The sequence below is a fragment of the Cyprinus carpio genome, chromosome A19, assembly GCF_018340385.1.
Source record: "Cyprinus carpio isolate SPL01 chromosome A19, ASM1834038v1, whole genome shotgun sequence".
Classification (NCBI taxonomy): Eukaryota; Metazoa; Chordata; class Actinopteri; order Cypriniformes; family Cyprinidae; genus Cyprinus; species Cyprinus carpio.
This window is the reverse complement of record NC_056590.1, coordinates 6,266,222-6,338,310: the sequence shown is the minus strand read 5'-3', so window position 1 is coordinate 6,338,310 and position 72,089 is coordinate 6,266,222. Positions and strand designations below refer to the sequence as shown.

The following is a 72,089-nucleotide window of genomic DNA, read 5'->3' as shown; positions in this document are numbered from 1 at the left end:
AAGAGTGAGTAAATCTTCAGCTAATGTTCATTTTTAGGTGAACTCTTGCTTTAAGTGAAGAATGCTGCATCACGTCTGGGAGCGTGTTGGAACAAACCCCAGCGCAGCTGCATGATTCATGTTCACGAGGGCATCATACCAGACGGCGGCGCAGACGTCATCTGGACTCGGGCAGACTTTTGACACGCTGCAGTTCGTGATGCACTGATACGACTTGCAGTTCGCTGGCTGTGGGTCACATGACTTACACACACTGTGTGGATTGGCTGATGCACCTGAAAGACACAAACAGAGGCAAGATCAGAACAGTATTTAGATACTATTATAAGCTTTTAATCAATATTTTGAATGTTTTTATTTTTATATGTTCTTTTGTAGTTAAAGTTCTAGTGATTGTATACATTTTTGTAATTTTGATCTTTTATTAAATGTCTATATAATTTTTGTAATAATTTCAAGAAATAGAAGAGCTGAAATAATTTTTTAAAATATTTTATTTAATTCAATGTTTTTATTTTAAGTTACTTTTTTTGTGGCTTTATATTTAATGAACTATTATAACCCTGTTGTTTGGATCAGGCAAAAGTATTGTGTTTCATCTGGTTAGTTAATGGATGGTTGATATTTAATGTGATTTGTCAAAAGCTGACTTCATAAATCAACTGAAAATCACATAAAACACCAGCTGATTTATAGACATTGTGCTAACTGCACAAACTTTTCTACAGCAACAAGTATCTGATGACGTAACCGTCTCAACATTCGGCTGGACGTTGCTTCAGTATCTGTGTCTGCCAGGAAAATAAACACAAACACATGCTGCATCACTGTTAGCCGCTGCGGTAAATGGACACAGAGCTTTGGGAAACGAGATATTTGGATCTTCAGGACCTCTTAAAGGCAACCGCAGGTTTATGTTGTTACACGCTAAACCTGAGAAACATCTGTGTGGACGTACACTATGTTACACTTTAGTGATGGACAGTGATGAAGATACAGGACGAAACACCTGCAACCTCATTTAAGATGAAGTGATTTTTATTTAAAGTTGCATTAAATTAATAAATGCCTCTGAATTTTCTTCTAAATAGGCCCCTCTCTCTCTCTCTCTCTCTCTCTCTATATATATATATATATATATATATATATATACAGTGTATATATAAGTACTATTATTAGCATTATATTTTAATACAATTCATTATATTATTATTTTATTATAATTGTAAAATATCAGCAGGGAAATAGTCATGGTAGTCATCATGCAGATACTATTACAGTTTATATTAATATTTTGAATGTTTATTTTTATACTTTCAGATTTTTATTTTTTTTTTGGTATTTTTCTCAATTCTATTAGTTTTTATTTATTTTATTTCATTTTCAGTTTTAGTTATTTTAGTAAATCCAGCTAAACTAATTGAAAATTATTTGTTTCATTTATTTATTATACAATTTATACAATAAATATAATTTATTTATTTTTTATTTCAGTCAATGTTTATTTCAAATAATGCTTTTGGTAACACTTTATTTTAAGGTGTCCTTGTTACAGTATAATTATTCATATAAGTTTTGAGTAATATTACTCACATGTACTTACTATATGGTTAGGTTTTGGAAAAGTATAACAGCTCACAATCAGTCTCGGCATGGTTTGGAATAGGGAGACTGAGGAAAGGTGCACGGTCCCACACCTGTCAGACTATACCACATCGTATGAGATTATCTCCGGTCTAAGCACTGGGCCTTAAAAATGAAAGTTAGGTTTCTAATCGCTGGGTCTGTGATGGTTAAGTTTAGGGTTTGGTTTAGTTCAGCTTTAGATTTAGCAGTTCTCGAGTTGAACCGGCTAGGTTTCTAATCGCTGAGGTTATGGCGATTAGGTTTAGAGCGTGGTTGGGTCCAGCACTCAGTTTAGATCTAAGCAGATGTGAGAACACGGAACTTGTTCCAGATCGGCGAACCGGACCGCAGCTCGAAAGTCGCAGTCCGATAATCCCGACCCAGCATCGTGCTCCGCCAATAAGTTCTGTTTCAGCCAGACTGCCATGCTTCAAAGACGATAAATGCCATAGTTAGATTGTTACTTGCATGTAATTATGCATAATTAATTATTATAATAGTAAGTACATGTATAAATAAAGTGTCACCGATTTTTCTGTGGCTTTAGTTTTAGTTAACTATAATAGGGGAGACTGGTGATGTTTGTAACACTTCCACTCTCTCCAATCAGGGACGAGTTACAAATCACCTGACTGACTTCACTCATGCTTCTCTAGTCCTTATTCCACACGTGATGAAGAAGATCCTGGGGCAGACAGCAGATTTTAGAGGGGAAAACTAATTGTGATGTAAGACAGTAACCTTTTTTTACTTATTTATTTTTGTGATGGCAGTCCTTGCTTTGTAGTTAAACTCATCAAAGTTAAATAATGTTTTTTGTGTATCTCCGTGTAGATATTTCTTAATGCAAATTCTTAAAGCAAATCTTGTAGTAACAAACATTAACAAACACAAACACACACAAACTAAAAATGTTCAAAAGACAGAAAGTGTTATAACTGGCAGTAACAAACATGCTGACACACAAACACAAACAATGTTCAAGTGCTCAACTGACAGAAAAATGCTTGCACACACACACTAATTATGTTGAGAAGGCAGTGATGAAAAAAAAAAAAAAACTTTCAAACCCCCCTTTTTTTATGTCACAATGTTGCATCTCAACCCGGGTATGTTACAACTAACCCGAACTATGAGGTGAATTGTAACATTTAACTCCCAATATTCGAATCTAAACCATGCATATTCTGTTTGTGCTGCAAATATAACAGCTGCGTCATATAATAGCAAACACTTGTTACTCGTTTGTATCATATTTTGAACGCACTGGCTTAAAAGAACTCCAAGATACAGAAAGAAATGTCAAAAATGTTAAAACCATCCCCGGTCTCCAGCTATTTACTGTCAGATACCCTTACTCTATCATGACAACAGCACAGAGTTAGTTAACCTGTGGGAAATATTAGACCGAGATCCCATGTAGTAATGTAATATAGTTTTACTGTAGTAGCAAAACATTGCCACGATTTTAAAGCATGCGTAAATGAAACAATGACAAAATTGGGTTCGTTTCAAACACACACACATGCAGATCCACACGCGCGCGCATACGCACACACACACGAGGAAACGTGTGTTAGGCTCGTTCTGTCCGAAAGTTTTAGACACTGAAAGAGGAACTAATAATTAATCTATTTACACCCATTAAACACTGAGTTTGACGCGACGCGCTCACTGATCTTAACTGCGTCAGCGTCAGAGCGTCGCAGTAACGAGACAGAAACGGAAACTCACCAGACACCAGACACACGAGAAGAACCGATCCAAAAGCGACACGCTCCATTACCCGCTCCGTCGCGTCTGACCCCCGGATCAATGCTCTTATATCGGCTCGAGTCTCATTCTCCTCCCTCATCTGAGAGGAAGCGCGCGGTGATGGACGTGAGTCACGGATGAGACAGGAAATGTGCGTGAAGAGCGAGCTCTGCCTCTGAGGGAGGAGGAAGCGCCTCTTTTCCTGCTTTACTTCTCTCAAAACCACTACTGCTGCCTCTGTGTCAGTGCATACTGCGCTCACTCACTAGACAACACCTTAGGGCAGCTCTGAAGCTGCTGAGCACCACATAGACGGCTTTATGGGCATCATATACTAAGTTGCCTTCATAGACAACATTTTAAGGCATCTCATTTGCCTCATATTCTCAAAACCTAGATAAAGAACATTTCTTGGTGTCATTAGTCTCAAAACCTACAGAGTTTCCCATGCATGCACATACGCAGCATTTTAGGCATCATAATCTCAAAACCTATGAGTTTACAACTTAACATGTCTGGGCATCACAGTCTCAAAACCTTGAGAGTTTCCTACATAGATGGCATTTTTAGGCATTATAGTCTCAAAACATAGAGCTGCTTACATAGACAGCACTTCTGAGCATTCTCAAAACCTGGTGAGGTGCCTACATAGACTGCATTTTTGGGCGGCATAGTCTCAAAACCTAGAGTATACTACATATATAATATTTTAGGCATCATTGTCTCAAAACCTATTGAGTTTCCCCACACAGACGTCAATTTAGGCATTATAAGCCTAAATGCCTAAGCCTTCTGAGCATTCTCAAAACCTAGTGAGGTTTTTTAGGCACCAGTCTCAAAAACTAGTGAGTTTCCTACATAGACTGCATTTTTGGACATCATAATCTCAAAACAGAGAGCTGCCTACATAGACAGCTCTTCTGAACATTCTCAAAACCTACTGAGGTGCCTACATATAATTTTTTTTAGGCTTTATAGTCTCAAAAACTAATGAGTTTCCTACATAGACTGCATTTTAGGCATCAGTCTCAAAACCTATTGAGTTTCCTACATATATAGTATTTTGGGTGTCATAGTCTTTATTGAGTTTACTACATAGACAACTTTTTTAGGCATAACAGTCTCAAAACAGAGAGCTGCCTACATAGACAGCACTTTTGAAAAACATTTTTAGGCTTTAAAGTCCCAAAAAAGAAAAAATTTCATACATAAAATTCACAAAAAACAACAAAATCCCAAAACAGACAGCATCTTAGGCATCAGTCTCAAAACCTATAGAGTTCCCTACATAGACTGCATTTGTGGACATCATAGTCTCAAAACAGAGAGCTGCCTACATAGACAGTATTTCTGAGTATTCTCAAAACCTAGTGAGGTTTTTTAGGCATCAATCTCAAAACTTATTGAGTTTCCTACATAGACTGCATTTCTGGGTGTCATAGTCTTAAAATTTATTGAGTTTACTACATAGACAACTTTTTTAGGCATAACAGTCTCAAAGCAGAGAGCTACCTACATAGACAGCACTTCTGAGCATTCTCAAAACCTACTGAGGTGCCTACATAGAAAACATTTTTAGGCTTCAGTCTCAAAACCTGTTGAGTTTCCTACTGCTTTTCTGGGCACCATAGTCTCAGAGTTGTGAAACATTTTAGGCAAAATAGTCTCACAACCTATTGATTTATCTACATAGACAGCATTTCTTTGCTTCATATTCTCAAAACCTAGTGAGTTGCCTACGTTTTTTTTATACATCATAATAGTCTCAAAGCGTTAGTTGCAGTCTGATTAGTTTCCTAATCAGACTGCATTTTTGGCACCATAGTCTCAAAGCGTTAGGGAGTTTCCTACATAGACAGCATTACTGGGAATCAGTTTCTAAACTGAGAGTTGTCGACATATATAACATTTTAGGCACCATAATCTTAAACTGCCTACACAGACTGCATTTTTAGGCATCATAGTAAAAAAATAAAATAAAAAATAAAAATCTATATAGACAGGCTTTGGCACATGTCCTTTAACCTGAAGAGCTCTTTACCTAGGCATCATTTTTTTGGCATCTCTAAAACTTATAAGAACCCTACATAGATAGCATTTCTGGGCAGTGTCTCAAAACCTAGTGAGTTGCCTACACAGACAATATTTTTAGGCACATGTCATAACCGAATGAGCAGTCATAGGGACAAGTTTCAGGCATTTTAAAACTTAGCAAGCTGCCTACATAGACAGCATTTTGTAGATATTTGCTCTCGAAAGTTACCAATATGCCTGTTTAGGCTGCAATTCTGAGCATGTGCCTGACTTGGTGAGCTTCACGCCTACACTGCATTTTTGGACATCTCAAACCTTGCAAACCGCCTACCTACAGTAGTAAGACATCAAACGCATTCTGTGAGCTGCCTAACTAGACAGCATTTCTGAGCATCATAGGCACGTGAAAATGTTTTTGAAGTGCAGTCAAAGTTTATAATCTCATTGTTTAGGCCAAAATATGCTGTCTGTCTAGGTAGCACAATAGGTTTGAGACACAAGCGTTACCTAAACAAGTCATGAGTGAGAAAAACAAAACAAGAATTGACATCAGTAGCAACAAATCTAGACCAAAGAAAGAAAACTGTGCAAAACAACTGATGCACATGAAGGAAAATTAAGATAAGTTTTTTTTTTTTTTTTTTTTTAGAAAACTGATCAGTATTAAGACTTAAAATTACTTTAGTTAAAATTAGAAAGATCTGCTAATGGGGTCAGACAAATAAGAGGAAATAAGAGGAAACAAGTTTATTAGCATGCATCACACATTTTATCTCATGCAGTTCAGATTTTCAAGTGAATGCATTCAGGTTTAATTACCTAAAGACCATTAATTAAGACAAAAACCGATTAAGAAGGATTGATGCAGTGTCAGAAATCACAAGCCAAAAATGCAGTTTTTGTGGTTGTCATGACAACATGATCAAACTCCATTCCTGGAAGTCAGTGCAATGCTTGCGAAACATGTTTTATTCCATGGAAAGGGTCAATTAGGAGCCGGAGACGGGCTGATCAGTTGGTCTAGACGACTGTCTGTCGCTTTACTACCTTTAACTGGAAGTGAAGCAGATGGCAAAAAAATAAAAAAAATAAAAATAATTCTGCATGTTTCACATAGCTTGTGTTGGAGAAACAAATTCATGTCTTCATAATAAATAACAGCGTCTAGAACATGATTAAACACAGATGCTTTGGTTTATGTACTCGCACTGCGCTTTGAGTGTTTTTGGTGAAGCTGCAGGTCTCATAAATATATCAAACCTGCAGTTTCCTGCATAGAGAGCTTTTTAGGCATCATGGTGTCATGGTTTGCTACTGTGCGGGAACACGGAGCGAGGAACGAGGAGACCAGGAGTACTAAACCAAGGAATTTATTCATATCGCGGGAATCACACGTAGCACAAGGAGTTGACAAACAATACCAGACAAACACTAACTGAAAGGACTGGGGTTTATAAGCACAGGATAACGAGGGACTAATGATTAGACACACCAAGATTCAATGAAAACAAACAGGGAACATCTGGAAAGAAATCAAAATAAGGACGAAAACTGGGTCAGAGGGAGCAAAACATACACAAAACACGAAGCAAAGTCTGACACATTGTCTAAAAACCTAGTGAATTTCCTACATACTGTAGGCAGAATTTTTAGGCATCATAGTCTTAAAAACTATCGAGGTACCTACATATATAACATTTTTAGGCATCACATTATCAAAACTTAGTGAATATCCTACATAGACAGCATTTCTGAACATATCAAAAACAAAAGTAAAACTCTAAATAAATCAAAAAATATAATTTTAATGCAACGAGTTTAACTGTATTGCATGGCTATATACTACCGATTGGAAATGTGATTTGGCATATATTTTATAACTGAATCATTATTTTAAACCTCCCATATGTTTTTAAGCTGCAGGTCTCTAAAAACATAAATATATCAAAACTGCAGTTTCCTACATAGACTGCATTTCTGGTTGTCATATAGTCTTAAACCCTATTGAGGTGCCTACATAGACAGCATTTTATACATCATAGTCTAAAAACCTAGAGAATTTCCTACATAGACAGCATTTTTAGGCATTATAGTCTCAATACCTATTGAGTTGCATTCATATATAATGTTTTTAGGCATTACATTCTCAAAACCTAGTGAATATCCTTCATAGACAGCATTTCTGGGCATCATATTCTCAAAAGTAAATCTCAAAATATATCAAAACAGCAGTTTTATGTAATGTTTATGCAATGATTATGAACTTGAGTTGAACTGCATTGCACGGAAATATTTTTCCAAAACAAAGCTGCAGAAAGCCACTGACTCATTAAATTAATGCGATATGTGATTTTGCATATATTTTGTAACTGAATCATTATTTTTATGTTTATAGGCACATCTTGTAATCATCATCACTTGCACTAAGTTTTGAAGTTCAGTCTTTGTCATTCTGTTTCCTCAAATCTTGTGTCTTGAGGGGTTATTGAACTGATGCTTGTGTTGAATTGCAGTAAATCTGTGACCGTTTTTTTTTTTTTTTTTTTTACTGTAAGAGGCTTCATTAGCTGTTATAAACGCAGCGTCTGTCGTCTCCAGACATCTATAAATCACACAGACTGTCTGCAGACTGACCAAAGTTGCTATACTGACGTGACACGAGATGTGTGGTAAGACAGAGAGACAGTGCATGTCTGAGAGCTTTAGCACATCAGATCATTGAAAGACATTCACAGACTGACGTGACAATACTCAAAAACTTGTTTTGCACACTGGTCTATTATTGTAGTATGTACTGTACTATGAATGATTTCACATTATTAAAAAATGCTTTAGTAAATCACAATTAACACAAAAAGTAAAAACTGTGAGATTAAAAAGTTGAAAATGACATACTATGTCATATTTATAGATTAAAAAAGTTGATATTATGACTTAAAAAATCAATGACGACAAAAAAAGTAAAAAATTATGACTTTTTAATCATAATTAAGACAATGTCATAATGACTTAGTATGTCAGTTTCAACATTTTATGTCATAATTATATTACAAAAATTGTAAATTTTCATCTCATAAATTATGACTCGTCAATTTCAACGTTTTGTCATGATTTCGACTTAATCTTACAAATAATATGTAGTATGCCATAATTTGGACTTTTTGTCATTTTCGACTTTTAATTTCATAAATACGACTTAATATGATTTTTTTTTCTTACGTGGCAGAAATAGGCGACAGTGAAACAGTGAACTTTGAATAATATATTTTCTTAATTCTTCTGATTTTGGGGTGAAATACATAATACCTTCATGATACTTATCCAATTACTAATGAAGGACATCAAAGAAACTGAAAAATAAAGCAGAAAAAACAAAAACAAAGCAGAAATATAGCTATTAATGAGATAGCTGACGAAAACAGAGATCCTGAAAACATGTTTCATGGCACATAAACCTGCTAAAATAATAAAATTTGAGTAAATAAAAACTATGATAGCATATAAATAAAACTAACATAACAATGGTTGCTATCGACGATCAGTTCCCAGGGAATGCATGAACTGGTCACAATGCAATGTAAGTGGTTTTGGATAAAAGCATCTGCCGGATACATTAATGTAAACAGACCTCCTTTGCATTGTTCATGTATTTATGTAATAACCACAAAGAAATCTGAATCCTGACGATGGGGCGATTAGTAATAACCCAACCTGCCGTTAACATCCGTCAGATCAGCACAATCCTCCTGCCGTGGTTTTACTTCCTAAATAAAGCGGCGCTGTGTGTTAATTGTGGTTGATGTTCAGACTGTCTGCCGTCCACATCATGTGTGTTAATTGTGGTTGATGTTCAGACTGTCTGCCGTCCACATCAATCATGAATCACTGGACACTCAAAATAGTGTTAGAAATGACTGCAGACTATTTGTCACACATTAGTCCTGTATACGGCTGCCATTCACACCTCTGAGCAAGACCACATGCATTTCAATGTGTTTTTCTACAACATCATCGTATAACGCACAACTTATAGATCACGTCTTAAAAATTAGTACACTGGCTGTTTTCTGTCTAGTATCAGTTCATCATCACAATGAACAATGCAAATGTTCATAGCAATCATTTTAACTCATTTAAGTTGTACTAACAACCAATCTGATGGTGTTTTATATATATGCAAAGCAGAGGATTTAATGAGTAATGATGCAGAAATGAAGAGAAAACATTCCCTCTTACTCTCGTTTCTAGAATTGAATCACAACGAGATTCTCAATGACTGTAGATTAAATCTGTTTTTGAATCAGGAGATCATTTCACATCACATAATTTGTTTAAAACTCACTTCTTTCTTAATATTTGAGTATGTGAGTGCTTCCCCTCACAGACACTATCACATTTGATCAAATGTTCATGTGAATGTGTGCTGTGATAAACGTGCCTGTAATGACACACAAATCTTCATGCTCATGTACCATGTGACTGTAGTCTCTCTCTCTCCATCCTAAATTTCCTGTATTTTGAAGTCTGCTGCCATGGAAACCAGAGCATGTAGTTATGGAATGTCTAGAAACAGTGAGAGAGAGAGAGAGAGAGAGAGAGAGAGAGAGAGTTAGACATGTTAAAACAAGTACCATGTTCAGATCTAAAGCAATACATAACTCGGTTATGATAATCTGTAAACCGGTAAACCTACATTTCTAAGCTAATATATATATATATATATATATAATATATATATATATAATAAAAAAAAACTTTTACTGAAATAAAACTTAAAAATCCTTACATTTATTTTGTTAGTTGCTATTTTTATTTATTTTATTATTTGCTAGTTGCCCAGGCAACATTTCTCATTTTTATTTAGTTTAACTGGATGTACTAAAATAACTAAAATGGAAATAAAAATTAATAAAAACTATGTAGACATATTTTTACTAACTAAAACTAATAAAATAACAAACACACCAAAAAAATAAAAAAAAAAAAAAAATTAAATGAAAACAGAAAATAAAAAAATAAAATCGAATTTAAAATACAAACCTGCTTGTATCAGGTGATTTAAAGCTGATTTTGCTCATTCAAGTCGTTCACACGAGCAGCTCTTAAAGGGATACTCCACCCCAAAATGAAAATGTTTTTATTAATCACTTACCCCCGTGTCGTTCCAAACCCGTAAAAGCTCAGTTTGTCTTCGGAACACAATTTAAGATATTTTGGATGAAAACCTGGAGGCTTGAGACTTTCCCATAAATAAATAACAGCGTCAAGGTCCAGAAAAGGTATGAAAGTTGTCGTCAGAAAACTCCATCTGCCATCAGACGTGCAATCTGGGTTATATGAAGCGACTGGAACACTTTTTGTAAACGAAGAAAACAAAAATGATGACTTTATTCAATAATTACTTCGTCAACCGTCTCCTCTGTGTCTCTTCATATCACCGTATGCTGCATATGCTCTTCTGTGTCCTCCGCCACAAGGATGCACTGTTTCTACTTGTATTTAGCTTTTATTTTTAAATAAAACAGTGCATCCTTGTGGTGCGGATGATACAGAAGAGCATACAGGGATATGGAGAGACTTTCTTTGCACATTTGTGAACACTGGGTTGGTGCTTCCACCTACGTCACGCATGACCTTTCCAAAGTGACCACTTAATGCGTCGAGATGAGCTAGTGCAGGAGTTTTGCAACCTTAAGAAGCGTGATGGATTGTGGCATGATAGAAGTAGTTAGGTACGCAGGAGCTATACCATTTAGGGCCTTATAAGTAAGTAAAGGTAGCAACATTTTGTAAGTGATACGGAACTTAATAGGCAGCCAGTGTAGAGGATGTAAAACTGGAATAATATGATCATATTTTCTTGACCTGGTAAGGACTATAGCCGCTACATTTTGGACTACCTGTAGCTTGTTTATTGAAGATGCAGGACAACCACCTAGCAGTGCATTACAATAGTCCAGTCTAGAGGTCATGAATGTGTGAAATAGCTTTTCTGCATCAGAAACAGGTAACATGTTTCGTAGCCTGGCAATGTTTCTAAGATAGAAGAATGCTGTTTTGTAACATGGGAAATATGATTTTCAAAAGACAAGTTACTGTCTAATATAACACCCAGAGTTTTGACTGTAGAGGAAGTAACAGTACATCCATCTTAGTTGCAAATTCAAATTTAATAGGAGAAAATGATTGGTCATCCAGTCTTTTACATTTTTAACACACTCTGTTAGCTTAGATAATTTAGAAGTTTCATCTGGTCTCGTTGAGATATATAGTTGAGTATCATCAGCATAACAGTGGAAACTAATATTGTATTTTCTAATAATAGAACCAAGGGGGAGCATGTATATTGAAAACAGCAGAGGACCTAGGACAGATCCTTGTTGCACTCCATACTTGACTGGTGTTAATAAAGTGATAATGGATGGACAGGTAGGATTTAAACCATCTTAAAGCATGCCCTTGAATACCTGTATAGTTTTGTAATCGATCTAGGAGTAGTCATGATCTATGGTGTCGAATGCAACACTAAGATCAAGTAAAATTAGCAATGAGATGCAGCCTTGGTCTGACGCAAGAAGCAAGTCATTTGTAATTTGCATGTAATTGCATTTTAACAAGTGCAGTTTCAGTGCTATGATGGGGCCTGAAACCTGACAAAAAATTCTTCAAACATATCATTTGTTTCCCGGAAGGAGTACAATTGAGTGGACACAACTTTTTCTAGAATTTTAGACATGAACGGAAGATTTGAAATGGGTCTGTAATTTGCCAGTTCACTAGGATCTAGTTGTGGTTCAATAAGAGGCTTAATAACTGCCAGCTTTAATGGTTTTGGGACGTGACCTAAAGATAACGACGAGTTAATAATATTGAGAAGCGGTTCTTCTGCTACAGGTAGCAACTCTTTCAGTAATTTAGTGGGTACAGGATCTAATACACATGTTGTTGGTTTAGATGCAGTGATAAGTTTATTTAGCGCTTTTCTCTGTCCTATAGCTGTAAAGCACTGCAATTGTTTTTTTTGTTTTTTTTGGGGGGGTGCGATGTATGAAGCTGAAGTACTAGACTCTATAAAATACACATTTTATATTATTTCTGATGTTATTTATTTTATCAGTGAACATAAACACAAAATCAATATTATTTAACTACAGTATGAGGGGATATTTAGATCGGGTGGCATCTGGTTATTTGTTAATCTAGCCACTGTGCTAAATGTAAAAAACCTTGGATTGTTTTTGGTTTATTTTTCTATGAGTTGTGGATATGCTCGGCCCTGGCAGTTTTTTTAGAGCCTGTCTATAGCTGGACATACTGTTTTTCCACGCGATTCTAAAAACTTCCAAGTTCGTTTTTCTCCATTTGCGCTAAGGACTATGAGTTTCTTTCTTGAGAGAGTGGGTATTACTGTTGTACCATGGCACAGTACAGTTTTCTCTAACCTTTTTCAGTTTGATTTTAACAGCTTCTAATGTATAAGAGAAGATAGTGCCCATGTTGCCAGTCATTTCATCTAGATCATATGTGTTTATGGGAACACAGAGCAGTTGAGATAAACAATACATCTTACCTGACAACAAATATTAGCCAGCAACAATAGTTCTGCCTGGACGATAACGAGGAGCCATATAGTTAATATCAGTTATACGCAGCAAGCACGATACAAGGAAATGGTCAGTAACATCATCACTTTGATGCACGATATCTATATCAGTAAGATCAATTTCATGTGATATACAGTAATTAAATCTAGTGTATGATTAAAATGATGAGTGGGGTCCCGATGACATTTTGCTTGACCCTAAAAGAGTCTGTAAATGCAAGTCCTAACACAATTTATATTATCAACGTGAATGTTAAAGTCTCCGATCATTAGTGCTTTATCAACATTAACCAATAGTTCTGAGAGGAAATCTGCAAATTCATTTAGGAAATCTGCACACGGCCCTGGAGGTCTATACACGGTAAACAGAGCAAGAGATAGGAGGGATTTTTTTCTGCATAAGTGACTGTAAAATTTAGCAGAAGTACTTAAACCTGTATCCTGTTTTCTGAGTAATATTAAGAATATCTCTGGATATTGTTGCAACACCGCCGCCATGACCAGTCTGATGGGGCTCATGCTTATAGCTTGGTGGAGTAGACTCATTTAGACCAATATACTCATTTGCTTTGAGCATTTTTCTGGATTAACCACTATCAGATTTTTTCTAGACCATGCATTAAATGTATATTTTTACCTCACTATCCAGGGAACAGACAGACAGAACAGTCTTTATAGATTGGACAACGTAACGTCTTTGTAATTCTTTCAACATGTTGTTCTGACAGCTGAGAGAAACAACATATGATGAGAATAGGAAATGTTGTGCAATACTGAGATATTTGACACACACAAATAATGATCCAGTTTCGATATCAGATAAGCTAAAAACAGATGTTTTACAGAAAAAGGAGCAGGGTTTCATCACTTCCCATAAATAAAAGGCAGAGCTGCTTACATCATTCACACACACACACACACACACACACACACACACACACACACACACACACACACACACACACACACACACACACACACACACATCTGGTTGGTTTAGTTTAAGTACATTAACAGTCAAAAGTCACCAAGGCTGCATTTATTTGATAAAAACAATCATTAAAATTGTAAAATATTATTGCAATTCAAAATAACTGTGTTCTATGTGAATGTATATGTGATTATATGTTAAAATGTTATTTCTGTGATGCGCAGCTGTATTTTCAGCATCATTACTCCAGTCTTCAGTGTCACATGATCTTCAGAAATCATTCTAATATGCTGATTTGCTGCTCAATAAACATTTCTGATTATTATCAATGTTGAAAACAATTGTGCTGCACAATATCTTTGTGTAAATGGTGATATACTTCCATTCAAAAGTTTACATTTATTCATTTTCCACTCATCTGAATGAACAGAGTGTCTCTGTCATACCATAATATCAGCAGATTCATCAGAGAACGATCCGGTTTCTCTCTCTGTTCCTCGTACTGCTGAAACACAGACAACATCAGGATCTGGATGAAGACACATCAATCCTCAGCTAAAAAGGGTCAGTCATTTACCAAGAACACTTCCTCTTATATGACTAATGGAGAACTTTGTCATTTAAATCAGTGGTGAACGGCGATCCTGCTGGATAAACTCAAATCCTGAAAAATAAACAGGAAAAAAATCGGTATTTCAAGAATGCAATAGTTTATTATTTAGGTCACATGTTATTTTAAGGTTCAATATTAGCTATTAACAAACCATTAACTATGACTTTTGCATCAATAAACTCCTAATTTGCTGCTTATTAATAGTTAGTAAGGTTGTTAAGTTTAAGTATTAGGTAGAGGTGTAGACCTAGAATATGGTCTTGTAGAATAAATGTTTTATAAACAGCCAATATGTTAATAATAGGCATGATAATAAGCAACTAGTTAATAGTGAGAATTGGTCCCTATACTAAAGTGTTACCATTATATTTCTGAAAATCATAATTCATTTACACTGCTGAAACAACATCTTAAACCAGCCTAGGATGGTTTGCTGGTTTCAGCTGGTCTCCCAATCTGACCGGCTTAAAATTGTATTCATTTAGCAGATACTTTTATCCAAAAGAAATGAGCAAAGTTTCAAAAGACAAGACAAAATACACAAACCAACAGAAGTGTCTAAAACCCTGCAAAACCAACCAACAGCCCGCAAGACTAAAAGAGTTTAGGCTGCTTTAAGACATTTTTCAAAAGCAGGTTATTTTAGTATCACTGAGATACTATTATAGTTTTTATAAATATTTTTGTAATTTTTCTTAGTTTTTTCCTACATTAAATTTTTTCTACATATAGTTTAGTATATTCAGATTTATACAAGATTTATAACTATTTTTGTAATTTTCTTACAAAATTTGATAGTTTTTATTCCTTGGCGATTTAGCATTATATGATGCAAATATTTCAGTTAACAATTAATTTTATGCAGAGTAACAAAAGTATTTTAAAATGCAAATATTTCAGTTAACAATTAATTTTATGCAGAGTAACAAAAGTATTTTTAAGGTTTTATATTTAATGTTAGATAACTATAATAACCTGGTTTAGATCAGTGAGATCCTATTACAGTTTTTATTTTATTTTTTAAATTAAGTTTTTTAAATGTCTAAATAGTTTTTTTATTATGCATTTTTATTAAATTGTATTGTTTAACTAAATGAAAGTGGTAAATTATTCCTTGGTAACTTCCTCTTTACTAGTTATTACACACAATAAACATGACTGTAAATCAGAAGATATCTTGTTTCAATACACTTTTTCCAAGTTCAAGTCCACCCACATGTCTGGTTTGTTTGTGGGACAAAATGGCAGATTCTGCATTATGATTTGTCAGATCGCCCATCAATAAAACTTAAAACCTAAAGGGTCATAGGACATTATGTGACCCAGGATTGGTTTTTGACCACTGAAAATGTGTACAATTTAGCAATATACTATCTTGCAGTCTTGTTTTTGTGTATATGAAGCTCCAAATGAACCGAGACAGATACTACAATCTGGTTCTGATTTTCTATATTTATGTCTGTTGTTTGAGTTACACAACACAAACCCAGACAAAACATTCACAGCAAACCCACATGTTGAGGATTAGATCTGTCTGTGATCCAGAAAACGAGTCAAACGAGAACATGTCTGACATTCATTAAATCCAGTCAGTTGTATCTCATGTGTAGAGCTCTTTCACAACACATTCTGATCTGAAGATTTACATCAGATCCCCCCAGAGAGCATAACAAGACAAAAGAGATGTTTGTGAGGTTTGAAATAATAAACCATAATAATAACAAATGCAGGGATGGAAGTGAAGTGTATCTGCGGGGTTTGAACACGATTCAGCTTCAGACATCCTCAACAATCTTAAATCATAAATGTAAAATTAAAATTAATTATTTTAAAATTAAAACTATACAAATAAAATACTAAAAACAATTTATAAAAATGTATAGTTACATTTTTTTTAATTAAACAAATAAAAATGTATTTAATCATGAAAATTTAAAATAAAATAAAAAAAAACAACAGTAATTTAAAATCAAACAATGGGAATTTTTTTTTTTTAAATTATATAGGATCATATATATATATATATATATATATATATATTTAGATATAATTATTTTTTTCCCCATTGTTTGATTTTAAATTACTGTTGTTTTTTTTAAAGTTATTTTATTTTAAATTTTCATTTGGCCTTGAATTTTAACCAAACAAATCCAGAAACACAGAGTCGGTGCTGCCCTCTAGTGCTCAAGATCTGAACACAAACTAACATCAGCACCACAAAACAAGACATCTGTAACTGGTCAAGACGAATTAAGACCATAAACAAAAACAACAACAACAACAACAACAACAACAACAACACCACACACACACACACACACACACACACACACACACACGCACACAAAGCAAAAACCATTAGGAGGGACAGTTTGATCAAGCTACTGACCCAAACAGCACATTAAACAATCATTTGGTCTTTATACAGATGGTTTGTTGTAGGTGATCTACATCTTTCAGTTTGATTAACTTGAATAAAGCTTTGCATTTGTAATTTAACAAGGGTGTAGGTTTGATTTTGGCATAGTTGGGGGCATAACAGCAGACAACAGACATTTAATTGTTTGATCAAAATCATTGCTAGAGACAATTTATTAGTGAATCTCTCTTCTCTTTATTCAGAGTTGATAGATGAGTGCATGAATGATTCGCGAACCCGCTCCGAGTCCGAAGTGTAATCTGAAAAATCAAGTGATTCGCGAACACACGCGCTCTCGAAGTGTCCTCTTAAGGTGTAAATGTATTAATAATTTTTTTTTAAGTCCTGATATGAATCAAATGATTCGCGAACCCGCTCCGATCCTCTCCGAATCCGAATCCGGTGATCTGATTCAACATGATTCTGCGCACACCGCGTCCGCGTCCGATTCCCTGTCTGATCAAATGATTTCGCGAACACCGCTCCGAGTCCCGAATTCCGGATATGAATCAAATGATTCGCGAACAGCCACGGCTCCGAGTCCAAAATTCCCTGATATTAATCAAAATGATTCGCAAATGATCCGCTCCGAGTCCGAAGTCCTGATATTAAACAAACTACTAGTCCGAAGTACTGATCTGAATCAAATGATTCGCGAAGCCGCTGCGAGTCCGAGCCCGCTCCAAATTCCTGATCTGAATCAAATGATTCGCGAACCCGCTCCGAGTCCGAAGTCCTGATATGAATCAAATGATTCGCGAATCCGCTCCAAATTCCTGATCTGAATCAAATGATTCGCGAACCCGCGCGATCCGAGTTGCCGAGATCCGAAGTCCTGATGCTGAATCAAATGATTTGCATCACCATGTCGCGAACCCGCTCCGAGTCCGAAGTACTGATCTGAATCAAATGATTCGCGAACCCGCTCCGAGTCCGAAGTACTGATCTGAATCAAATGATTCGCGTTTTTTGCAACCGCATTTGCGATCCAGAAGTCCTGATATGAATCAAATGATTCGCGATCCCGCTCCGAATCCCAATACCTTAATAAAAATAATCGCGAACCCGCTCCGGCTCCTAGTCGCAGTCCTGATCTGAATCAAAAGATTCGCGAACGGGCCGCTCGAGTCCGACGTATGGAATCTGAAATCAAACTGATTCGCGAACCCGCTCCGAGTCCTGTCGAATCATGATGACGAACCTGGCTCGAGTCGAAGTACGATCTGACTCGAAATGATTAGCGAACCGCTTCGAGTACGAAGTCCGTATATGAATCAAACTGATTCGCGAACCCGCTCCGAGTCCGAGTCCTGATCCGAATCAAAAGTTCGCGAACCCACGCGCTCGCGATGTCAGAATTCCTGATATGACCAATCAAATGAGTCTCGAAATCCGCTCCAAATTCCATAGATCTGAATCAATTATTCGCGGACCCGATTCCGAGGTCCGCAGTCTGATTCTGAATCAAATGAGTGCGCGACCCGCTCCCGAGTCCGAAGTCACTGATCTGAATCAAATGATTCGCGAACTGAAACATCCGCTCACCAAATTCCTGATCAGATATCAAATGATTCGCGAACCGCTCCGAGTCCGAAGTCCTGCAGCTGAATCAAATGATTCGCGAACCCGCTCAGAGTCGACCGTCCTGATCTGAATCCAACGCTCCGCGAACCCGCTCGAGTCCCGAAGTCCTGATATGAATCAAATGCTTCGCGAACCCAACTCCGCTATTCAAAATTCCTGCTATGAATCAAATGATTCGCGAACCCGCATCCTTCTGCTTTCCCGATCGCGTCAATGTATTCGCGAACCCGCTCCGAGTCCGAAGTCCTGACTATGATATGAATTCAAATGATTCGCGAACCCGAAGCCAGAGTCCAAATTCCTGAATGCATAAATGATTGGCGCGATCCAGCTCGAGTCCGAAGTTCCTGAGATTGATCAAATGATTTCGGCCGAAACCCGCCGAGTCCGAAGTCCTGCGCTCTGAATCAACTGATTCGCGCTCCCGAGTCGACACGTCATGATAGGAATCAAATGATTCCGACCCGCCGCAGTCGAAAGTCCTGATCAAGCAACTGATTTGCAACATCGCTCGATTCGACGTCTGAGATGCAGGTCAAATGATTCGCGAACCCGCTCCGAGTCCGATAGAATAGAATATGAATCAAATGATTCGCGACACGCTGCCGAGTCCGAAGTACATGATCTGACATTCGCTCGGAGCTCCGAAATCCTGATTTATCTTAGGATTCGCGAACCCGCTCCGAGTCCTAAGAACCAAATAACTCAATAAAACGAATTCGCGAACCCGCTCCGAGTCCGAAGTACTGATCTAAATCAAATGATTCGCGAACCCGCTCCGAGTCCGAAGTCCTGATGAGTCCGAAGTACTGATATGAATCAAATGATTCGCGAATCCGCCTCCAAATTCCTGATCTGAATCAAATGATTCGCGAACCCGCTCCCACTAACAAACCAAAAGACCCAAGAACCCACACCAATCAAGATGATTCGCGAATCCGCTCCAAATTCCTGATTCCGCTCTCCGAAGTCCTGATATGAATCAAATGATTCGCGATCCGCTCTCCGAATTTCTGATCTACTAACGATTGGATTGTATTCACTCGGATCGACGAAACTTATAAGTGTAGTTTTAATTTTGAATGTCAGTTTCCGTCTAGACAAACTTGTGACATGGTAACATCAATCCATTACACTAGAGTGTCTTTCAAATCTTTTTATTACTCAAATCTTATTTAAAGAAAAGCCAAAACATCATAAAATGTTTCCTTTTCACATTTATCCTCTAATACTGAAAATAAAAGAACAGATGAATCACTCTTCAAAAACAAAATCACAGATGTTTGAACTCATAAACCAGGACACACTTTCAGCCGATCTCTGTTGGGTCCTGTGGGTTCTGCTGGAAATGCTGGTCTGAAGTTTCCTCTTAAAACCCTTAAACTTGTGTGGATTTGTGTTTTCACTGTCACTCGCTCTACTGTTTCAGATATGAACTGAACTGTTCTTGAAAAGGTTACACAGTTCACACTTTCAAACTGTGAATTATTAGCTTTAAAAGCTAATAATTAAACAATAAAAATTTAAAATAAATAACATTTTAAAATAAAAAACAATCAAAATAATATACTTACTAAAAATGACATAATAAAATAATAATAATAATAATAATAATAAAAACAAGGACCATTAAAAAAAACTTAAAATAAATGTTAATTAAAATTAAATCATAAAAATATTTATAAAAAATAAATTAAAATAATTTTAAATGACTAAATTAAATATTATACAATTTTATATATTTAAAATAAAAGTTAAAAATCAAAATATATTACTATAAAACAATTTGAATAGCCCCCCGTTCTTTTAAATTACAAAATTAAATTAAAAAGGGGGAAAATAAATGAAAAATGTAATTTTAACATAGTAAAATTAAATTTATTTTAAAATAAAAACTATCAAAACAAAACCATTACTAAAAATTAAACCATAATTGTAACCACCACACATATACACACACTATATATATATATATATATATAGATATATAATATATATATATATATATAAGTTATAATAATACCATAATATAAACTAGATTTATACAACAATACTACTTAACTTAAAAAATACTGCAATTTTAATTTTAAAGAGAAAATTATTTAAAATAATTTTTAGATAAAAACTAATTGAAATAAAACAAAAATATAAATGTAAAATATTTGAAAAGCCTCAAAATAAATAAAAAAATTAAATATAAAAATAATTGTAAATAAAACTAAAAATAAATATATTTTATTTGAAATAATTCATTACAATTCTAAGGTGATATGCGCTAAGATGATGGTGCATGAAAAAACTAAACAGCTAAATCACATTCAACTAACCCGCTTTGACATTTTAACTTGAATGTAATGCAGCAGAAATAACTGTAGATGCGATTGTGAAGAAAATGAGCTCAAGAACGCGCCGTCGAAAGTTCAGACGGGGCTCAAATGATGTCCTGACATTAGTTTAACTTTAAGAGAATAAAAATGCTGTCGCTCTTTCAGCATCTCCATCACCAAAAAGCCTGCAAGGCTCACAGATGGCGAGAGTGTGTCTGCATACGCTAAAGGACACGAGCGCTGAGGCGAGAGGAACGTCTCTGTGAATGACTCCGGAGCGCTCAACACCTGCTCGAGCCTGCGGGAACCCGCCGTGACCACGAGAAGGACATGAGGACAGTCAGCAGTGATTTCAGCGCGACAGGTTCCTCATCAGCATCACTGGAGGTCACCTTAAGGCTCACGATACACGGGGCAACTTACTGAGTAATGTTCAAAAAACGGGCAACCAGGTGAGACACAGGGCCCACGACCGATCTAAAGTATGCAGACAGAAATTTGTTACCCATTCTCAATGGGAACGTGCCCAAGCAACATTGCTCAAAAAAAGTTGCCCGGCAAAACTGCTCAAAAAGTTGCTCTAAGAGAAGATCCTGTAGAACTATAAAATGTTCACACTGCGGGTAAACGCGGCGTCACTCCTCTTCTGAGCGTCTCATCGCGATCAGCTGCATGTTTCAATGTTTTCTTGTAGAACATAGATCTTTACATGCGGCTGCGTCTCAAATCACACTCTAATTCTACTACAACCTACTGACGTTGGGAAAGTACATACTTTTGGGTGTGTAGTAAGACATTAAGACACAATTAATTAAATCATAAAAATGTTAAATCTTTTTAAGATAAAAAAAAATCATAAAGATATCAAATTAAATAACTTTAATAATATTGTTTAACTAAATTAAACAATAATAAAAAACACTGAACGTACATTAAAAACAAAAATAAAATAAATAATTAAAATAACAATATTAAAACACTTACTAAATTCTAAAAAAAAACATTGAACTTTAAATCTTAATGTAAATAAAATACCAAAATGATAAAAAAAATGCACAAAATATAGTTTTAAAGTTAAAATAAAATACTGACAAAATATGAATCATTAAAAATGTAAAATGAAAATAGACAAATGATAAAAAAACACTTACTAAAATTATAGCATAAATTTAAAATTAAAATGATTAAAATAAAAACAAAACAAAACACTTAGGAAAAATTAATTAAATCATTAAAATGCTAAATTAAAATAAATGATTTAAATAAAAACAAAAAAACACTGACTACAAAATTCTGAAATCATAAAAATGCTAAATTAAAATGCATAATAAAAAAAATAAATTAAATAAACCCTTACTAAAAAAGATGATAAATTTTATTTGATTACCTGCATGTCATGTGGCCATTAACCAAGATCATAGAACTGTGTTAATGTGAATGTGTTGTTAAACTATTGAAATGTTATTATATTCTCTGAGCAATTCTGTAAGTAATTAAGGTAATTATTTACTGTTCAAATACGCTTTCTGGACACTGTGGATCTTGCTTATGAGTGTACATAAAGAGATGATCAATAATCAACTGGTTAACACAATAAAAATAATTGAGTTATAATAATAACAACAATAACAACACAATAATAATAAAAAACAACAATAGCAGCAGCTGTAAAAAACAACATCAACATATTAAGAGCAAAACATCTTGAGAAAGTTTCCTCTTTGGTTTAGAAACGACCGTCATTCATTCTCAACTACACAAAACTACAGGAACTACTTCTTCTATTGCTTTAGACTGATTGAGTTCAACATCACACATACTTCATCCATGCTTTTGCTTTCATTTAGCTTTTTAAGTTGTTCTAATTATGTGTGATGTTAAGTTAATTTACATAAATGTTCAGCAGCAAATGTAATTTTTTAATTGATCAAATTAGATCTTAATGTAAAATTTAAACAAGTAAATTTAACATTTAAAAATTTAAAATAAAAACAAGCAGAATAAAACTTAATAAAAATTAAATAAAATAAAAAATGCAAAATTTAAATACACAATTTTAAATTAAAACATTAAAAAAACATAAAAAAACGTATTAAAAATAATTAAATCATAAAAAATGTAAAAACAATCAAAATAAAACATTAAACAAAGTTATAGGTTTAAAAGCAAGTAGGCTTTCAATAAATGAAATTTGATAATTTATTTTAAAACAATGTTGTGAAAAGGCAAGCTAAAAAATAAAGATATATTTAAATTAAGGTTCAAAAAGCAAATCTAATGTGAGGCAAATCAAAGTGTGTGTGGTGTGTGTGTAAAGTGAAAATTTTGTGGTGTTAAGGTGTGTGTGTGTGGTAAGCATATATATATATATGTATAAATAAATCAATAATATATAATTTTTCCCTCTTTGTGAAAATTAATGTTAAAAAGCATGTTTATCAATAACAGCAAACTGCTGTACTGTTTTTCCCTCTTTGTGAAAATTAATGTTCGGTAAAATGCAATCCATTCAGAAAAATTATAATTATTTTTCTTCAAGTGAAGAAGAGGTGATATCAGGATTCAGTCCCGTCATTATTTACACATGATACCAGATATTAAACAAATTTCAGATGTATTCAAAATTAAGGCAACTGAGATTTGTGTAAATTCCTATAAAACCAACATTTGAAAATCAACAGAATATAAAGATGTGTTAGCTTAATATCAGAGGAAGATAATCCGTGTTCTTCTAATCAGAACCAGAGAATAAACCTCATCAGCTCATGAAGCGGCCTGCGGAGTCCTTCAGTCCAGGTGGGAAATAAGTCAAGTCAGTGTTTTTGGTTCTGAGGTCACCTGGAAGTTCATAATGTGTCTGTATTTTCAGTGCAGAGCGTCTGATCTCCATCAGAAGGCAACGCTGACGTACAGTCACCTCCTCAGGATGCTATCTGAGAACAACACACAAAATCATCCATCAGTGCATCTACAGTGCACAAACAAAACTGTAAGTGCAAATGCAAAAAAAAAATAAAAAAAATAATAAGTTAGTTTTGCATAAGGTATTATGAACAGGTATTGTGAACTAACAATGAACAACATGTTTGCAGCATTTATTAATATAACAGGATTGTGAAACAGGTGAACACAATGTTCAGAAGCCTTAATACTATTAATAAAATAATTAACAACATGTATATATATTTATTTATGTTTGCACACACACACACACACACATATATATATATATAAGGCCAGTAAGGTCATCATTAAACTCATTAGTTAATATGTTATATAGCATTTATTAATCTATAATATTAATTTTGATTTCTACATATAGTCACATTTGTCACATTTCAAGTTAGTATCTTTTCATATAGTTAAACAGTATATTTTTATACCTAGATGATTAATGCATTAAATGACTCATTCGCTTTCTAACAATTATTTATTTTTTTGAAAAAACAAAAAATCAAAGGCCTGTCATCAGGTTGTAAAGTGCATTCAGGTTACTACGTTAATATATAATAGGGTGGATATAATACATGAATGAATGAAAAATATACAAAAATAAAATACCCATTTAGCAGTATTTTTAATTTAAGGTAGTAAGGTGAAATGCAATTAACTCGAGCTTTACTGTTTATTTTTTTGAAAAAAAAAAAAAAAAAGGATGTAAGGTGTTCACTGGTGGTTGATAAAATATTTGAGTAGTTAAATGAATATGTACGAAGGTAGTAAGATGAATGGATGGCTAGTGTTGGATTTCACAATGTTTGTGAAGTTGACTGTAGGAAGTTCAGAACAAAGTACGTACAACAGTGCACAGGACGTAGTGCGCACTTGGACTGGTAGGAGCAGGGTTGAATATGGTCGCTGGTTTCCATGGTGATCTGTTGCTGTGTTAAATGGACGTCCTGTGACGAGGGAGTCATCGCCTGGAGAGGAATTTCTGATACTACACCCTGAGAACAGGAAGTGACATCATCATGCAGGAAATCGTCATAAAGGCTGCAATTTAATGAAATGAAATTATACGCCGTGTTTCAGAGTAAAGCGTGGCACTGTGTCCATTTACACGTGAGGAGCGCATGTTTTCAGCATTAAGATAATTTATTAATACAGAAATCTACATATATACTGCTTATAATGAGCATTTAAGAATGCAATATGTGCCAACCATCTTCCCAAACTTGTAATAAGTGTTTATAAACCTTCTGTTGCCAACCAAATAAGGCAGCAAAATAAAAGCTTGATGGTTTGAATGTTTGAAAATGAAGACATTTTCAAACAATAAATCAGCCCAAAATATCAATATTGAAATTTTGCACTGTACAATAACTATTATTATTATTGTTGTTGTTTCTTAAATGTCTGTTTTTTTATTTTACAGTGAAATATTACAATAGTAACTTTGTTATTTTGCTTATTTTTATTTAGTAATAATAAATGTATTACTAAATAATTATTGAATAAAAATAACTATAATAATGCAATTATTATAAAAATGTTATTATTATAGTCAGATTGATATGCATTCATCTTTTTTGTCAAATTGTGCAGAAGTAAAAATAATAATTAAAGTTTATTATTATTTTTTATTTATTATTTGTTTATTATCATCATCATCATATTGACATACAATTATTTTTTGCCTAAATTGTGCATTTATAAAACTTATGAAATATGCATGACTTACCTCTACAGGAAGCGCTGACGGAGGGCCCGGTGTTAACTGATGGATGAATGTTCCTTGCATAGGGGCCACAGGAGCCGGAGCCGTTATATACTGCAACACAAACACACACAGATCAGCACTAGATGACACACACATGCAGATCTCTCGCTACACTGCAGAGGGCGCCGACTGATCGAGTGCAGATCACGCTGTTCTCTGTGTGTGTGTGTGTGTGTGTGTGTGTGTGTGTGTGTGTGTGTGTGTGTGTGTGTGTAATGGATGGTTCAGCTGTCTCATAGGGCAGTACTGAGTGGAGTTAAATGGTGTGGTCACCGGTGAAACTACAGCAGTGTCACAGCACTAAAGACTGACTGCGCGTACGCATGCACGCACACACACACACACACACACACACACACACACACACACACAGAGAGAGAGAGAGAGAGCACCAGTTTTACCTTCTCTCATTTGCATTTCTCAGGTTTAAAGCACATCAGCATCATACTGATTCACACTGATTCATGACACATAAACAGCTTTCAATCAGGTAAGTATTCCGTTATACAGTACGTCTGGTATATAGTCCAGTATATAGAGTATAGTATATAACAAGGCTGTAACCATGTCTTGAACATTTGAGGGGACAAACTTACAGTAAATATACACAGACACACAGATACATAAATATACAGGTGTGCATTAAAACCATTTAAAGTTCCCCGATTATGGGTTTTTTATGGAAAAATTACCTTTCATGCAGTGTGTAATGTAGCTGTATGTGAATGTAAACAGTCTGCAAAGCTGTAAAGCTGAAAGTGCGTCTCTAAAAAAAGGAAGAGTCGACTCTGAATCGCTGAAACGAGTCATTTAAAATTCAAATCTCATTTCTGTGAAGTTCACACGTCACAAATTCTAACATGTGCATAATGCCCGTCTAGGTTCTGTGAGGACATCCCGCGAAAACAAACCTCAAAAGCTGTAGCTGGTTCGTGTGGATAACAGAATGTCGAGAAGACGCTGTGAAAGTGAACTTGGTTTATTATCACTTCCAAAATGAGGCTGTGAAGAATCAGTGGTTAAAATCTTTACTAAGAGACCACAGCAGTATAATCACAACTTTTAGCAGTGTTTTAGCAGTGTTCCCATCATTTCACCGATGACTGCTTCTCCAATCTCCACTAGTTCAGCAAAGTCCAGTATGTAGTCCAGAATACAGTCCGGCATACAGTCATGAACTGCTTTCATTCAGGTCCTGTAGTAAACGTGCTTGAACATTCAAGTGAGCACTTCTGTAGAGTGCTGAGCACATCAGCATTTTACATCTGACTTACTGAAAAGAACGTTAGAACTGAGAGTCTCTGATGCTGATTGTTGTCTGAAAGGAAAGTGTGTGTTGTAGTTTGTTTACACACTTACACAGACGGGGCAGATGGTGTGTGTTTGATGACAGAGAGGGTTCGGCAGGGTGTCTTGAGATGGGATATGTGAGCGAGTTTCTAAATGATCTTGTACACACACACACACACACACACACACACACACACACACACACACACACACACACACACACACACACACACACACACACACACACACACACACACACCTTCCAAGTATTAACCCTAAACACTATGGACTATTTCTAGATGCAGGAATCGCTGTGAAGTATGTTTTCTTTTCTCACAGCTCACAGACATGTGAGCCAATCCGGTAAATTGTCTGGTATATAGTCATACTCGTAGTCTGGTATACAGTATAGTCTGGTATATTGTTGGGTATATACTCTGGTATACAGTCCAGTACATAGTTGTATATAGTTGGTATATATTTGAGTACATAGTCATGAATATAAGGCGGTTTATAGTCTGGTATAGGGTCTTGTATATAGGTTTTAATTTGGTACGTAGTCTGGTACATAGTCAGGTTTAGTCTGGTATAGTTGGATTTGAGTCCAGTTTGGTTTATAGTTCAGTATATAGTCTGTTACATAGTTTGGTATATAGTCTGACGTTTAATCCAGTATATAGTTGAGTATATAGTCTATTATATATATATAATATATATAATAAATATATATATATATTGATATGTAATCTGACTTTTAGTTGGGTATATATTCCAGTATATAGTCAGGTCTAGAATACAGGCAGGTATATAGTTTGATATATAGTTGTGGTTTTAGTCCATTATATAATCAGGTTTTAATCTGGTATATAGTCAGGTTTAGTCTGGTATGCATTCTGGTTTTTAGTCCAAAATAGTTTAGTATATAGTTCAGTAAATAGTCTGTTATATAGTCCAGTACACATTCTTGCATATAGTTCATTATGTCATCTGTTATATAGACTAGTATACAGTCTGATATAAAGTTCAGTATATAGTCTGTTATATATTCTAGAATATAGTTCAGTATATAGTCCGGTATATATTCTGGTATAAAGTCATTTTTTTTTTTCCTCCGGTACATAGTCTGGCAAATAGTGTAGTATTAAAGGTGCACACAGAATGCATTGATACAATATTTTAAATTGTTCTCTGATGTCTCCAGAGTGTGTATGTGAAGTTTTATCTCAAATACCCCACAGATCATTTTTTATAGCTTGCTGAAATTGCCACTTTTAGGGTACGAGCCAAAACGCACTGTTTATGTGTTTGTCCCCTTTAAATGAAAATGAGCTGCTGCTCCCGCATCCCTGTTCAGAAGAGAGCAGAGCCGAAACAGGCAGAGACAATGGTAGCTTTAGCAATATTAGCCTTACAGAGAGCCAAGAAGCTCTTTTGGAAAACAAAATATGATGCGTGAGGCTTACTTTGTCTGGAGTCTGGACGTTTGCGCACGAAGCGTTGATATCGATCGTTGATATGATCCCCAATCTTTGCACAACTCCAGCGCTGACCTGACCCTCATTTGTGAGTCAGTCCAGAGTAAAATGATTAGCACAAAGTATAGGACTTTTCCATTTTTTCCCAGGACATTTCCTTCAAAAATGAAAGTTCACCACCGTGTCCTCAGCGGTCTATGGAGACACCTATGTTCTTTGGTGCATCCCAACACACGACACTTTTAATGGCTCTTTGGCGCTGACATCGTACCTCCAGCAGCTACAGCAAGAAAGCACTAATGATGGACCGCTGTTTCTCACTCAGGGCTGTGTATATGCTAATAGGACAGAAAGTGTAACAAATGGGTGGGATTTTCCCCGAGTATGACGTCATAGTCTGGAACTGCTCGTGTGGAGAGACTGTTTATGATTTATTGGGATTATAAAACAATGAGTAAGTGGATTTTTACCATTATAGGCTGGTTGTTTTCACACAACTGTGTTCAATCATCTTATAAAAGTGATTTTTGCATTCTATGGCACCTTTGAGTCTGATATATATTATTCTGACCAAAAACCACTTAAACCATCTGACCGCACACGACAGTGACTTAACACAGTTGATGTTTCTGTGACATTTCGTGTTCAGTAAATGTGAGATGAGAGCAGACACAACCCACATATAAACTCACATTAGCAGAAGATCCCAGTGTCAGCTGACTCATCTGTTGTGTTAGTGGATTCATCACGGCCGCTGAGCTGGACTGATCTAGAGCTGGACTGATGACCGCTCCCTGCAGACACACACAGGCAGAACACATACACATATTTAGCATCTAATTATATACTCACTGCAAAAAATGTAGTTCTTGATCAGACTTTTTTGTCTTGTTTTCCAGTTAGAACAGATAAAGATTTATTTAAAAATCTTTCACATTGATAACATTGTGCTCTTTTTTCCTGTAGAAATAAAGAAGGACGTCTATGTTCACACGGACCTGGTCTCCAGAAAGTGTTACGGTCAAGTCGATGAGTTTGTGTTGTGTAAAAATAAATGAAACTTCAGCTCAGTGATATTGATTTAGTGAATGTAATACAACCTTGGGTTATGGTTGGCTGATTCCATATTGTGCAGACGATCTGTCTGTCGACTTTCATTTCAATCAATGACTTTAACATGGCAAACACTCGAGAAACAGCATGAGAAACACGCTCTAGGAGTTCATATGAGAATAAGACTGAATCAGCAGAGAGTGTGTGTCTTTCTGCGATTGTGTCCAACTAACTCATATGAAACACAGAAACAAACTTCATGTCTAAAACTATACATGCTCTCAGAAAGCTGCATTCTTATTCTGATGCCCACTGCATTAAACACACTTATAACAGGCTGTTTTCTTTTGAGTATTACTGAAATATTGTCACACAATGCCTCTGTGAAACTCAGTCTTCTGAGAATCAGTCAGACTGAGCATGAAACATTTTTCCACAGTCATAATTTAGTTTTTCATTATCATACAGCCTCTCTAATGCTTACAATTAAAGAAGCTGTTTCTGCTATGCTTGTGTATGTAACCAGTCACAGAAACAGGGAAGGTCAGGGGTCAGAGGTCACTTACTGTCGGCTGCATCACAAACTGCTGCGGTGGCATCCACGCTGTGCTCTGAACCTGAGGAACAACAAACAGCTTCATCCAGCATTCATAAACCATAAACACCGTCCACAAACAGCATGTTAAAGGGTTGTTATAACTACAAGCATAAAGACACATTCCTGTTACTTGAAATAAACATTAACTGAAATAAAGAATATTTTCATTTAGTTTTTTATTGAAACAATTAAAACTGAAATAAAATTAATAAAAACTACATAGACATATTTACAAAAAACTAATAAATAATACGAAGTAACTAAAATTAAAATGGAAACTGAAATGATAAAAACAATGAAATCAAAATATGAACAAAATTGTAACAGTATCTTGATGCTAAAATAAAACATATAATTTAATTTATTAATAATCATTTGCATTTCTTACACTTTCCTGTTTTCATTAAATTGTTTTACAGTGTGAAGCCTTTTGCTCAATGAGTTGTTTTAAATATGCTATAGAAATAAAGAATCAAGAATGCGTGATTTGTGTTTTCTGAATTCTTGCTACTTAAAACTATTCACAAAGCATTAACATTTTTTACTCTTAATTCATGACTGAAAATTAAAAAGCAAATCGAACTGCAGTATTTCAGTCACATATACACTAACCTAGAACCATATTAGAGGTACAGTACAAACATATTCATATTTACACATACATTTTCATGCACAGCCACAGAAAAGGGCTTCATATTGGTGCTTAATCTATGCTTGGTGTGAACAGAAGACCTCTGGCTCTGATCCTCTGCTCTGATGCTAATACATCAGTCTCAGAGTGATGGATCACACACATACACACACACACACACACACACCTGATATGCAGACACGGGTGAAGCGGTGATGAAAGGAGTGATGGACGCCTGCGAGATCATCCGGTTAGCAGTGATGGTGTACGGAGAAGAGTAGAACCTACACAGAGACAGTTTACATATTACTGATATTCATAACTGATACAGTATATACATATACACAAGTAGGGTTATTATAGTTAACTAAAACATTACTTGAAATAATTAAAAACATTCATTTTAACCAGAAATAATAATAATAATAATAATATATATATATATATATATATATATATATATATATAATATATATATATATAAACAACTTAAATATATATATATATATATATAAACAACTTAAATTTCAGCTATTTTCATTTTTCATTTTCATTTAGTTTAACTTATACTAAAATAGCCAGAATTTTCAATTTAATCGAAACTATACAGTAATAACAGTATAACAAAAATAGACTAAATAATGAATAATAAAAATAAAGTTACTAAAAAAGGTACTAAAACACTAAAATTTAAATTAAAATGAAAATAGAAAATAGAAAACTAAAAACTAAAAACTAGAAATATAAAACATCTCTGAATGACGTGAGGGTGAGGAAATGTTGAAAGTATTCATTCCTATCCATTACACTTCAGTTTAAAAGAGATAAAAGACAAAAATATAAAAAATAAGAGAGCTATATATATTATTACATAATTACATAATAATAATTACATAACATGTTATGTAATGTTTATAATTAAACATTAATAATGAATGTAAAACAACTGCAGATATGAACAAATTATGAATATAAATAAATTTTAATTTACATTCATGCATTTGATTGAAAAAAATATTTTTTCTTCTTTCAAGTTTTTCTTCTTTGAAAAAGAATCAACTGAATATTAAATGTTTCAGATTGGTTTAAGATGATGTCCATTCAAATGAGATGAAGACTTCAGTCATATGCTTTTATTTCAGTCAATGTGATTTAACAAAAGTTGTATTTACTAAAAAAGTTGTATTACTGTATTTTTGTCACTTTCTTGTGGAATAAATGAATCAAGGGTCACAAACAAATGATGTGTTTCTATAATTACATCCAGACCACCAATATATTCAACACGAAATGAATGAGTGCATGTTTAAATGATGCGTTTCCAGCTCACATGACAGTGTGTGTGTGTGTGTGTGTGTGTGTGTGTGTGTGTGTGTGTGTGTGTGTGTGTGTGTCCTGTAGGTGGCGCTGTGATGAGACTGTAAATAATCAGAGCTGTGTTGTTCTGATCTCTTATCATACCTGATGTTTTATTAGGAGACAGACATGGAAACAGGAAGTGAGGGATTTCCTGTGAACAAAACACACTGGGAGAGACGCTCTCTCCCCGTCTCTGTGTGTGTGTGTGTGTGTGTGTGTGTGTGTGTGTGAGAGAGAGAGAGAGAGAGAGAGACGCACCTGTTCTGCATGACGGCAGGGTCGTATGTGAGAGTCATTCCCATCTGCAGAGACACACAGAGAGACAGAGAAGCGTTAACAGCAGATTTCATCAGATCTTAGGGTCCAAACTCTCTGTCACTCCATCATACGAGAGAGAGACACTGATACTTATAGTTATTATGGATATGATGCAAAATATAATCTGATGCACAACATTAAATATTTAAGAAAATGCCATCTATTCTGTAACTAAATGCTCTGCTCATATGAAACCAGAACACAACAGACATGTTTCCACAACAAAAAAAAAATACAGAATACAAACATTTAAGAACAGATGCACTGAATACGTTAACATTAAACAATGCTAAAACATTGCTGGATTCAAAATGACTGCAAGGTTTAATCCTGTGAAGTATTGCAGTTAGTCTGTTAGCAGCATTTGGCATATCTGATGAAAGACTAAATGTGACTTTAGTCACGGGGGGATATTTGTAGCAATAACAAACAATTATGCCAAAAATCATTATGATATTAAGATAAGATCATGTTCCATGAAGATATTTTGTAAAATCCCTACCGTAAATATATCAAAACTTATTTTTTGATTAGTAATATGCATTGCTAAGAACTTAATTTGAACAACTTTAAAGATGATTTTCTTATTATTTAGATTTTTTGTGCACCCTCAGATTCCAGATTTTCAAATAGTTGTATCTCAGACAAATATTGTCCTCCTAACAAACCATACATCAATGGAGAGATGATTTATTCAGCGTTCAGATGATGTATACATCTCAATTTTGAAAAACTGACACTTGAGACTGGTTTTGTGCTCCAAGGTCACAATTGTGCATTCAGTTAAAACTCACAGGTTTGAGCAAAATCTTCTATTGTATATTCTGCTTCCTCATGGTGTTACATGTTCATATCACTTCACTAAATGATTTCAGTTATTTCAAAGATCCTTACAGGAAAATATCCAAGCATCCCAATTACGTAATACCATTACATGTATTCCGTAAAAATGCAACTGCGTATTTTAAATTTTTACGAAAACCTTTTGAGTCTCAAATACTAAACAATGGCATTTTCTTGAAACTACATAAAAACCCGTGTCAGACCAATAAAATTGCTCCATATGTTGCCCCAACTAGTCAAACACAGTTGTCTGAACAAATAATTTCATATTGTTGAAGTGTTAAGGTTTTGCGAGTTCCCAGCATGCATTGCAGCATGAATAAATTATGCCGTTACTGTTATAGGATTATTGTTTTGCTGTTTGCTGACTTCATTTAAACTTTTTTTGTTGTTGTTTTGTCATTATTTTTAGTTATTTGTTGTGCTGCAATGTGAAGAGCTCAACTTTTTAACATTTGTTGATTGCCACCGTTCTTGAGGTTTTAAAGGCATAGAGTATGTTCAACCATTTAAACCCATTGATTTGGATATCTTAGTCTTCTAAGATGTTTTACAAACAAAGACAATGTTGTCGACATATTAGATTAAGTTATCCATTAACGTTTCTATAACATTTCCCAGACTGTCATTCGTAAATAAACATTAAAAAAACATTAACACATTCTTTTGGGAAACATTAACACATTCAGTTGCTGTGAAAAATAAAAATAAAAAAATAAGACAATCAGCTTTGCATGAACAAAAAAAAAATTATGTTGGCAAAACAAATTATCTTTACTGAAAATAACTAAAAAAAAAGAAAACTATTGTTGAGACGACTCAAAAGTCTTACTGCATCAAGTTGGCTTATTTATTTATTTATTTTATTTTTTTTTCATTTTCTCAACTATTTCTTTTTATGGTGTACTCCCAACCCTGGTTCTCTCTAAAGTCCAGAAGCCCAGTGCTAATGAACAGCAGGCGTCTGCAGATGTTCACATGTGGCTGTGGATCATTACTGTGACATGCAGCAGGTGCATGATGATGATAATAATGATGAGGCTGATTTTCTCTAAACGACTCACTGTGTGTGTGTGTGTGTGTGTGAGAGAGTGTGTGTGTGTGAGAGAGAGAGAGAGAGAGAGAGAGAGAGAGAGAGAGAGAGAGAGAGATCATACCTCTCCTTCCCTCCATGCTCGGCCATTCTGTGGATATTTACTCTGAGTTTGTCTCTTCTTCTGGCCACCGTCAGCAAACTTGCACAGCAGCGGTTCAGACGGACCTCAGACAGACGAGAAAGACTGCTCAGTTCTGATCAAAACCGCATTCAATCCAACAAACCACACTAAGCGCTGAAGAGAGAAAACACGCGTCTCTAAAGTCTCTTACTGGAGGACAGCTAGCGACTCATTTGGGTCTCTTTTGTATTCCTCCTAATAAAGAAGCATCTGTCTGTGTTTGTGTTTGTCAGTACTTTGCACTGAGTTGAGCTGTAGTGAACTGAGAGCGGTCACAGCAGTACCTGGGATTCCTGCTGGAGTTTTGAGATATTTTCCATTTAAATGTTGTATGACAACTTCACATTTCTCTGTGGACTCCATCCTGAAGAACAACACACACACACACACACACACACACACACGACTGGAATAAAACACGCACAAACACAAGGGAAACCTCACCAGGAAAACACAGCATTGTATTTGTGTTGTGTTTCAAAGGTTTTCAAAGATTTACAGTAGACCTTTCATTTCATTAGCTGGCTTGTGTGATTTTTTACAAATCTTTTTTAAATGAATTTGCACATTAATTTCAACTAATTTAAATAAATAAATAAGTATACATGTTTTAGACTTTGAAATATACAGTAAAGGTTTATTAACACAGTGACATATGAAGGTTTATTAGCACAGTGTTTACACTGTGAGGAAACAAAATTATGCTTAAAATAATACCAACATCATCATCATCATCATATAAAACATTATTTAATGAGTATATGTTTTAGACTATACAGTGTGGTTTATTAGCATGAACATAAATATTCACATTGGGTATTATTATTATTATATACAAATCTAATTCAAAAACAAAATTAACTAAATGTAATAAACTATAAAAATAAATATAATAAAAATAATAATAATACAATTTTAAATAAATACAAATTAACAATACTGATTCAAAACAAAATAAAATTATAATAAACTATAATAATAATAAAATGAGGAATAATAATACAAATTATAAATTAGCACAGAGATGTAATAGTAACACTTAGGAGACAAAATAAATAATACTTATTTAAATTAATATAAACAATATTAGTGTTATAAAAATACAAATAAACTTATAAAATATATTGTAATAAAATGCAAATGTACAAATATACTATACAGGCAGATTGTTATTCAAAATTGTATATATGTTTAAGACTTTTCAACACACTTTATTAGCATTAATATAAATAAATATAAATTCACACTGGTTGTTGTTATATATTTTTTTTATAAAATCCAGAAAATTACCCAATGGCTGCACAAAAACATTATTGTGTCCTGAGACTCTGAATATTAATCGCTCATAAGCATCAGTATTAGTCATAAACTGTAGCTGTTGAAATGAAGAGGTTGTTTATAACCCTCATTAGCACAGAATAAATCCACATCCTCTGACCACACACACACACACACACACACACACACGCACATACACACACACAACTTCTGTAAAGTCAATGAAACACTCTGAGGGTTTAATATATGAGCACACACACCTGGCGAAGCCGACGCCTCTGCTCATGCCGCTGGCGTCCCGTAATATCCGCGTGGAGATCACATGACCGAAGGGTCTGAGCTGCGCCTCCAGCTCCTGTTCATCCACAGAGACGGCCAGATTAGACAGGTACAGGTTAGTGGGGTCCTGCTCCTGCTGCTACAGACACACACACACACACACACACACACACACACACACACACACACACACACACACACACACACACACACACACACACACACACACACACACACAGACACAGACAGATCATTCAGGTTACTGAAACACTTCAATCTATGATGAAACTGTCAGTTTGAAAGAGGAAACTTCAAACCAGTGTTATTTTGGTATCACTGATGGACTTTTAATACTTTAAATGAGTTTTTATCTTTATATTTTCGTCTTCACTTGAACTTTAAAAGTTTTTATTTTTTTATTTTTTTTCAAATATAAATATTTTTCAATTTTTCAACAATTTTCAATTTTTTTTTATTATTCATTTTTATTTTTAGTAATTTTAGTTCTTCAAGTTAAACCAAATTAAAATGAGAAATGTTACCATGGCAATTTCTAATTTTATTTTTATATATTATTTTGATTTAAAGTAATGTTTTTTTAATGGTTTCAACATGTTTATATATATATATATATATATATATAGATATATATATATATATATATATATATATATATATATATATATATATTATTTCAAGTAACTATAATTTATTTAATGGTTTTAAAATAATAACTAACTATAATCATTTTAATTTTATAAAAATTTTAACATTTATTAGACTTTAAAAAAATGATAATTTCTAATTTAATTGAACAGCAATCTTCACATAAACCCATCATAATAAATTTTATATTTAGCTACTTGCGCCCTTCAGCAAGAAGGAAATATATAGAAACTGAATAAACTTATCAAACATTAAATTCTACATTAAATTTATATAAATCCTAAAAACTACAAAAGTGATTGATTTGCTCTTTTTTCTTTTGTTCTTCGATTGACAGACATCACAGCAGCTGTTATGAGGTTATTTCAGCTGCTTTAAGAGCTGCTGCTGCTGAACATGAGGCGGATCTGACACACATCATAGTTTCTCATAACTCTTTACCTTTTCTGACTCACTTCAGCTCTTAAAGTCTCTGTAATGAGCTGAGAGTTGAATCGGGTGTGTGTTAGATGAAGGAGACAGTGCTGCTGCTCCAGGACAGTTTGGAAAACCACTGCATTTCAGAGATGTGTTCTTAAATCTGACTCATATATAACACATATTTACAAACATGCACAGCTTTAAGGCAGCTTTTTTCGTAACTTCATGACTTAACTGCTGACATAACTGCTGACATTGCATGCTCATAGTTTCTTTTGCACTTTACTATGACATTGCTTGCAATATCATACTGACGGCATTGTGTTTGTTCGTACAATGAAGCAGCACGTCACTATGAGCACAGTATAACGGACATTTGTTTTTTACTGACATACATCTCAACTGACCGAAGTGTTGTTTCTACTGAAGCTCCTCGTCACCTAAAGACGTTTATGTTGGAGCTAAATAAAAGTCTCCCCAATTTCGTGTGGTCGCAAAGACGTTCTGCGTCTAAATAAATGCAATTCTTGTCAAGAAAAAAAGAGACAGAAGCAGCAGTTGTGAGTGGAGTGGCCAAACCTAGTTCTGCCCCTGTGTTAGAGTTAAATATTTTTAGAGTGTTAAACTGGAAAAAATTATTGCATGCCTTAATGCGTTAATTTTGACACTACTAATATACATAAGATTTAAATCATATTTCTTAATTTATGTATATCATTTAACCACTATAATACAGAAATACAGATATATATATATATATATATATATATATATATATATATATCTATATATATATATTATATTTATAATATATATATATATAATTATTTTAAAACATAAATTTAAAAAAATAAAAAACTTTAATAATTACATATATAATATTAATAAATAATGTAATTATAATTAAAACATATAATTTAAAATGAAATTACTTTCAAATTATAATTCATTTCTAAATTATTTTTAAATAAAAATAACACAAATACTTACATACTTCATCTTACACGTATCTACTACTGTCACTGGCATGTACTGTATGTGTTCAATGTGATCTGTGTGTTGTGTGTGTGTGTGTGTGTTGTGTGTGTGTGTGTACATGTGTGTGTGTATGTGTATCTCCGTCTGTGCCTGGCATTTTTTCATACCCGTATCTCCGTCTGTGCCTGGCATGTATTTCAATCAATGTGATCTGAATGATGGAATGACTGTCACACTAAAAAAACAAACATACCACTCTGTCAGTGTGTGTGTGTGTGTGTTTCATCCTGTGTGTGTGTGTGTGTGTGTGTGTGTGTGTGTGTGTTTCATTCTGTTGTGTAAACAGACGTAAACACACACTTGGTCTCCACAAATATGGGCTTTCAGACGCTCTGATGATTATGTTTGTGTGTGTCTGTTGAATATGACATCAATAATGAGTCCGAGCATGTGACCAGCGATTGAAATCTGTTCTAATCAAGAGGTAAATGTGAGTTTAAACGCTCAATCACATCGCTCCTCGTTTCATTTCCTCTCATTCGCTCTCTATTAAACTCTCCCTGTTCCTCTCATGAAAAGACGCCCCTGTAAACACCTTTAGAAACTTCTGCATCTTTCACTGTCTCAGATTAGTGTCTCAGTTTCCCAGAAACCCCTGCTGCTGTAATTACACTAATTGGAGTCAGACGGCAGCAGTTAATTGGGGAGGAATGCAGATGAAGCATAAGACACATTTATGCTTTACATCATGTTAATGTGTTCTTTACTGTCTAGCAGAGTCTTTACTTTACTACTGAGATTCAGTAATTGATCTTAGCCTTACAATCAATGCAAAATACTCAAGTTTAGTTATGGTTTAGTACCTCATGCTACATGTTGATTGTTTACAGTGTGTTACAGTGATGCATGTGATACAGTTATTCACACAAAGCATCATGGGAATAAATTCAAATCTCTGTTCCTATGGAAAACAGCACAGAGACAGGCCTAATGAACACCGGATCATCCTGCCATTCCAGAAGAGGGAGAACATTTACATTTGATTAGCATCTCATTATCATATGATTAGTGAACCCACTGAATCAGACCAGAAAAATGGAAAAACTGCAGAAAAAGCCAATATGAAAGATAATAAAAGATAAAACAGAAGTTCGGATCTACAACAGATTTCATAAGCTGTAGAAAATGATTAACTTTGACTACCTCTGAAACCACTGATGTCATCTGGCTCTGGAACAGATTTTAAGTTTTGAAGGGCAAACAGAGGGAGTTGTGGTCTCCCAGAGGAGACAGATGCATTGTGGGACGGTCCCCCTGCCTCGCTGGTCTAATTACAGCTCATGCACAGTTTGAGGCCTAATACGAGATGCACAAACAAACTTTGACTCTCAGAATCATCAGACTGTTTACATGCACCGGATCAGTCCCGATCTGACTGCAGATTCAGAGAGTACCTGGATAAAGCATCAGTTTACATGAGCATCAAGTACATCACAAACTAGAGCTCATGCATGTGAAGAGACAGCATGAAAACCAGATCTCATCACCTCTGAATCTTCCTTTAGAGTCAATCACGTCGCCTGATTCTGTGTGTGTGTGTCAGAAAATCTGTTTGACCAACTAATAAACACCCAACTTGCCTGTCAATCACTAACGAAAGACAGAGAGAGAGAGGAAGTGCAGTTTTTCACACACTCACAAAGGAGGAAAGACAGGATGCACTTCACATTAATATTGAACAACCATGACTTAAGCTTTAGAGGACTAACCTAATGGTTTTCATTGTGGGAACTAGTAGAAAAAATACACTAGTTCTCAGAACATCATCATGATAAAACATTAAAACCATAAGAAATTTGCTACATTAAAGAAGCATGAACTGAAATAAAATTAAATATAAAAACGTACCTTTACATCTAGTTGACAAGGCAACATTTCTCATTTTCATTTAGTTTAACGTGCAAAAATAAAAATAATACTATTAAAAAAAACAAATGTTAAAAAAATAATATAATAAAAAGTAATATTTGAACCTACAGTAATTGAAAATATATAATAGTATCTCAATGACACTAAAATAACACTGTAAACATCTAGCTTTTATCCAAAGAGACACTGCATTCATGCTATTTTATATATTATCAATTCAAGCATTCTCTGGGAATCAAACCATAACCTTGATGTTGCTGCATGAAAAATATCTGTTTTCAAACACATCAAATGTCTGTTTGAATGCACATCATCAACTAGTTCATATAATATTTAATTTGAGATTGACAATCAATGTTTTCTGAATCTCAAGCACCTCTTTCACTGTCAAAGATATTCAGCGGCACTACTGTTTTCAACATTGACAATAATCGGAAATGTTTCTTGAGCAGCAAATCAGCATATTAGAATGATTTCTTAAGATCATGTGACACTGAAGACTGGAGTAATGATGCTGAAAATACAGCTGCGCGTCACAGAAATAAACTACGTTTTACAATATATTCACATAGAAAAATTTTACATTACAATAATATTTCACATTTTTACTGTATTTTTGATCAAATAAATGCAGCTTTGCTGAGTATAAGAAACTTCTTTCAGAAACATTGGTTTGTATCTGTTACATAATGAAAGACATTCACTTGCTCTGCATCTCAACATACTGTACTCACTCTGACTCATCAATGACTTACGTTCAGTGAACCAAATGTTCAGTACTCAGAACTTGATCGGGTCACGTAGGGTTTAAACAGCCCTGAGGATGATGAGGGGATGGAGATGTCTTACCTTTGCCATCTGCGCCTGCACACCGGTGGCCTTCAGAGAGGAAACAGCCTTCTGTGCTGCTGCCGGACAGTCAAAGTCCACAAAACCATAACCTACAGACACAGCAGAACACTAATGTGATATCACATGAATAGGATTATCAAGTCCAGTTCACTTATTTGACCAAGAACCGGCCCCTTAGCAGGAAAAGCCCATGTGACTGACATGCGACCAATCACTTCACATGGAATTTGATTCTTTGAAACAATTATGCATGAATCAAAGTCACAAAACAATCTTATTTTCCTATTCCTACATCCCCAAAAATACTTAAGAATGTTATATTTTGTTTTTTCTTAAGGCTGTTCTTAAAACAAAACTTCAGAAAAAAATTCTTAAAAATCATTTTACATAGCTTTTTAAAATATAACATCCGACTTGTCTTAAATCTGTTCAGGTAAGATGTTCAATGAATTTATTGGATTGCTTCATATAATAAGCATTACGACATAGCACTTGCAACAAATGCATACCAGTATTATTAGTGACGTGCGCAATTTCTCTGAAGCCTATGATAAATAATATAAACAATGATCAGTTATTATTATGAGTGATCTCTTCTTGCTAATTTTGAAATTTAGCAACAATTAAGACAGGGTCTTTAAAAATAACATTTAAAATATTTTTAAATGAACTATTTAAAACATTACACCAAGTGCTTAACACCCATCAAACACAAAAGCACAGACTTTGGGGTGTTTTTATTGATTTCATCAGCGAGTCTTTAACAACAACTGCAAAACAATTAGACAATGCCTAAGCCTGTCATTTTCTTCTAAAGAACAAATAAAATATTTGATAACGTCTTAAGATTGTTTTCAATAATTGCACATTCTTACATTATTACCTGGAATTTACTTTCAGAATTTTTAAAATTTCTTTCTTAAGGCAATACATCCCAAGTGAATATAAAAAATAACTAATAGATTTCACCATACTTCTCCCAGCTGATTGATTACATTAAAAATTGCAAACATCTTTTGAATTACCTAATTAAATAAGCAAATATTTGCATACATTTTCAGAACATAAACCAGAACACTGGTTCAAAATTCTTGTATGGTTTTGTTGTCATGTTTGAGTTAAAGGTTTTCGTAGAGGAGATTTTGGATTTCTCTTTTTATCACTCCATAAGTCAGAATACACTGTCAACAGACAGAAAACAAATACATTTTCACCACATTTTTAGGAAGTGCAAAAATAAAATCATGCAAATGATATATGAACAAACCCTTCAGTAAAAACCTTCAGAATATAGAGAGGAATAAAACTGTAAATTTTGGTGTTTGTAAGTACTGCTGAAGTGGAGAAAAAACTTCCTAAAGAAAAGTATGTAATTAAAATCTACAGACGCAAATAGATAAAGTGCAAAAATAAAATCATGCAAATGATATTTGAACAAACCCTTCAGTAAAAACCTTCAGAATATAGAGAGGAATAAAACTGTAAATTTTGGTGTTTGTAAGTACTGCTGAAGTGGAGAAAAAACTTTGTAAAGAAAAGTATGTAATTAAAATCTACAGACGCAAATAGATAAAATGCAAAAATAAAATTATGCAAATGATATTTGAACAAACCCCTCAGTAAAAACCTTCAGAATATAGGGAGGAATAAAACTGTAAATTTTGGTGTTTGTAAGTACTGCTGAAGTGGAGAAAAAACTTCCTAAAGAAAAGTATGTAATTAAAATCTACAGACGCAAATAGATAAAGTGCAAAAATAAAAAAAAACAAAAATGTTGTTTAGAAGGTATAGATGTTTTTTTTTCTCCACTAGTCTGAAACAGCATGTCATGAAAAGCCAAATAGTCTAAATCCTAAAAAAAAAAAAACTGACCAGCACATGAAAAATAATGATTTTGCTTGTAGTGTTTTGCCTTAAGAAGATTTTGGTGAATCCGGCTCCAGAGCCTTGAGTGGATCATGTCTAAATGCAGTCAAACTTTGTTACCCACATTCAGGAAAACCAAGACCTATCAGAATCTATTCCACTGTACTTTTTGAAGATAGGAAATTAAAATTAAACTAACTAAAAGTGTTTTTCATTATCGGATCACCTTTAACCAAACAGTGTTCGAAAAACACCTGAAGACCCTCAGGAATCATCTTGCATTAAACCCTTCATCTCCATGGCAACAACCCTTCGACTTCACTTTCCTCCTTCATGTTCCTCATTTTTCCTGACCTCATCCATCAGCACGTGAGCCGAGAGGAAACCCGCAAACCTGATTAATGAGTTTTGAGATATTTATGAGCGTCGCTCTTTCCCACAATCCCTCACTCGTCCTTTATTTTCCATCACACCTTCATTCTCGGGGCTGTATCAGCAGATAAGGGTCACACTGGTGTTAATTAAAATTTCATGGCAGATTAAATGAGTACACACACACATGCAGTCTTTGGATTAAAGCCTGTCAGTGGCAGCCTGTTATCCAGGAGAGATGAAGGTTTAATTAGAGAGAAAATAGGTTATAAGACCCTCTTCACAGATCAAATCCTCAAATCCTTCCTCACTGACACACTGGGAAAAAAAATCATATTATTGGAAAGTTTTAAGAGTGAAACAATTGATAAAAAGAGTTATAGAAGGGCTAGTTAAAAAAAAAAAAACATGAATGTGAGACACGGGTTAGTTGGAGTTGTGATGCATTTTAATGGAATTCATTTTCACCATGTTTTAGGAAGATTTTAGGAAGAAAATGCCATTTTAGTCTTTTATAATTCAAAATATCATGTTTAATTCAGTAAGCTACTTGCCATTTCTTTATAATTATTTGTGAAATTGACTAGCAATTTCTAAATGTGAAAATTAGTTTATTATTAGAAGTTTGTTTTATTTTGAGTAGAAATGTTTTATATGGTTTTAGTTAACTATTATGACCCTGATTTACACAGGATGTGTTCAAACAAGAGCACAACATCATAAAAACTCAATTCACGATGCGAAATGCTGAAGAAACAGATAAAACATCTCTTCAGTAGCGTAACTGACAGATGATCAACTCATAAACATCTACACATAAGTGAGACCTACAGAAGATCATGCATCTGTAACATGTAATGGAATTATGTAATTTAATTACAAAATAAATGTAACTGTAATCAGTTACAATTACTAAGAAATTAAATTACAGTTACTTATAAAAATGTTAAAGATTATAAAGAGGGTTACATGTGAATATTTACACACACCCACATACCAATTTAATTGAATTATTTTATAAATTACATTAAATGCTCTAAAATATGAGACATCAATGTTTCAGGAATTTTGGACATACGCTTATTCAATAACTGTTTTATTTCCTACTTGGTTTATGTATATGCTTTATTTTTTCAAGATTAACTGTTTTTCCAAAGTATTGTTAGATTCCTGTGTTTCCTGTCATAACTATGCAAATATTCGATTTTAAAAACAGCATTACAGCTATTAAGCTATTTCTTGTTGTGATTTTAAATCCGTATTTAACCTCAGAATGGTCTCAAAGTAAAAAGAGGTGCTGGAGTCTGATTTTGTGGGGGCTGTGCTTTAAATTACATTATTAAAATCTTAGTTCAAGTGATGGAGGATTTGAAAGTCTGACAGTAATCAGTGTTCAGTTCGACTGTAAGGTTAACCCTTTCTGCTTCAAAAGTTTCAAAAGGATTAACAGTTGAAAACATTAGAAACTTAAAAAAGTAATCAAATGTAATCAGTTGCATTACTTTAATAAAGTAGTACACTACTTATTTCATTTTAAACAGGGTAACTTGTAATCTGTATCCTATTACTTTCCAAAGTAACCTTCCCAACTAAAGTGGAGTGTGTTAACAAGCTGATCACAGAATGTCATCTGCTTCGCAAAGTTTGGAATTACTTTGATTAAAATGATCTTACAAAATGGAATCACTTTTGATCAAAGGCGAAGAAGAGAAGAGAGCTGATATGATAGCGAAATGATCTTGTTAAGACATATGCTTCCTTTAAGTTTCCCTGAGTGAGAGTGTTTTAAGAACAGAAAACACACAGCGCTGTAAGAAACTTTGCTTAGAAAACTGATATCTTTGAGTCTCTGAAACGTCTGTGTCACTGTGCATTCTTGTTATCAAACTGAGGAGCAAGCTTTCACATGTGAGCATGTGGATATTATTGTTTTTCTCAAACAATATAAACATGACAAACATAGGCCGACACGAGTCTATCTACATTCTGTGCTGTAATTTGTAGAGTCTGCTTTATTTTCCCATTTGCTCTGCTTAAGCTTGATTTTTTTCTTTATTTATTTATATATATATATATATATATATATATATATATATTATATATATATATACTATATATATATATATATATTTTCAACTAATAGAAAACCTTGAGATATAACGTAACGTTGTTGTAGAACATTGTTGTGTATAATTCCTAATCATAAGCTTGTTCAGATATGGTGTCAAAAACCTGATTATTAAAAAATAACATTTTCTCATTAAACATCATTTAAATAAACAAACATTCAAATATTTTTTTATAAGCCCAAATATTTGAATACAATATTTTTGAAAAATGCCCATTCCTATATAAAGCTAAAAGCAGACAAGTCCGCTTCACTAGCGCAATTACCACATTAGCGATTCAATATTATATAATAAAAACATAAAAACAGGTGTTTACCTTTGCACTGGTTTGTGTTCTTGTCCATGATGGCCTTAGTAGACACAATTTTCCCATATCTGTGAGGATAGAAATGATTAACATAATAAAAATTATACAGTTTACAGATGCACAAACAGTTTATACATTTGAGATTTTGTTTGTATATTATATTTGTGTAGCAGAAGATCTTATTTTAGTATGATTGATTTACTATAATAGTTTTTGTTAATATTTTGAATTCGATTCTATTGTAATATTTTCTGTTTCCACTTTAAGTTAAAGTTTTAGTCTTGTGTGTTTTGTCAATTTTTTGTCAGTTTTTTTGAATGTCTATATGTCTATAAGTCAGCATGAAATCAAAACTGACCCTATTTACTTTCTTAATGTATGTTACTTGTCTTACTGTGATTGATTCATATGTGCATTTATTATGGTTTTTTTTACACTTTTATTCACATGATATGCTCACTTGACATCATTCCGATCGGCCTGTATGTCATTTCACAATCCAATCAAAAACCAACAGGGTTATTATCGTTAACTAAAACAGAAATTATTAAAACAATTTTTCTTAATTGAAATAAAAGCTTAAATGAAAAAAAAAGTAATATTAGATGAAAGTCACATTTATACTAAGTGTTAATATTTTAAAGTAAAGTGAATCAAGTAAAATTAAGTAAAAGTTAAAAGTAACATTCGAAAAATATAAATGAAAAATGAAAACCAGAAATATTGTCTTGGCAACTAACTGAGACCAGTTTAAGTAATAAAATAAATAAAAACTGAAGTAAAAACTAAAATTGAAATAAAAATAAACTAAAATAAAAATGTTTAAAACCTAAACAGTAAACCAAACTTTTAAAAAATAACAAAAGCACATAAAATAATTTTAATGAAAACTGAAAATGTAAGAGAGAAAGCTAATTAAAAATATTATTAAAATTATAATAGTGGATATCATTAAAACACAGAAAAACAAAAATATACCCATCAGCATCATGCTATAGGAAAAATATTTCCAAATGTTTGAGTTTGTTGTGTGTGAACATGCCTTCAAGCTCCAAACACACAGCTCGTCCTCATGGGAGACTGTGTTTGCCATAAGCACATCTCATTACAGACATACTGTTTGTGTCCGCTGGGAAACCATGTGTGTGTGTGTTGTTCTGTGGGGACAGTGAGGCAGGCGTTTTACAGTATCATCACTCTTGGTCTCATTAAAAGTTGAAAAGTTAACTTTACTTACACAAAAATAATATACAGAACTTTCTGTTTCTATGATCTAAAAATACTGAAGCATGACATTAGAACCTATAAAACTGCTGAACCATAATGAAAATGCACAGCAGACTGCAGCGTGTGTGTCAGTCAAGCGCTCAGCATTACAGTTAAAATCATGTTTGAAATCATGCTTGATGTCACATTGAAACAGAAGGTCCAGTTGAGCGCACTCCATTGTGGGATACAGTACACAGTGTGCTTAAATACCATGGAGGCCTGTAAATGCACAATCTACAGCTATAAATTAAAAAATGCAAGAAAAATTGTGAGATGTAAACTCATAAGAGTAAAAAGGAAAAAAAGAAAAACACTAGTTCTGGTGATCACTCCTTCTGTGAGGAGCCTCAGCACCTGTGGGTCAGTAGAGTTATTGTTGTTGTTGTTTTGTAATACTTTTTAGTGTTATTTAAAGTGATTTTCTTCCTTGTTCTTTTCTTTTTTATTTATTGTGATTGTTTTATATATTGATGAGTGGAATGCCTTTGAAAGCGTCGGCTTTGTTGCTTTATTTTTTTTCTTTTTGTTTGTTTATGAGTTGTACGAATTCCAGTCTTTATGTGAATCATTCTTCATGTCTTGTATCTCTATTTATTCTCTTTATTAATTTGTTTATTGCTTTCAGAAACCAAAAACTGTCTGTGTGTGTGTGCACTCACGGCTGGCAGAGTTTGATGAGGTCCTGGTCAGTGGTTCCAGGTGGAAGTCCTCGTATGTACAGGTTGGTTTTACTGAGATGCTCCAATGCACTCTGACTACAGCTGCTGCTTCCTGGACTGGGCGGGGCCATCGGCTGCGGGGGCGGGGCATATGGCTGATAGACAGAGAGAGGGCGTGATTAACCAAAATGAACTAAACAAAATAATTTTATTCAAGTTCAACAAAAAGCCTCTCTCAAAAGACCAATTGGTGTACGACAAAGTAAATAAATAAAATAAATAAATAAAAATAAAACTGCTCTAGTTCACATTTAATGCCATTTTATATTCATTTACCTCTTCTGATAATTAAAATAAATCTGAAAATAAATAAATGAATAAATAAAAAAACAAATATTGATGGAAAAAATAAATAATGATATTATATAGAAATAAAATATATAGAAATATTACCTTGCCAACTAACTGAAATACATTTAAGTTGAAGCAATAAAATTCTGAAATAAAAATTTGGTTCAATTTATACATATATTATACTCAAAATAATTACTAAAACTTTATTCAAACAATATACAAAAATTCTTAATGATGCTGAAAAAACTGATATATAATACTAAATAGCAATTTTGGTTGTGGGAAATAGTATGACACTATTCTGCATGTTAAATTGTGAAGCGTGTTTCTGGTTCAGACAGCAGTATGAGTTACTGTCTGTACAGATACAAACGCATCCAGACTGAACTAGACTTCTTCACCCGATTCCTGTGTCTCTGTCTCTCTCCCACGATCCTTTGCTCTCTCTTGGCTGCCGTCTGTCTGTAGGAATGTGAACGTCCCACCCTTGTGATCAGCTTTGTTTTAAAGGTCAGGAGTTTACACAATGAGGCAGAAAGGATCCAACCGCACACTTTACTAGCTTGCCACATGCTGAAACAGATGCAATACGCATGCAGAATAAACCACATGCTGCTGAGGGAGGAAAAGAGATGATACATGTCCTTCTGTGAGACGTTCATGTGTCTCAGTCTGTCAGGAGAGGACAAGAGTAAAGCTGAGACACTATATAAAACACAAATACAAGCAGCAGTAATGTCACATAGTCAGACTTTTGATCTGCTCCACAAGCTGATGCTGACCAATTAGACAGGAAGAGACCGTTTGATTACATGCAAATAAGATAACGGCGCAATCATGGAGAGAAATATGTGCTAAATGCAACTTGCACATATGCACAGAAATGCAGCCAGATAATGACTGAAAGACAGCAAGTGGTACAAATTTTATTGGATTCATGTTTCTTAGATGTATCATAAGAATATAAATAAATAAATAAATAAATAAATAAATTAATTAATTAATTAATTAATTAATTAATTAATTAATTAATTAATGGAATTATTCATATTTTTATTGTTATTAATTAAAGACTAATTACAAATAAAAAAGTTGAATTCAAGAATAAAACAAAATAAAAAGTTATATATATATATATATATAAAAGTTATATATATATATATATATATATATATATATATTAATTAACACTGAATTCAAGGCAGGGTTATTATAGTTAAAAAAAAAAACTCTTTTATTTCAGCTAGTTAAACAAGGCAAATTTTATAATTTTTACTTAGTTTAACTAAATGTTCTAAAATTAAAATATTAATAAAAACTATATAAACATTTAAAAACAACAACAAAAAAAGAAAATCTAAAAATATATAAAAAAACAACAAAAATTCTAAAACAAAAATAGAAAAAAAATAATAAAAAAAAATAATTGATTCAAAATTTATTCATCCAACCCCAATCACAGCTGCCAGGATCACTAATGTACATAAACATCCCTTCAGTTCAGCACTAGCTTACTGTGGGTGGTAACAACACAACGTTAATTGCATCCGGCAAAGAAGAGCGTCACAGAGACTCTGAACACACATCCTTCATCTGATCTCATTACAACCACAGATTCAGTGAACAAAGACGACATCACCCAGAAGACTCAGTGTCATATATTAGGACAGACACGTGTGTGTGTCGCTGAGGGACAGTTCGTGTTTAATTGGCTGCATTCTTACAGAGTCTTTTATGATTCTCACAGGAAGGACTGACACACACACACACACACACACACACACACACACACACACACACACACACACACACTTTAGCGTTTGTGTTTTCATGTTTAGACTCCATCAGTTGTGTTACTTTCTCACCTAAAGCTCAGAATTAAACCCCAGCTCATGATAAAATCCTGTTCAATATTAAGATTCATCCACCTAGAAATGTAGTCCTACCTCTGAAACGAGTTAGACAACTCTACAAATCAAATACTAAACATTTCATTCATAATTCATGTCACAGATGCAGTACACAGAGCTGAAGACACACAGAACCTGAAATATTAAAGCAGCATCAACACCTGATAAAGAAATGAGTCTAAACACAGTCTGAGCATCAAAACATGAACATCTGCTGTTGTGAAGTCGACTCGGTGTAATTTCTGCTTCTGGTCTGTTTGTTTCCAGAGACTGAAATAAAGCATCATTTATCTTTAACTGACAGACATTCAGAGCTCACGAACCAGTCAAACCCCTTCAGAACCCTAGCTTTGATTCAGAGCCAAAAAGTATTCCCCAAACAACTCAAAATTCACATCAAAACAAATAAAAAAAAAAATAAACAAAATGCATACAAATTAAGTTATAGGCACTAATACACATCTGCTGTGAGATACAAAATCAGCAAATGACCTTGTAGACTGTATGAGTATGATTATGAAAGTTTCAAATTTAAATCAAACATTATTGCAATAGGCCTATATTTTACAAGAAAAGACTATTTAGTATTTTTTTTACTTCAAAATTTAACATAAAATTCATTTTTTTTGTATTTTTTTTTACTCCGCAATATCTGAGCAAAAAGTAAATCGTACACCATTTTTTTCCAGTGATAAATTGAATATGGAAGTATATGTATATGGATATGGAATATGTATATGGAAACTCGTTTCTGCCACAGTATTAAAATAAATATATATATTTAAAGGTAACTGTGACTTTATCCTACAATTCACACCTTTTTCTCATAAATTTTTAAACAAGAAGTCACAATTACCTTTTTATTTTTTACTCTGTTACGGAAACTAAAAAAACTTAATTGAGAGTTTAAATCTCACGTCCTCAAATGTTCCTAAAGAGAGGCCACATCAGGTTTAGCTACAGATGAACACACGGTGAATGATCAACTCTGAACATGGAGAGGTCTTTAACTGAATCTATAAATGATGATACATTCATTTGAGCCCTGAGCCCATCTCATCTCACTCACACACACACACACACTCACACACACACACACACACACACACACACACACACACACACACTAGGAGTCATTCATACACAAAAACATTAAATTTGATTGGTTTTTCTGAATCTTCAATGTGGAGGTCTGGGTCACTCCTCAATCTGTGCAGGTCAAGGTAACAGCGGCAAACAAACACACACACACACACACACACACACACACACACACACACACACACACACACACACACACACACACACACACACACACACACGCACACACACACACAAGCTCTATATCATCATTAACTGCCTCTGGACTACAAAAACACAAACGGCTCATTTCAGACAGAAACACAACCATCTACTGAACACTATCAATCAGTCTGAAATGTTTCTAACGTCTGATCTGGTGAAATGTTTTATGCAGTGTCATTAATTTATTTAATCAAAAATACAGTAAAATTTGTAAAACTGTGAAATTATTCAAATTAAAAATAACTATTTTCTATGTGAATATCTGTTAAACTGTAATTTATTTCTGTGATGTGCAGCTGTATTTTCAGCATCATTACTCCAGTCTTCAGTGTCACATGATCTTCAGAAATCATTCTAATATGATGATTTGCTGCTCAAGAAACATTTCTGATTATTATCAATGTTGAAAACTGTTGTGCTAATGAATATTTTTGTGGAAACGGTGATACATTTTATTTTTCAGGATTCACAGATAAATAGAATGTTCAAAAGAACAGCATTTATTTGAAATATAATTTAAATATATGTTGTAGCATTATAAATATCTTTACTGTCACTTTTGATCACTTTAATGCATCCCTGATGAATAAAAAAATATTAATTTCTTTAAAAAAGGGTTTACTGACTTACTGACCCCAAACTTTTGATTGTTAATGAATTTACATATAATATGTATAATATATTTTAAATCAGCTAAAGCCTCAACGAAACATCTTATATTTTAAATATCCATAAAGACATTTTTTTTCTCACATTCTCTGCTGTTTCCACATCAAACCTGTTATTCACAGACTGATGATGTTTCCACAATTACAAAAAACTAGTTAACGCTGCTGTTAGGGTTTTTCTAAAGCAACCGTTGATGGAATGACTGTAAATTTGATGTTTTTCTCTCATCCGATTACTCTACTGTAGAAAATTAAATGGCAAAATCATATCTGAGAACCCTGGAAAATTCATGGAAATGTTATTGTGGATTTTTTCTTTCGCTACTGTAGAAAATTAAATGGCAAAATCATATCTGAGAACCCTGGAAATGTGGAAGGGCCCATGACAGGTTTTCATGATGACGAGTCCTTCGTTAAATCTGCACAGATGTGACGTCACTCTCTCTCATGAATGTGAATGTGCACATCTGCTAGTGCTCCTGCTGTTATCATGCTAATCAGAACCACAGCTGTGTGTGTGTTTTATGTGTATCATCCACAGCTCTCAGATGAACCTATTCTTATATAAAACCAAAAACTAGACAAGCTCTTACTGGAACTCTACAAATATACAGCCAAGATACACAAGAGTAACCTGAGATCATTAAACACCGCCAAACATGAGCTCAGCCTCCCATCAGCCAACCTGAACACACACACACACACACACACACACACACACACACACACACACACACACACACACACACACACACACACACACACACACAATAATTTGTGTGTTTCCGTGAATGATTCTGGAGTTTCTCTTGAGTTTCCTCCTCTTCTCAATGGTGTTTTTATAAATAAAATACAAATTAAGATAAAATACAATACAAAAATTAAATGGAAAACAAAAATAACTCAAACTGCAACATTTCTAATATCCATTTTAAAGTTTTCCATTTAATATTTAAATTTTATATAAATAATACTATGATATAAATATAATAATATTTTTGGCAATTAATTGCAACAAAGTTTAAGTTGAAGTACTAAAATTGCTGATAAGTTTAAATCAAAATAAAACAAACTATTTTTAAAACTGTATTTTTAAACATTTAACTGAAATAAAGCTAAAAGAAAATATAAATATTGGATGAGAAACTGAATCCAAATGGAAATTAGAAATGTGGTTATCTAAAAATTAGAATTATTATCTAAAATTTTATTTAATAATATAGAATTATATATATATATATTTCAGCTATATATATATATATTAACATAATACTTCTGGGAAACTAGCTGAATAAGTTTAGGTTTAAGTACTAAAAAATAAATAACGGAAAACAAACTAAAAAAATAAAACTATATAATATTAAAAAAAGAACAAAGGCAAAAATAAACAAAAAATAAGAAATATATATATAAAAGCCAATTCAAATATTAATTAAATGCATTTCCCCCATATATAAAATATATACACTATAATAATATATAAACAATACTAAAATGACCCTGGATCTCATCCGTTCCCTCTCAACAAGGGATGTGAAACTATTTTTAATGGTTTGTTTTTGTCCGGTTTGTCTGGACGGTGACTGTAACTTCCTGAAGAATGAGACTCAATCTGATTGGCTGAGGATGAAGGTTGCTCTGCTAAACACACGTCCTTTGTGTCCCTCATTAGCATATGCATGTATAATGACTTAATAACTGATGTCATCTTTTACTAGGCTGTTTTATTACAGGAATATTTTGAGCCTGATCCCAGACCAATTAATACATGACGTCTGAAGGACAGTAAATGAATCCTTATTTCATGGCACTTTTTAATCTCATTCCTGTGATTTAATGTTGTAAAAGTTTGGGGTCAGTAAGAATTTTTTGTTTTTTTTATTCAACAAGGATGCATTAAACTGATCAAAAGTGACAGTAAAGATATAAAAATATCACCAACCCCAAACTTCTGAACAGTAGTGTATATAAAAAGGTTTATATTAAAATAAGTCAATGTACAGTAAAACACCATAACAGACAAACTAGTGTGTGTGTGTGTGTGTGTGTGTGTGTGTGTGTGTGTGTGTGTGTGTGTGTGTGTGTGTGTGTGTGTGTGTGTGTGTGAAAGAGAGAGCACAGGCTGTCAGAGATCACTGACCAAACTCTGATATCAAAGTTATGATGTCACAGATGTTTGGTCTCAGAGGAGAATCATGGGAAATCACAGCTAACGTCCGCAGTGCTGCCGCCCTCTATTGATCAGATATTAAAGGTCAGTGTTCAGTGTCACAGTTTCTGCATTTGACTGAATGTTCAGAGACGCTGGATGCATTCATAACAATCTTAAACACACAAACAGAATAAAGAAGAAGAATCTGCACATGATACCACGGTATTACATTACTATATGAATATGCCAGTCATTTAATACTATGATATATATATATATATATATATATATAAAAGTACTATATATATATATATATATATATATATATATATATAATATATATATATATATAATATATATATATATATATATATATATCCAAGTACTATAGTATGACCATGATACTTTTGTGAAGCAGTCATGTGACTCCTTGGTTCAGCTGACAAACGTCATCTCGTAACATCTGCTGTGTGTTTATAGGCCGTGTTTAACAGCACACAGATGTGCAGTATTTCATATGTGCATCATTAAAATCGTTCAGGAACATGAGCAAAAATACGCTCTCTCACACACACACACACACACACACACACACACACCAAACACACAGCGATATTCAGAGCATGAAGATGCATGCAGAGAGTGTGTGTGTGTGTGTGTGTGTGTGTATGTGTGTGTGTGTTGTGTGTGTGTGTGTGGTGTGTGTGTGTGTTGTGTGTTGTGTGTGGTGTGTGTGTGTGTGTGTGTGTGTGTGTGAGTCTACTAAACCATATTCTGGGGACAAATTTATACCCTAAAATGAAAAAAATGAGGATAAACCTGACAAAACTTCCATTTGTAAAAACAGTATAACATGTAAATAAATAATTATAAATAATTTCATATATTTTAGAAAGCCTTCTTTTGGGGACGTCTTCAAATGTAAACAGTACAAAAATAAATTAAATAAATATATATTTATAAATGAATTGAAATATTTATAAAAATCTTTTGGGGATGTCCTAATTTTTAAAAACGGGAAAAAAGCGAATAAATATATATTTATAAATAAATTTATTTATTTTCTAAAACCTTTTCTGTATGTCTTCATTTGTGAAAAGAGTATAAAAAGAAGATATACATTTACAAATACATTTATATATTTTATAAAATCTTTTCTGGACATCCTCATCTGTAAAAAACAACATATAAAGATAAACTGATATTTATAAATCCTTTTGAGACTATCCTCATTTACAAAAATAATACAAAAATACAGATTTACAGTAAATACAGTAAAAAAAACGCTAAACGTTTGTAACTAGCTGTGAATAAAAACAATAGAAGTCTCTGCAATGTCCACATTTAGAGCGCTAAGTAAACATGTATGTGATCCCTGATCACACTTGTGTGTGTGTGTGTGTGTGTGTGTGTGTTATGCGTTACAGTTGAGTGAATGTGTGTGTGTGTGAGAGAGAGAGATCATATGCCGGTAGTACAGATGTATAACACAGTAAATCACACTGATGACCCCTCTCTCCCTCTCTCTCTTTCCTTCTCTCTCTCACACACACACACACACACACACACACACACACACACACACACAAACGATCAAACAAAATAATAAACTGAAATGCCTCAAGCACTGAAGTCAATTTATGTTTATTTGCATTTAGTTGAATAACGGAACTATTGTTTTTAAAGCTGGTTTATATTTATATTGACACGTCATTGAACGGAATCAACAAACTAAACTAAACTGAGTCGAATAATGACACTATTGTGTTCTGCAGAGCTGCTTTACAGCTGAAACTGAATTCATTTCAGAATTGAGTTTTGAAACACTGACACTATTATTGAAGTAAAGTGAATCAACAACTGAATTGAGGTGAATAATAACACTACTGCCTTCTATACAGGTGCTTTATTGTAAATTCAGTTAATTTGACAATTGATTAACTTTGCAACATTGACACTTATTAAACTAAACTGAATAAACATTGATTTTTCAACTAAATGACACTTGCCTTTTTTTAAAGCTGCTTTATCGTTGATTTAGAATTTGTTTCATAATTGAGGAATTTGCAACATTGACACCATCACTGAGCTGAATTAAATTAACATCAAATTGAGCTGAAATACAACACCACTGTGTTTTTTAAGAATTGCTTTAGGGACTAAATTTGTTTAATAATTGAACATTGACAGTTGGAGTCAATGTTGAACTAAACTGAACTGAATGAGACTATTCTCTTCTGTTGAGACTCTTTAAAACTGAACTAACTGATTCATTTTGCAACACTGACACTGAACTGATTCAATATTGAACTAAACTGGGCTGAATAATAACTCTATTGTCTTCTGTAGAGCTGCTTTACATCTGAAATTGAATTTGTCTCAATTGTTATTTTCCTGTTTTTTATATCTGTATTGTATAAAAGTGCTATAGAAATACTATAAATGTGACTTGACAACTGTCATCTCGTCCTAATAGTGTCAAGACAGTCAATCCATCACTATCACAGAGAGCCTGAGCTGAAGAAAGAACAAAGAGAGCCGTGCAGCGCTGAAGAGCTGAGCGTCTCTGTACCTTGCTGTGAGCGTAGGGTGGATAGTAGCAGGTGTAGTGCGGGAACATCTGGGGCTGCTCCAGCGTCTTTCCCATGAAGCTGCAGTCTGGAGTCTGGAGCGGAGCGCTAGATGAGTCCCTGACGGAGGAGTGTGATGGTGAGGAAGATGAGGATCTCCTTCTCCACTGAGATACTCCAACACGATAATCCAGCACAGATGCAGAGCAGTGAGGAGAAGACGGGTGACGGTCCTTTATCCGTGTGAGCGAGAGAGCATGTGCTCCGTCTGTCAGAGGAGGAGAGAAGAGGAGTGTCTGTGATCCGTCCGCTTTCTGCTCCAATAACAGCGTCTCTGCTCAGGGGCTCGACTGGAGAGAGAGAGAGAGAGAGAGAGAGAGAGAGAGAGAGAGAGAGAGAGAGAGAGAGAGAGAGGGGTTTGGTCCCTCTACTGGTGATAAATGAACCAACAGGACAGAAGCATCAATTAAACTGTCTGTGTCTCAAAACCAAACTAGACAGCATTGTTGGGCGTTATACTTTTGCATGCATTTGTTTCGCAGAGACTGGCTACATTTATACATGCAACCTTCAGCTTTCATGTAAACACCTCAATCGATCTGACTGGTATTTCTATCAAACCATTAAAAATAGTTTTCATTAACTGAGACACAGCTGGAATAAGGTAAAATATAATTATAAGACAAAAAACTTAAATTAAAATTAGAAATGTTGCCTTGGCAACTAAATGAAAAAATAAATGAATAAATGTTTGTTAATAAACTAAAATAACTGAAAAGTGAAATAAAGCTAACTAAATAAAATAAAATAAAAATAAAACCTAATAAAAGTGACATAATTAAATCAAAATTAGAAAATTTGTTATGGCAACTAAATTAAAAAATGAAAATATGGTAAAATAAAAACTAATGCAAGGTTGTTGAATCTCAATCAGATTGTATAAATATAAAATAAATAAGAATAAATATAAAGCTAAATAGAAACAATAAAATACTAAAACTAATGAAAATGAAAAAAAAAGCATGTACAATTACTGGAACTTACACTTAAATTAAAATGAAAAAAAAAAAGAAAAAAAAAAAAAAAAAAAAAAAAAAAAACAAAAAATAAAAACAAAAAAAAAAATAAAAAACAAAAAAAAAAAAAAAAAAAACTAGCTAAAAATAAAAAAAAAAAAAAAAAAAAAAAAAAAATGAAAAAACAAACAAAAAAAAAGAAAATTAAAAAAAAAAAAAAATACTATAAACAAAACTTGGATTGGATTAATTTGGACTGACAGAAATCAGTGCATGTAGACATTTCTAGTCTTCTTCAAAGAGCTTTTAAATGAGCCGTGCTCGTTTTATTAAAGCTACATGTTGATGTTATTAATTCTGCTATATAGTGAATTAGCTGATTAACACCATAAAAACATCTTCAGACACACCCTCTCATAAATCAGGAGGAAATGATCTGCTTAAATTAGACTGGAATCACCTTCTTAATTAAGTGATGAGCTCTGAGACACTCACCTCAGTGCACACGTCTTGAGATGATCTTGATTTGTGTGGATGTCCTCCACAGCAGAGCCTCGTGCTTTATGAATGTTTGATTGCAGAAGAACGACTGAGGCTCAGTCCATCAATACAGACAGAGAAAGACAAATGCTTTGTTTGATCCAGCTGAAATACAACTCTTATACACTCTTGAAAATAAACGGGGGACTGTTTTTTTTTTCTTTTCTTTTTTTTTTTCAAAGAACTCCTCAGTAAACATTTAGATTAATCTAATAATTTAATAACACACAAAGAAAAGGTTAGATTATGTTAAATGGAGCAATAGATGCCAGTAAAAAAGCATTATTTTATTAACTTTATTTATTTATCCCTTGTTCTTGTGTTAAAAAAACTATCAGATATTTTAAATAAAATATTATCTTAATTTTTTTAAGCTTTAAACATCAAAACTATGTATTTTCCTGTTAATACTTTCTCAATTTTACTGGTGATGTCCTTCACAAAGTTCAATTATCCAAGCAAACATTTTTCTTTTAATTCAAAGGCAGCACACTTAAGGAGAATACAAACCAAGATCTCATGTAATATTTAGTTACAGTCTCCTGAGGTGGACGATCAAATGAAGGTTAAGCATCTACATTCACTGCATTTATCAAACAGAAACAGTACTTTATTCAGGCCAAATGTTGTTTCCTTTTGAAGAACAGTGCCATTGTATGTACATGTGGAGACAAAAGTAGAAGCATGTGGAGCTGCGACACACAAACACACACTCAGCTTTTGTTTTGAAGATCCAGTCAGATATGACAGTGAAAAAGAGAGGAGACCTGATGGAAATAGAGCAGAACGGATCCAGCTCTCCTCCTCTGTGTCTCTGTTCACTGCAGTTCAACACAGCTGAGTGTGTGTGTGTGTGTGTGTGTGTGTGTGTGTGTGTGTGTGTGTGTGTGTGTGTGTGTGTGTGTGTGTGTGTGTGTGTGTGAGTTTCCCATGACAAGTTACCAACAAATCAGGTGTGTTTAATTTCCCTAAAGCTGTGGTTAAACTCAGCCTGAGCTCCATTTACTCCCAGTCATGTGCGCGTGAACGTGGACAAGCAGAAACACAAACACATGTAACTGTGTACCGAACAGGGTTTTTATAGTTAACTAAAATAATTGAATAAATAAATAAATAAATAAAAACAAATAAAAACATAAAAAAATAACTAAAATAATTACATGTAAAAATAACAAAAAAATAACTATTAATAATAATAATAATAATAATAATAATAATAATAATAATAATATAATATATATATTAATGTTTTTGAAAGAATACACATATACACATAAATATATACAGAACAGGTCAAAAGTTTGGAAACATTACTATTTTTAATGTTTTTGAAAGAAGTCTCTTCTGCTCATCAAGGCTGCATTTATTTGATCAAAAATACAGAAAAAAACAGTAATATTGTGAAATATTATTACAACTTAAAATAATAGTTTTCTATTTGAATATACTTTAAAAAAATAATTTATTTCTGATGCAAAGCTGAATTTTCAGCATCATTACTCCAGCCTTCAGTGTCACATGTAACATCCAGTCTATCACATATTTATTTTTACAAATCATTCTAATATTCTGATTTATTATGAGTGTTGGAAACAGTTCTGCTGTCTTATATATTTGATGAATAAAAGGTTAAAAAGAACTGCATTTATTCAAAATAAAATAAAAATTCTAATAATATATATTCTAATAATATATTTCCTTTACTATCACTTTTTATCAATTTAACACATCCTTGATTAATAAAACTGTTCATTTATTTAAAAAAAAAAGAAAGGAAAAAAAAAATACTGACCCCAAATTACTGACCAGTAGTGTATATTGTTATTACAAAATATTTATATTTTAAAAACATAGCTTCTTTTTTTTTTTTTTTTTTTTACTTTTTATTCATCAAAGTATCCTAAAAAAGTATCACATGTTCTGAAAAAATATTAAGCAGCAGAACTGTTTCCAACTTTGATAATGAATCATCATATTAGAATGATTTCTAAAGGATCATGTGATAATGATCCTAAAAATTCAGCTTTGCATCACAGAAATAAATGATAATTTAAAGTATAATAAATTTAAAAAACAATTATTTGAAGTTGTAATAATATATCACAATATTACATTTTTTTCTGTATTTTTGATCAAATAAATGCAGGCTTGATGAGCAGAAGAAACTTCTTTCAAAAACATTAAATACAGTAATGTTTCCAAACTTTTGACCTGTACTGTATATATATATATATATATATTATAATATATATATTATAGTCACCTTATATTATAACAACTAAAATTATATATATATATATATATATAAAATAAAAAATATACATTAACTTAAATTTATAGTCACCTTATTTTATTTCATCTAGTTGCAGAAGTAACATTCCTCATTTTCGTTTAGTTTCATTTTAAGTACTAAAATAAATAAAAGTAATAAAAAATATTATAAAATGATATAGACATTTAAAAAATGTAATAAAACAAATTAAAATACACTAAAAGACAAAAACACTAAAAACTAAAATAAAGTAAAAGCAGTAAATATAAAACTAAAATCAATTTCAAATACTAACAAAAACCACAATAGTGTATCAATGAAACACTGAAGCGAGTTTAGTGAACGCTGACCTTTGAATTCGTAGAGTAACGATAATCTAAACATCACAGATTGAGATTGTCTCTGTACAAGACTTCAGAAAACTACTGTACATGGTCTGAAGTGCAGCGATCGAGCGGGACGCTAGAATATCCTAATGCAGGGATGAACTACGAAGGACCACAAATCAAATTTGATTTAGGGCCGTGGGCTGAAAGTGAAATTGCATTACGTATATCAAACTATATTATATTAAAATGCACATTTTAAAAAAATCTATTTAATTTATATTCTCAATTTTGCTTCCATAACGTCTTCTTTCAGACATATAGAAAGACAGTATCCAAAATACACATTTAAGCATTTATTTTATTACATTTGATTTATTTGCATCTGCAGATCTCAGTGCATATGGTTTAAAGGCATTAAGATGTCCACATCAGAATAAATGTACAAAAGTGATTTTATGTCCATTGAAAGCACATTAAATGTACAGTAAGTGTCTGATTTTAAGGTTTCAAATAAGTTTTTGGAGAATAAAATGTCAAAATTTGGTTGAAATAATGTTACATTGTCATTCAGTGTAACACAATATTTATGTAAAAATTCAAACAACATGCTTATTCTGACGTGTACATATTAAAATATATAAAAGAATAAGTGAGCATATTGAATTTGATTGTGTTTTAAATGAGTAAAATATTCTTACTGACAAATGGGTAAAACCTAGGATAGTGGCAAATTAAAAAAAATGTACAATTACAGCTAATTAGTATTTGGGGTGAAAGTAATTAGTCTTTTAATATGTCATTAATTGATTTTTGTTGTAAATATGCCTGACAAGATTGTTACACTGAATGACATTTTACTGGGTCTCTTCTTTTAAATCAGGGAAAAATGTATCATATTTATTTTTTGCTCAGAAAAACAAAAGCAAAATAGCATATATAACTAGTTAATGCCTCATTTTGTATATTTAAACATAACATTTAAGAAAACCTGAAATACAAAACAATTGTCTATCCTAAGTGTCGTTCCTAACCAGTCTATGTTTCTGTATTTTGTTGCTGCTAATAAATCACACTTTAACTTTACAGTCACCTCATGATTTAAAATATTTAAGATTCAGGAATTGATCTTTGGAAATGGTTCATATATTTAAATATTCCCATCATTAGTGTCAGTAGGACACATCTAGACTTGAGTTTCATATCTTCATGACAGCAGAGATGATACGAGAGCCTGAATGATTCAGAATAACACACAAAAACACTCACCGTCTAAACACACATGATGTATGAATGTGAAATCATTCCCAGAAGCCCTTGCGTCTCCAGCAGATCTGCATTCTTCCGGAGCCACAGAGCCGATTGTGTTCTGGGGAAGAAGGTAATCAGATGCTCATCAAAAATTAATACGGTAAAATAGCATAATGGGATCTGATATGAAATCTGCGATTACCTCTTATGCTCATATTACAGCAAACAACTGACACACACAGAAACTACATCTCATCTCATAGACTGCCATTGTTTTCTGTCAGGTTAATGATTTTCTATCTCCAAACTCTAAACTCTGAACAGATTCACATTCAGTCATGAGGACCATTTAGGAGCCGATTTCCTGTGAATAATCAGAAATGTTTATTGAGCAGCAAATCAGCACATAATGATGCTGAAAATTCAGCTGCGCATCACAGAAATAAATTACATTCTAACAGATATTTACAAAGAAAACACTTATTTTAAATTGTAATAATATTTCACATTTTTACTGTACTTACTGTATTTTTGGTCCAATAAATGCAGCCTTGGTGAGCAGAAGAGACTTATTTATTTTCACAATTATTTTAAACTTTTGATCATTAGTATATAAATAATGTTTCAGAAGAATGAAATATAATTTAAAACAAAAACATGAATCTCTTCTATGAAATAAAGTCATATTTAAAAAAATAAATAAAAAAATATTTTAATTCAACATTTCACTTTTAGTGAGAACATTTGACTCTCAGGTACAGACAAAACTATCATTCTTGGTGTGTTTGTGTTTTGGAAGCTGCATCTTTATTCTGAAAGCACTTCTGTTGATCTGATGATGATGATGATGATGATGATGATGAAACACAGTCCCATTTATACTGCTTCCCTCCTGTAGATGAAGCTGAACTGCTTTCAGACCTGGAACTAAAACAAATCACAATATAAGCACCAAACAAACCAAACGCTCGTATCAATTCTGCACCAAAAAATAAAAGTCTCAGTCTCCTCATTAAACGCCTCTTTCTCATTCTTTCTCAGTTGTGGATCATTCTCATCCCTCCGTTTCACTCGTGTCCATCTCCAGATGGTGAATTACATGATGGAGAAGCAAGTGAACAGCCTTGTGGGAGATTGCACAGACGTGATGTCCGATGTGTGCCATCTCTCCATCACTCCTAATAAACCGATGTGCCGGGGGTTCTGGGTAATTGAGCTACTCACAACACTGAGGGCCGTGTCAGGCAAACACACAAATCAAGAGTGATAGGGTCCTGACACACCGCAGGCCTTTAAACACACACACACACACACACACACACACACACACACACACACACACACACACACACACACACACACACACACAGTGCTGGTGTGTGTGATGCAGCATTTTGGCGAGTCGTTCTGCACAGATGTGAGTTTATTTACAGAGCAGAAAACCCTTTTTCCCTGAATAAACGCTCGGATTCAGACTCCCAGCATTCACAATCCTCACACACACACACACACACACACACACACACACACACACACACACACACACACACACACACACACACACCTGTCGTGAACCATAAACACAACACACCCATATTCACCTGAGATGAGCAATGGACAAATATCCAAGCTTGTACAAAAACTGAACACAGTGAAGATGCAAATGTAAAGCAAACAGTCCCATCTAAACAGCTTTAAACATCACCCATAATTCCTGACATGAACACAAAGATACAGCTGTAGGAGGAGAATTTACTTTTATGCATTTGGAAGATGGTTTTAACTAAAGAGACTTGCATTCACGGTGTACATCTGATTAGTTCATGCACTCCCTGGGAATCAAATCTATGACCTCGGTGTTGCAAGCGCCATCATCTTCTGTTTGAACTACAGGAAAAGCAGAAAAATAACAATATGATGACACAATGATGACCCAATTATTAATCATAAAAATTTCAAAATAAATAAATAATAATTTTAAACTAATACAACCAAAATAAAACAATTAGCAAAACATTTTTTAATCAATTAAAATAATTATAAATAATTTTAAACTAAAACTACCAAAAAAAAAAAAAAATAAAAAAAAAATTATAAAAAAACAAAAAAAATAAAAAAAATAATAAAAAAAAAACATTTAAGAATAAAATAAAACAAATAAATTAAAAAAAAAAAAAAAAAACAAATATGAAATATTTGAAAAATTAAAATAAATACCCATTAAAAAGTAATTCAAAATAAAATACATATATATATAATATATATATAATATATATATATATATATATATATATATATATATATATATATATAATATATATATATATAATAAAACAATTAGAAAGATTAATTAAACATTTTATTTGAAAGTAAAAACAAAACAATTACTAAAAATGTGAAATACCTGAAATTAAAACAAATTAAAAAAAAAACATCAAAATAAAACACTGTACTAAAAACATTTTAAATTAAAATTGAAATACATTAAAAAAAATGATCACTTGACAATTCGATTGAAAATTAGATTGAAAAAAACCCTTGAAATATATGATATATATATATATATATATATATATATATATATATATATATATATATATATACAGTATATATATATAAAACACTAAAACATCGGAATCTTTTATTTGAAATACATTACAATGAAAATAAATACATCATTTTAAAATAACCAAAATAAAACACTTTCTTAAGGTGTGTCCCAATTTGAGAGCATGCATAGCGCATACGTTCATAGTGTATAAGTATATAGTGCATCATTTGGGACGCAGTTTTAGCAAGATTAATTATTTTATTTGTTTAGCTGCAAGTCATGTGACCATTAACTGACATCAGAGAACTGTGAACATGCAAATTGTTTGCCAAGTTTCTAGTATTGTATCTGACAGGGATTTGGCTGACAAAATGTTTGGGAACCGCTGATCTAGTACATACTCAGAAATATGTACTACAGTGTGCATTAGAACCACGAGAACACTCATTCTGTGTTCATGTTGTCGTGTTTTGAAACTACAGTTTGCACGCCGCATTCAGGGACACAAATGCACCCCATAATGCACGGGGAAACGGAGTCGTTTCCATGGTAATTACCCAACCACCCGAGGTGCTGCTTCCTGATCTCTGCTGGATCTCATTTCTTTCTGTCTGTTTCCTCTTTTCAGTCTCTTCCCTTCGGTCACTGTGTGTGTAAGATCTGAATTATCATGATGTTCTTGTTTATATTTATGCATTTGGCAGACGATAGAGAAGCAAAAATCAATCTTTCTCTTTCCTCCTCTTGTATCTCAGGTGGTGTGAAAGTGTGGTGACATTTTAATCGCTGACTTCCTTAAACCTGGAAACCATGAAATGACCAATCAGAATCTGTCCCTCTTCATCAGCCGGTCACCGTGACGACGGGCGTCTCTGACAGACTGACCCGGAGACAGACTCAATAGCTGTGTCCCTATATGAAGGATGGATCCATCGAAGGATGAACCGAGTATTGTGAAATGGGACGGTCCTATGAAGGATTGATATTGTCGCCTAGCAACAGTGACAGCTGCCACTGATATTAAACTGTCTGAAAACTCAACACCACTTGTATAAATATGCACGACCTTCTAAATATGCTCACCTTGGTCCATTTAATGTACATGATAAGTATTAACCATCTATAAAATCGCATCTCAGTAAGATTTCAAGGCAGCGTTCGAAGGAGCCTTGAACTGGGACAGCCTTCGTCACGCCGCAATCGTCTTTGAACGCAGCCTTTGAAGAAAGCAGCTCTTGTCAACTCATGTCTGATCAGCACACAACCAGATTCAGGGTTAGTGTTGTTAACTAAAACAAAAACTGAAACCATAAAACAAACATTTGCATTGTTTGAAATAAATAATAAAAAAAAAAAACAATAACAATAACTGAAAGAAAAAAATACTAAATAAAAATATATATTTTTTATTCTTAAGTCAGTTTAAAATTATTTAAAACATAATAAAAACTATCAATAAACACTAATTAAAATGAGAAAAACTCAAATTAACTCATTATAAACCAGTTATTTTAGTATCACTGAGAGTAATTTATATATAAATTTATATATATATTGACATTTTAATTTAACATTTTAATATTTTTGTTCTAGTTTTACTTTAAATTATTTTAGTATCATTGCGTATTATGATTTTATTAATATTTTGAATGAGCTTTAATATTTTCAGTTTTCTTTTAATTTTTTGTTAACGTTTTAGTCATTTTATTGTTTTTTTTTTTCATTTTTCTTAGTTTTTTTTATATTTCTATATTTTTTATTAATTTGTAATTTTAGTCATTTTATTTTAAAATAGTTTATTTTTTAAGCTTTGTTAATTTAAAATGAGTATTTTTTCTAATTTGTATAACTTATTTTTTTTTATAGATTTTTAAATTAATTGAAATTAAGATTTTCTTTTCTAATATTGTTTTTTTTTTTTTTTTTTTTTTGTAGCTTTTGTTTGTGAAATTAGTCTGTTTTTTTAAAAGGGATAGTTAACCCAAAATGAAAATTCTGTCATTAATTCCTCACCCTCATGTCCCTCTATAGACAGCAACACAACTGAAACATTCAAGGCCCAGAAAGGCAGTAAAGACATCATTAAAACACTCCATGTATCATCAGTGGTTCTAACATAATGTCATCAAAAAAAAAAAAAAAAACATCTTTTTAACAAATAAATTCAGTACTGATATGGAAGAGAAGAAATTATATTTCAAGCTTTTGAGAAGAAATAGTTGAATAAAGTGGTTATTTTGTTTATTATATTTCAAGCTTTTATGGTTTTAGTTTTAGTAGGCGGATCATGACCAGAATAATCTCTTTTGTCTATCAGGCTTTAACGCTGTATAGAAATAAATCTGTTTCCCTCACAATTTAGACAGTAAATGACAGAGTAATCCTGAAGGAAACACATTTATGTGCCATTCAGCTCTCGTGTTTACGCTCCGCTGCCTCGAGTCGCTTGTTTCTGATTCCACAAGCGTCCGGTCAGACAACAGACGGCCGAACAAAGTCTGCATGTCAAAGCGGCCTGTCCGGCCCAATCTGTAGTGCTCAGATTAAAATGCCAGCGTGTGGTTAGAGGGACGTGAGTTACAGCCCGGCCAAAGACCAAACCAGAAACAGCAACACAGTCTGTACAGCATGTGAATGCACAGCATTAGAGTCACCGCCGCACTCTAAAAATCAGTTCACAATATAAACGCTGCATGTTAATGAGGTCTGCAGGGGTCTTGTGGTGCTCAATGGTGCAAATTTAGTGAGAACAATGCTCACAAATCATTGGTGAAATATGCAAATAAAAGGTATGAATATGCATAAGGAGGAGGGTTCTTACAAACATGCACAGTGCTTCCTTTAAAATGGAATTAAAATATTAACAATAAATATATATTTATTATAAAATATATTTTGTTTGTTATAGCATTTTATAAAATATATTTTATTTACGCATTTAATATATTACTAGTTTCAGAGGCAAAGTAAGTTATTTTAATGAAAGATTACCAAAAAATAAAAAAAAAATTTGGATAATATTAAAAATTATTCACACAAGGACATTATATAAGCAAATAAGCAATGAAAATGTAAAACTAAAATATATTTAGAATAAAAACTATAAATAAAAACAACAACTAAAAAAGAATAAGAGTTTATCAAATATATTATATATACAAATAGATGTTTAATAATCATGCAGGGTTTGCTTTAAAATGGAATTAAAATATTATAAAATATGTTTATTATAAAATATATTATAAAACATTCTAAAATATATTTACTTATTGTAAAATATTTTATAAAATATTTAATATATTTGTTTTTTAAATATATCACTCATTTCAGAGACAGACATTTTACGGAAATAAACATGTCTTTGGATAATATTACAATTATTCACACAAGGACATTGTACTGTATAAGCAAATAAACAATAAAAATTTAAATTTAAATTTAAATTTAAATTCAGTTTTTTAAACAAATAAAATATTAAAAAAAAACTTTCTAAAAAAAAAGACAAAATTAAATATTTTTGTCTTTGTAATCGTTCATTAAAATAACTTTCCTTTTCATCTGATGTCAGTGAGGCTGTGCAGGCTATTAGTTACATTAAATGCAAACTAATGCTAGTCTTTCTAAATTCTTGTCTCTTGTACTCCCAATACACAGTGATTTCATGCATTAAAGATTACAACAATAAAATCAAATAATGCTAGAAATGAAAAAGTGACACGTTGAGAAGCGCTGGAGAAAATGACCTTCAACTTCCATGTCCTGGTCAAAAAAGGGTGGGCATTTTCCCCAACATAACTGAAAACATCTTGCAGAAAGGATGCATTAATAAAGATATTTAATTGCACAGTTTGTGTACAGTATGTGTGATTGTATTAAACTGTTTAATCCAGTCACAAAAAAAGGTTTTCATTTATAAAGCTCTAAAAATCTCACTGACTGATGTTTTAGAGCATTTCCTGCAAATATGTTAAAAATTGTCACATGACCAGAGCAGTTAAATTCCGGTTTGAACCTTGAGAAGAAGATGCTGCATCAAAGCTCCGAAACGAAAGGTTATGTTAACAAAGAAATGACACCGATTTTTGGTCCACATTATCTTTAAGGTGTCTCGTATTAATATATGGATTCACATATATACAGTTTTGTTGAGTGTGGTCATAGAATGAGTAAACTTGTTGATGGTCACAATAGTGACCGCTGGGATAACAGTGCATTTAGGTACACAATATAAATCCAGTTGCAGTTGTTAATGAACTAAAATACTGGAATGACAAAATATTGCACTAAATTAAGAGCACTAATATAAAAATGTGATGATATGTTTTACAATAAAGCAAATATTTTTGAAAACTTTATTATTTCTCTATTATCTCATCATTTATCAAAATATTCTTAAAAGTTTTTTATACGCATAATTATGCATAATAGTAACCCTAAAATGTGACCAAACAGTTTAAAATAGCTGGGCTAAGATATATAGCACTTTTTATGACTGCAGAAATATGTAAATTCAGTATACACATTATCCCACCGGTCACAATTTTTCACACACTTTTACAAAACAATTACAAAATTGTTATTATTATTTCAAAGGGTTACTAATGACTAATGAAAAATTTTGGATTAAACAGGTTGAGGTTCTACTTATAATTAACTTGCTAACTAAAGCAGATGAGTGCCGAACAAAATTACGTCGGTCAACGACAACGCCCACATTAATTTTCCACATCCAATAGAAAGAAAGGCCACAGATCAAGAACCCAATCAAATTCAACCAATCATGAACTATGCAAAACCTGGTGTAAAATCTGAAAGAAAGTAAATTGGTGTGAACGGTTTTATGAATATGATGCAGCTGAGCTGACTATGAAGAGGACTTAATAATAACTTGCGTGTTTTACTGTCGAGAATATATTTTATGGAATGTTTTTGTTATTAAGATGCCTGTTTGTGATACATGTGTACATCAAAGTTACGCCGCGAATGCAGATTCATATTGCTATAATGAAAAATACCTGCTTTAAACGCTCTTTCTTGCATGTGTTCTTCTTCTGTGTGTTCTGACCACACTGCAGGTTTTGAATAAGGAGAACGGCTCTTTAAATACCGAACGATGTGAAATCGATGCTGTCTGGACGACACACATTAGTAAAGCGCGTGTGAAAGCTTCACACAGATCACATCTCCAACTGAATCCATAAATCCATCACTCTTAATCCGGCGTCTGAGAGCCGCTGTCAGCGCCCTACAGAAGACGGATGTCTGTGTTTGTCTAGTGCTTTGGTTTGTAAATGGCTGATTTATCAAGACGACTCAAGGTTCGGGACAGACAGGAATGATGAAGTCGGCCGGATGCGGTTGATTGGTCGCTGATGTGGCCGTCATTCGAAGTAAATTTCGGCTCATGTGAAGCTTGAAACTCAATGAAGCCGAACCAGAAGCCAAATCCTTTGAAAGCTTCCAAGGAAGGTCAAACCGATTTAAAACGGCATGTTTTGGTCAGAAGACCAATAGCAGAATAAGGCATACATGCAAATTCCAGCATTCAAAAACAGTTACGATAGTTGGAGTGATGCACAATCGGGGGCGGACTTAACCAACAGGTGAAGTAATGTTTCACAATGTCTCACTTATGTGCTTTTCCTGCACGAATGCAACGACTGGAGATTTTCGCTTAATAATAGATTACATTTTCGATTTGTTTCTTGCCAAACCCTACTGAATGTCTCCAGAACACTTGGAATACGGAACGAGTTGCATGGGATAGTTTTATGACATTTGATTCCTTTTTGTAAAAACGTTACAATTGGTTACAATTCATTAAATGGACAAATGCAAGCAAGTCTTTTGTGATCTGAAAAAAATAAGCATTAGAACAGCATCAGGGTTGACTGATTATTGACCGAAGTTGTGTATAAACTATAAACTATGAGAGAGAGAGAGAGAGAGAGAGAGAGAGAGACAGAGAGAGAGAGAGAGAGGCACAAACACTAACTATTAACACTATTAACAGTATTAATAACGAGGCGTTTCCACTTTTCAAATATGCCCTTTATTTTTATTGAAAATAAATGCCTTTCTGATCTGATATGTCATGGGAAAAGGAGAAGAGCGAGTTTGGCAAAAGGTGGATTCGAACTCGGGTCGATCGTGTCATAAGCAATTATTTCACATCTTATTTCACGTCTCATGTACTTCAGATATACAAGCATCTTTTGGACGGAGTTAATGTGAATAGAGTCTGCCATAAAAGTTCTTTTTAGAGCTGAAACAGAATTGAATTCTTTTTAAAAAATTTAAATATTTGTATTGATATATTATGCCATTTATATATTATATTATTGCAATATTAGTATAATTTAATATCTTTGAAACAATCTATACTGTTTCACAATAGAGATAAAGGTGACATCATCTCACTTGATCAGAAATGTGCCGTAGAGATGAAGGTACAATTTATGTCCTATGATGATATTGTTTTTAGATACACAGCAAAACTTTGTAAGTCAAGTCAAGAAACATCACATGGAGTGTGTTGCATTGTGGGAAACAGTTTCCTATGCAATGTCTTCATACATCAGATTTCAACCAATGTAGAAGGTAATCTGGGAATTCCATGCATACAGAAAATTCATATAATATTCACAGTATACTGCAATATAGTTGGAGTTGCATGGTTGTATGCCATTCTAAACACAGCTTCTGTACTGATTTCAGTGCTTTCCTGTTATATTTAGCAGATTCTGGCAAAGGTCATCTGGGTATTCCATGCATTCTATGCACAGTGTACTGGATACTGCAGAAACATTACTAAATTATAAGAATATCCTGGTGGGGATGTACATATCCTCACAGAAACTTCAACTTAATTTAAACTATACTTCAATTAGTTTATCTTCAAAAAAAAAAAAAAAAAAAAAAAAATCAAATAAACTAAAAATCAACTTAATAAAAGCTATATAGATATGAATATGGATTATGATGAATAGATTAATAAATAATAAAAAAGACAAATCCATGCAACAAAAGTACTAACTAAAATTAATATAGAAAACATAAAAATAAAAGATTTAAATATTAACAAAAACTACAATAGCATCCATGATTTTTTGATAAAAAAGTAACTATTTATTTGAAAGATAAATTGCTTGTAACAGTGTAAAACTGTAACAATCTAAAACATAAAATAAAATACAAAAATCAGTCAAATAAAAATAAAATAAAATATAAGAAATAAAAGTAAAATAAAATAAAATAATAAAAAGTAACTTTATTTGAAAGATAAATTTCTTGTAAAAGTGTAAAACTGTAACAATCTAAAACATAAAATAAAATATAAAAATAAGTAAAATAAAAATAAAATAAAATAAAATAAAATGATGAAAAAGTAACTATTTATTTGAAAGATACATTTCTTGTAAAAGTGTAAAACTGTAACAAACTAAATAAAAAAATAAGTCAAATATAAAAAATAAGTCAAATAAAAATAAAATGAAATATAAAAAATATGTCAAATAAAAATAACATAAAATATAAAAAATAAAAGTCAAATAAAAATAAAATAAAATGATGAAAAAGTAACTATTTATTTGAAAGATACATTTCTTGTAACAGTGTAAAACTGTAACAAACTAAATAAAAAAAAAAGTCAAATATAAAAAATAAATCAAATAAAAATAAAATTATAAAACAAAACAAAACATTAATGGCCCCTAAAAACATGTAAAATTAAATAAACTTACTTGTTGCATTACAAATCTAAGTGGCCAGAATA

General features: G+C 33.1%; 2 protein-coding genes across 6 annotated transcripts in view; both read right to left on the bottom strand.

The window, feature by feature from the left end:
- The window catches only part of LOC109111098 (TGF-beta receptor type-2-like), an 18,732-nt gene extending 15,132 nt beyond the window's left edge, over window positions 1-3,600 (bottom strand). Inside the window, exons 1-2 of the mRNA XM_042776165.1 lie at window positions 3,361-3,600; window positions 140-275 (exon numbers count right to left, since the gene is read on the bottom strand). Of these exons, the coding sequence (XP_042632099.1) occupies window positions 140-275; window positions 3,361-3,481 (257 nt within the window). The 5' untranslated portion in view covers window positions 3,482-3,600. The remainder of the gene's footprint in view (window positions 1-139; window positions 276-3,360) is intronic.
- Window positions 3,601-23,315: 19,715 nt separating this feature from the next.
- LOC122148760 (RNA-binding motif, single-stranded-interacting protein 3-like) lies at window positions 23,316-62,109 on the bottom strand. Of its 5 annotated transcripts, XM_042776161.1 has the most exons (16): window positions 61,783-62,109; window positions 57,871-57,964; window positions 56,362-56,627; window positions 47,401-47,555; window positions 45,482-45,540; window positions 40,796-40,887; window positions 35,935-36,092; window positions 34,681-34,760; window positions 34,337-34,440; window positions 32,277-32,320; window positions 30,847-30,943; window positions 29,997-30,047; window positions 29,070-29,171; window positions 25,574-25,663; window positions 24,718-24,839; window positions 23,316-23,825 (listed from the first exon to the last, which is right to left on the bottom strand). In XM_042776161.1, exons 3-16 carry the CDS (start codon window positions 56,434-56,436, stop codon window positions 23,822-23,824), a joined length of 1,233 nt encoding a protein of 410 aa, XP_042632095.1. In that variant the 5' UTR covers window positions 56,437-56,627; window positions 57,871-57,964; window positions 61,783-62,109; the 3' UTR covers window positions 23,316-23,821. The 5 variants fall into 5 exon arrangements, with proteins under 5 accessions (XP_042632095.1, XP_042632096.1, XP_042632098.1 ...); XM_042776162.1 differs by lacking the exon at window positions 61,783-62,109 and having other exon boundaries at window positions 35,935-36,089; window positions 57,871-58,995; XM_042776164.1 differs by lacking the exon at window positions 61,783-62,109 and having other exon boundaries at window positions 35,935-36,029; window positions 57,871-58,994.
- Window positions 62,110-72,089: the final 9,980 nt, after the last annotated feature.

Excerpts from the sequence above, each read along its gene's own strand:
- LOC122148760 (XM_042776161.1), bottom strand. The coding sequence starts at position 56,436 with ATGGGAAAGACGCTGGAGCAGCCCCAGATGTTCCCGCACTACACCTGC. Across the intron at positions 47,556-56,361 it reads CACCCTACGCTCACAGCAAG|CCATATGCCCCGCCCCCGCA; the intron begins GTACAGAGACGC and ends TCTGTCTATCAG. Across the intron at positions 25,664-29,069 it reads CACTGGGATCTTCTGCTAAT|TATATAACGGCTCCGGCTCC; the intron begins GTGAGTTTATAT and ends TTTGTGTTGCAG.